We start from the raw sequence: 72,089 nt of genomic DNA, 5'->3' as shown, positions 1-72,089 counted from the left end.
TTAAAGCCACCCTCATATTGGAGTTACTCAAAAAATTTATCATTGGCTCCAACTCTCGGTTGTCATCGTCTATCACCAACTGAGCACGCATATTATGCCGCTTTTCGAATTTGAAAGTCATTAGTTCTGCAAAAAAACAAGAAGAGTTGTCAGTACACAAAGTTGCAGAACTAATATATGAGAATAGATAGATGATTAATGGCGTCTTCAATTAACCTGTTCCGTAGTAATATGCATACCTGCAAAACAAGTAAACAGTTAGTCAATTTGTTCAATTGGAAACCCTAATTTCAAAATCGATGCGACGATTATCGAACAGCGATGTCTTACCGAAGTCGAAACAGAGCTAATGGCAATAATCGAAGAGAAATTAACAAGTAATAGAACAGCGAGCAAGAGGGAGATAGCACGAGCAAGAGGGCTATCGTTTAGGTTTAATTAGAGAGAGATGTGTGAGAAACTTTCTGAGTCCCCTTTTTATACCTAACGATTTGGTGGTACAGTACCTTGGTTTGTCGTCTAGCACACGACAGTTGTCATTTAATTTCAAGTTCACATGTACCTCCCTTGCTCGAGTATACAGCCAAAATAAAAGTTGGCTCCCCCTGTACACAAGGACATGGTACAATTCTTGCTCGAGTATACTTAGAAATATATCATGACAATTTCCTATGCTCGAGATGCATTCTTGTGTGAACTTAGCTTGACATCTATATCCCAATATGCTCGAAGTACACTGTGCTCGAAAGCCTTATCAAATTTAATCTTTCCTAATCCCGTACTCGAACTCACAAATCTGGTACCTTACCGTGCTCGAAAATTCCTTAGCAATAGATTCATCTCTCCTAAGCTCGAAGCTCTCAAGAAGATACCTAGCACAGACCTTGCTCAAAAAAACTTAGATGTTTCCTTTCAGTTTTCGTGCTCGTAGACTTGAAATCATACTTACTCATGCAATCATGCTCAAATAACAAAGTATATCTTCGTGCTCGTAGATCAAAGATTAACAAAACACATCAAAAGCAAGCTCGAAGTACAGTCTAATTCCTAGATCATACTCAAAAATACTTAGAACAAACACAGATAACATTGGTTAAATCAATATCATTTGCCTAGGAGTTAAGACAAAGATCACACTCAAACTTTGCAATAATTAAGATCACAAGTTAATGAAATCATTCCGTTTGCTCAAGCTTGGGTTTGAGGTGAACAAGAGATCAAAATCCAGTTCAAAAGGTTGTTTCAATTCATTTGAAAGATCTGAACATGGGATCAGATTGTCCAATAACTGTCACACCACTTCATTTTCAGCCGTATTATGACTTAAGTCAGGCTGACATTAGGTGTATGCTCTTAGCATGATTCTTATGAATTTTTGTGATATTCTTAAGGTTCAATTAGTTTCTTGAGTAAGAATGGTCACATTTTAGACTTTAGTTGTTCCTTGTCTCTTCTCAAAGCTTATTTAGCTTTCTCCAAATCACCCCGAATTGACTTCAACCCCCTGATGCGTTGGTATAAAAAAAAAATTTATTTGTCCGAGCAGTTTGGTTAATAATAAGATACATAGATATTAGACCATAAGGTTGAACGTTAGACTTACAAGCCATCCGGACTTACATGCCTTTCATTCAGAGTGTTTAGAACTTATTTGTATGCCCCACTCTTGTAGTTCTTTTAGTGCCCCTTAGGGTCATGATACATTTATTTATCATTAATGATTTTGAAGCATATGTCATTTTCTGTTTTCACTCTTTTGCATTTGCTTCTGTATATATATATAGCTATTTAGTAGCTGCTCATAATTTGAGGACTTGTTTTTGGTAGACCAAAACATCACAGGCTCGTGTATAATTGGATAATTGTCTTTCTGCCTATCATTCGGAGAGATGTGCAAGGAAACATACCTTAGTTTTCAAATGAATCACCACATCAAACTTAGCATGATTATAGTATTTGTATCACATAGATCACTACACTCATGAGAAGAAGCTACACAAATTGTCAGTTTACTGAACAGAAATCTTTTAAGCCGATAATCCATGAGTTAGGAGATTAGACGATATACTATCATTTCCCATATTAGTTGGATTCAATCTCCACTTGAAAAACAATTTACACTCCTAATTAGGAACTTGGATAATGTTATCATCTCTCTTGTATGATCACCAAAACCGTGTTGCTTAATCAAAAACTCTTTACCATTTTAAAATTCATTTTCCTTTGAAAATTCAATTTAAGAACAATTATTTTAAAGATGGTGTTGTCGTTTAAGCATTTGAAACCAAGCACACACTTTCACAGTATCACAGCACAAACTTTCAGATAGCATAAAAACATCAAATTATCAGTTAAGTCTGTCGAGCATGCCCAGAACTCCATCGAGCATGCTCGAAAATGTATCAGGCAACAGAGTAAATCAATTCAATGATTGTGCTCGAGAGACAATCAATTCAACTGGTAACAACATTCATGCTCGAGTTACTTGAGAAAAACTTCCAAGTATGGATTGTTTGTGCTCGAAGAGCATTAAAAACCTATCTTCCACAGAAGCATGCTCGAAACACTTGCAAAAGTTTTCAAGACTCCATTCTATGCTCGAGCAGTTGAGCAATGACATCTATGCTTGAGTGACTTAGAATAGTCTTATAGAAGCCTATGCTTGTGCTCGAAGAGCAATAAGCACATCTTCAAGCACAGATTCATGCTCGAAGTACTTAGAATCATAAAAATTCATCATGCAAGCACATATCAAAGTACTAACAGCTGTAATTCTCAAGGTTAACAGAAATTCCACACAAGAACAATCACAAACATGATTCATGCAATTTGAGTAATCATTCAAGCATAGCAATGTTATCATGCAAACATTCAAAGTGAGTAACATAGATCATCAGTAAGCACCTCACTTAAGCACACATCCTAAATTAAACCTCATCAGCATTCATCATTCCTAGGCATTTTAACAGAAAGTGAAACCTAGTTTTATCTAATGGTTTGGTGAACAAATCAGCCAAATTATCAGATGTGTCTACCCTTTTCATTTCGATAAGCCCTTTTTCCTGACAATCCCTAATGAAATGATGTCTAATTTCAATGTGCTTAGTCTTAGAACGTTGGACTGGATTCTTAACAATGAACATAGCAGCAGTATTATCAATTAAAATAGGTGTGAGTTATAAATTTAGACCATAATCCAGCAGTTGGTTTTGAATCCACAGAACCTGTGCACAGCAAGCAAATGCAGCAATGTACTCCGCTTCAGCAGTAGAGATTGACACTGTGGTTTGTTTCTTTCATTGCCATGACACGAGTCTGTTCCCAAGAAACTGACATCCTCCTGAAGTTGATTTTCGACTCATGTTGCAACCATCATAGTCACTGTCAGTATAAGCCATCAAATCAAAGGAAGAGTTCTTTGGATACCAAATTCCCAAGTCTGGTTTTCCTTTCAAGTATCTGAATATTCTTTTTACTGCTAGCATATGTGACACCTTGGGGTTAGCTTGAAATCTTGCACAGACACACACAGCAAACATAATATCTGGCCTAGATGTTATGAGATACATCAATGATCCTATCTTAGCCCTATATTCATGCTGGTCTACTGGCTCCCCCTTTTCATCAGGTACCATTTTCTCATGTGTGTCCATTGGTGTTAACACCGTCTTGAAGTCTTGGCACCTGAACTTGGTGAGAATCTCTTGAACATATTTTGATTGATTGATGAAAATTCCATCTGCCTTCTGTTGCACTTGCAGTCCAAGGAAGAAATTCATTTCTCCCATTTAACTCATTTGGTATTTGGACTTCATTACTTGCTCAAATTCCTTGCACATTTGTTCATTTGTTGAGCCAAAAATGATGTCATCCACATACACTTGCAGCAGTAGCAAATCTTTTCCTTTTCTTTTGTAAAACAAAGTCTTGTCAATGGCCCCTCTACATAAACCATGTTCTAACAGATGATTAGACAGCTCATCATATCAGGCTCTTGGTGCCTGATGTAGTCCATAAAGTGCCTTGCTGAGCTTGTAGACTTTGTTTGGATGAATTGGATCTTCAAATCCAGGAGGTTGAGTGACATAAACTTCTTCATCTATCTTTCCATTCAGAAATGCAAATTTTACATCAAGCTGATAGACTTTAATGTTCATTGATGCTGCACATGCTAGAAAAATCCTAATAGCCTCTAGTCTTGCAACAGGAGCAAATACCTCTTCAAAATCTACTCCTTCTTCTTGTAGACACCCTAGAGCCACCAATCTAGCTTTGTTCTTAATCACTATCCCCCTTTCATCCTTCTTGTTTCTAAAGACCCATTTTGTACCAATTGCATACTTGCCTCTGGGCTTGTCCACTAAGTCCCACACATGTAAGTCTCTGAACTGAGCTAATTCCTCTTGCATAGCTTCCACCCAGCTGTTGTCCTTTAAAGCTTGATTGATATTCTTTGGTTCAATTTGGGATAGAAAACAGGCATACAAGCAGATATTTGCTCTTTCGAATGCACTTCTGGTAACTCTTTCATGTAGATCTCCAATTACGTTCTCTGTAGGGTGATTTCTTTCAACAGAGGTAGTTTGAACAACTGGTGGTACAAACACTTCTGCTTCTAGATTTGACATATTCATCTCAGCAGATTCATCTTCAGATATGTTTTGATTTTCAGTAGAGGTTTGAAAATGATTGAGTTCTGATGTAGATGCCTCATTTCCTCCTAGCTGCAATGAGTCAAACAGGGTCTGCAACTGAGACATTTCTTCAGTCTGAGAGGGTTGTTGACTTTGGATTGGCTCACTTTCAATAACACTTGGACCTTCGTTTGAGATTTCAACAGCAGCCTCTTGTCCAACTCTCTCTACTTCATCTTCTTCTTGGATGTTTCTACCAAAGTCAAAACCATTTGCTTCAGGAGCAACTGAGGTCCATAGTTTGTTCAGATCAACTTGTTTTGCTTTTTCTTTTTCTTCAAAGCTGGTTCTGTACATACTATCATCCATGTCTTCATTATAGATTTTAAATGATATGATCATTTTCTCAAGATCAAATAGCCATTTTGGACCATCAGTATTGTTGAACTGGTTTTCATTGAAGATTATGTCAGATGATTCAATGACCACCATGTGCTCTTTCACATACACTCTATAAGCTTTTGAATGAGATGAATAGCCCACAAAGATACATTCCAGTGATTTGGACTGGAATTTGTTCAAGTAGTCCTTTGTGTTCAATAGTGAGCATTTACATCCAAAAGGATTCAAGAACTTCACATAAGGCTTTATCTGGTAGAGAATTTCATATGGAGTCTTGTTTTGAGCCTTGTTAAGTAGAACCCTGTTCTGCACATAACATGCAGTATTTATTGCTTCCGCCCAGAAGGTAACAGGAAGGTTAGCATCAGCAATCATGGTTCTTGCAGCTTCAATTAAAGTTCTATTTCTCCTTTCTGCAACACCATTTTGTTCAGGGGTTCTAGGAGCACTGTACTGCTGGAAAATACCCTTAGAAGTGCAGAATTCACTCATCGTGTCATTCTTGAATTCTGACCCATTGTCACTTCTAATTACCTTCACTTTCCTGTCAAGTTGATTTTCCATCTTAAGTACACAGGATTTGATCAGGTTTGGGGTTTCATTCTTGTTGCTCATGAAATATACCCAAGTGAATCTTGAAAAATCATCAGTTATCACTAGGCAGTATCTCTTTTTTCCAACACTTGGAACACTCACTGGACCAAACAAGTCCATGTGAAGTAATTCCAAGACCTCATCTATTGTGTTTATCAGTTTGCTCTTGTGTGAGGATTTGTGTTGTTTTCCTTTTAGGCAAGATGTGCATTTTTATTCTAGCTTGAACTCTCTTGTGGGAAGGCCAACAACATGTTCACATTTCACTAATTTGTTCATGTTCTTCAAATTTACATGACACATCTTCCTATGCCATAGCACGGTTTCATTCTTAGTTGCCTTTGATACAAAGAATGAACCACCTCTTGAAGTTGCAGTATTCATTCTCAGTTCATAGAGGTTGCCATTTCTTGGAGCCATCATCATAATCATTTCGGTTGGAATCACAAACTCTGGCTTCAAAATCAGGCAATGTTCATCATTGAAGGCAACCTTGTATCCCTTGTCACATACTTGAGAAATGCTCAGCAAATTGTACTATGGTCCTTCAACATGTAGAACATTCTCAAATGATACTTTGCCATTTGTGAGTGTTCCCTTTCCAACAATTTTTCCTCCATTTTCATCACTCCCAAATGCAACTGGTCCCTCATATTTCTTCACATAATTAATCAATGCAGTCTTGTCATATGTCATGTGCCTTGAACATACACTGTCCACATACCATAGATCATTGCTACTCATGGACTGTTCCTGCACATACACAAAAGGAATCAGTTTGATTCTAAGTTACAAACTCCATCAGTTTGTAATTCAGAGATAGTGGAGGATGCATCAGAAGTTGGTATTGGAACAGGTGGTGGATCTTCATACACGACTTCACAATCCTCATCAGTGTCGGTCTCTGATCCAAGGTTCACAGCAGACACTTTAATGCTACTATCAACTTCCTCAATCACCTTTTCCTTCCCTTCTTCTACTTCCTTCTTTGTCTTCCACTTGAATCCTCTTGGTTCAAATCCTTGTTTTAACAGAAACTTCTCATCACCATTTAGAACACCTGGTCTCCTCTTGGCTTTCTCTTCATTTGGAGACCTTCTGTTCTTGTCTGTTGTTGTCAGGATTTGGTCACTTTCTTTGATCTTCAAAATTGTTTTGAGCCTTTGTTCCAACATAGGTTGATGGTGCTTATCTTCAGATGGGTTTTTATTTCCATTCCAATATCTCTCATATATTTCTTTGTAGCTTTCATGTCATAGCCACTAACCACATCTGGAATTTCAAAAATATCCTCAAGAATCCAGCAAGAGTCAGTGTGATGCTCATAAGCATCACATTTCTTGCAGAATACTTTAGCAAAGCTTCCCAAATCTTCAAGAAGTTTCTTGTCCTTGATCTTGTCACTTGGTTTAGGGAAGTCAAATCCTAAAGATGTCTTTGGATTTAAAGTGCTTGAAAAATCCATCTTGGTTGGCTTGCTGAGATCAATTGCTTGTGGATATTTTTCTTTGACAAAAACAATTTTCTTCAGCTTGGATGGCATTGTTGAAGAACCTCCCTCTTGTTCTTTTGGATATCTTCTTCTTGGAGCATTATCCACATCACCAACATCAAATAATTCATGATTAGAAAAGACTGGGTAAATTGGTGGATGACTCTGATCATAAGAGGATTTAATTGATTGTTCTGTTTTCTTCTTGATGACTGGCTGTGATTCTGATCTCTTCTTGATGACTGTCTGTGGTCTAGCACATATATCAAATGGAACATGCTCTCTTCTCATTTTTTCATGGTGCTTTCTTACCTTTGATGTCATAGGAGGCAGAAGAGGAATTTTGTCACTTTTCTTCTTATTTGTTCTTTTCTTCTTCTTCTCCTTTGATGACTTAGAGCTTCCACAGCTACAGTTGCTTTCTTCACTGGAGTATTCACTCCACTTCTTTTTCTCTCCTTGAGGCTGTTCATCAATCACAGTTTCTGATTTATCATTCTGTTTCATCACAAATTCTCCATCCTGATCTACAATCACATCATCATACTGCTTGATAAATTCAGGCTTATCATCAAACACATTTTTGAACTGTTTGAGATACTCACTTCTGCTCTCTTTATCAACTTTCAAAGGGTAACTGTCACCGAAAGGTGGTGGTACCTTTTTGTAGTTCTCTTCCTCTGTCATTTTGTCAACATGACCAATAATGTTTCCTGTAAAGACAAGGTTTTTCAAAAACTCCATTTCAATCAACAACTCTGCATTCTTGAGTTTTTCTTCAGCAAACATCTTCTTTAGTCCTTCTATCTCAAATCTCATTCTGGATTGAGCTTGATATGATACCATGCAATCATCCTCCAATCCCTTGATTTGACTTTCATATGTAGCCTCACTAGCCTCATACACATTCAGGAATACATCCTTCCTTCCACATTCAGTTTTCCATTTTCCAACCTCCTGATTTAATTCATCAATTGTAGCAAGAAGATCAGAAACAGAAGTGTCAGAATTTACCTGAGTGTTGGAAGATTCAGCCTTATCATGAATTTTGGCCATGAATGCAACATTTGCTTTCTCCATCTCTGCAGCATGATTACTCCAATCAAACTCTCCATCCTAAGCCACCCTTGTAACAACTACATTCCCTTGATCCCTTTGCTGGTTCACACCATTTTGAGATGGTCTGTTTTGATTTGTGTGAACCTGCATCTGATTATTTCTCTGATTGAAAGGTTTGCTGTTGGTTTCTGTTTTGGTGTTGATATGGGTTCTGGTTGGGGATTTGAGTTCTTTGTTGCTGGCAGTTCTGATTCTGGTTTTGATAGAATTGGTTCTGATTCACTTAATTGCCAACTTGCTTCGGCATGTTACACTCTCTAGCAAAATGTCCTGGTTGTTGACAGTTATAACAGATGAATTTTGATTTGTCAAAGCCGATTCTTTCATTTGGGCCATTAAAGCTTGTTCTTCCAATTCTGTTATACAACCTTTTGCTTCTCATGGCTAACATAGCTGCCTGCCACTTTATGTCCATGTCTTCTAATTCATCAGCATCAATTTGGTCAAGATCTTCCTGCACAATACCTGTGTTGATCAGTTTCTTGGCGACAAAGGCATGATATGATTAAATAAACAAAGAGAACAATGCTTGATAATCTGTTCCATGGGCATTGTTGTTGTGTAGGAAAGCAGATTGTCCACCAGTAGCAGATGGAGCCTCATCCTCAATCAATTGGACGTTAAATCTTGACTGTCCACTGCAGGTTGAGCTTGTTTCTGATGGTTCTTCAATGATTGGTTGATGAGATTTGATAGAAGGATTTCCCATTGGTGCTACTAGAGCATTGTTCATTTGAAAACTGGGTTTATCCCCCTTAATCATGTGATTCTCAATCATTTCATGCTCAGCAGCCTTAAGAAAGGCAATCACATCATCCAATTTGAAGCTAGGAAAGCTTGTCTTTTCCTTTATAAACTTGCTTGCAGTGTACCATTCTCCAGATAGAGATGACAGAAGCTTCTTGTTAAGCTCAAAATCGGAAATCTGCAGATCAGTGGTCCTAATCTCATTCACAATGGTCATGAACCTTTGTAACAGTGACTTCAACCTTTCTCCTTCTTTAAACTTAAATCTGTCCAACTGCTGCTTCAGTCGATCTTTCTTAATATCTCTCAATTCAGTGTTTCCTTCAAACATTTCAATCACTGTATCATACATATCCTTTGCGGTTTTATGATGATTTACAGTGGTTAAAATTTCCCATGAGAGCCCCAACTTCAGCATTGATAGAGCTTTATCATCCTCTTTTTTATTCTCAAATTGACCGCAGCGTTGTTGTTTGGAGCTGCTGAAGGAAAATAGTTCCCCTCAGTGATAGCCATCCAAAGTTCTGGATCGTTATAGTTCACTGCAGCTTCAAATAGCACTTTCCATTTTATGAAGTTCTCTTGTCCAAGCAGCCTTGGAATCTTGTTGGTTGATACTTCCTGGTCTTCCATTTCACCAGATCTGAGTTTTTTTTATAGTAGTACAGTGAATCTTCAAGCTTCTTCACAAACCCTCAGTCCCGTGGTCTTCAGTGAGCTTACTTAAGCTCTGATACCACTTGTCAAGACCGTCAGTCGGGTGAAACCTTAGCAAAGGTTCGACAAGAACACACCGACTCGAACACCCAAAGACCGATTGAATATCCCGGCGGAATCAGGATATCCAATGATTGAGAATGAAGGGTTGTGAACAGATATCAAACACAAAACAGTAAATGATAATCAGTAAATGCTATTTCAGAGACAAAGATTCACTATATTTAATGATACATCAAAAGAACAGTGAATGGAATGTCTAGGGTTTTGTGTGACAGTGGCGGCTATTGTACGATGAACAAAATGGAATGTTTTTCGTAATCATTGCGTGCCAGCCTATTCCGTCTCGAAATCCGTACCCTAAAGGTACCCTAGGACGTCTATTTATAGACTTTGACATTCCTTCTATAAGTGCTAGTCATTACATAATGAAAGATAAATCTAATACAAGTGTTACAGTCGTCGAGCAAGGTACATACCTTGCTCGAGCAAACTTCCTATACGAGGTGTGCTTGGTGAATGTCCTCGAGCAGACTTTACTTGGAATATATTCTCTTTCGAAGAATACATATTCCCTTTGAGTAAGCTTCATTCCTCTTGACTTGTCCATGCTTTGCTCGAATAAGTCCATCGAGCAAGCTCATTCTTCTTGATGTCTTCAGTTTTTCTTATTCAGCAATCTTTAGCATGCTCTAATGTAAACCTTGCTCGGTAACTGAACTGTGCTCGAAGTCTTTGCTTTGATTCACATGACATCCTCTTATTGCATCCATGCTCGTCCCCATGTGCTCGATCATCCTGTGCTCGTAACACTTGGCTAGAACTTGTATGATCAAGCTGTTTGCTCGATTGGCAATCCATGCTCGATAGAAGAATACTCTTGCTCGTTGAAGTGTAGCTTACTCGAAGCCTTTAACACTTAGAAGAATCAACCATTTAAGGTTCAGAACCTTGCTCGAAGTAGTAAAAACCATGCTCGATTGTCTGGGCTTGCTCGAATTCCATACTTAGCCGTTTCTGAGGAGGTTGAGAAGATTCCAATCTTCCTTGTAGAAAATCCAACCCAACAATTATTATAACTTAACTAAAATTAACTATAAATCAAATTTTTCCATTTTCATCTAAAACCCCAACTTTTTTTATATTTGTTAAAGTTGTCGTGTCGACCGTTACTGTGTTATTATGTTTGCCAATTCGTTAATACTTTATATACGCTAACGTAATCGTTTTCATGGTAAAAACTAACCCGATAACTTAGATGTCAATAAGTATTAAAATTTCTCTTATTAATAATAAGTAATAAAATATTATTATTATTTTATTTCGTTAACTTTAAATACGCTAAACAATTGTAAACGAGAATGAAATATAGACCATTAAAACCGATGATCCATAAATACTAAATGTCTATATTAATAATAAATTACTAATTAAATAATATAAAACGTTAAATTTCCGTTAAGACTTAAAAATAAAATGCGTTAGCATAATAAAATAACATTTAATATAATGCAATATCCAGTTAGCCAAATTATTCAACTATTACGATCCCGTTAGTTAGATTTATTTTTATTTTTAATTATAGTTCGTGCAGTTCGGTTGCTTCGGTTTCATTATCTTGCTTTCGGTTTTCACTGCAAGTTTGTCTTCAATTTCAAAGGTGGGTTTCTCACACCCCCTTTTTAACGCTTTTACATTTTAGGGGTAGCATGTATATCATATTCAAACGTTTACTTAGTTATTCTTTATTCAAACTACAATTCGCATTATGAAATTGTGTGGTATTTTGCTTACTTATGTTGTGTGTTTACCGAAGTACGTTGGTTGTTACCAACTAGAAAGGACCTTGCTTGCCTTGTGCGTTTATCCGAGTACATTGGTTGTCCCCAACTGGAAAGGACCTTGCTTGCATTGTGTGTTTATCCGAGTACGTTGGATAGGACCTTATGCCTAAAGAAAAGATTTTCAAGTATTTTCAAACAATCGATTATTGATTTTCGATAGTTCTTCTTCTTATAAAGATGGCTTTATGTGGCGAGTATGTAGTAACTAGAAGGGGGCCGTGCTTGTTTTCCGAACTCTTGACACCAAGGTTATTGAAACCTAAGGATAAGCAATGTGTACAAATCCCAATCAGACACATGACCTGGTTGCTTACCTGGAGAGTTCGAAAAGGGCATGAAACATATTAGGCTGAAACGTGCCACACCAAACTCCATATGAATCACAACTTTATGTTTTCAAACGTGAACATGTTCTCTTTGTGAAAAGAATATGGTTACACTCCTAAGGATGTCACACAAGTCTTGGTGGTTCATGTGAACTGTGAGTCCGACTCTCAACAAGTCGTGGTGATACACGAATACCCAGCTTTTTGGTTCGATTTGATTAGACATTTTGATTTGTGTGTTTTAACTAAAAGTCTGTCAAGTCTTGATGATACACGAATACCCAACTTATCAGTACGATTTGATTACGCATTTGATTTGTTTGTTTTAACTAAAATTCTGTCAAGTCGTGGTGATACACGAATACCCAACTTTTGGTTCGATTTGATTACGCATTTCTGATTGGAACATACACGTTATGATGATTCATACAATATGTGACTCCGAAGACTCAATTGTTTATATTGCAGTTTTGAAAAGTCATTGGGATATGTAAATAGTCGAGTTTCAATTCGTTTTCTTTAGTTATATATTCATTTATTGTTATGTTTTGAATTGAAAATACGAAAAGTCCTCGTGATGCATGAATAGTGGATTTTCAGTTTGTTTTTTTTTTCATTATTATGGTTGCAATTGAAAATTCAAAAATAATTGTGGCACGTGAACACTCGATTTTCAATTTGATTTTACTACTTATATTAAGTTTGTATTAAATCCCTCTTTTATTTCAAAATTTGATATATTTTCCATATGTTTGCTCAACGATTTACGAGATTATGCGAAAACTCATTCTGACTCATGAACATTTCAATTTCGATTTCACATTTTGTTTCATGTGATTTATTTTCTCTATTTATTTTTATGATTTATATAGATGGATTACGATTTTAGGAATCCCTCTTGTAGTATTTCTTTTGGTTATTATATAAATTTCATATTTACGACCCATGCCATATAAATTCTTCACACTTCATAGCATGTCTTCTTGTTTTCCTCGACGTTTCCCTCGAAACTCAACCCAAAAAACGACAACCCAGATCATCAAGCAATTAACCAGCATGATCCCGACCATGATAACCCAAAATTCATCACTAACCATAACAATACATTCAAACCCCAAAGTTATGCATAAGTCAATCCAAACCCAACACAACTCTTGGATACTTAAACCTAACCCAATAAAAATACTTGCACAGGAACCCACCCTTTAGTGTAACACGTGTAATTCCACCACCCCGCTACCGCAATATTGAAATGCTCCAAATGGTGATAAATTTGGCCACCTCATCAACTCCTGTAACGAAACTATGCATACTCAACACCATACATTTATCCCCCCGACCTGTTACCCAACCATTCATCCCAACCTTCTGTCTTACCGTATGCTCGTAGTAACTCGAGTACATCCGCAATACTCTGAAAACCCTAACTCCATTCCGCCATGCAATACCTTACCACGCATTCTTTGTCCTCTTAAAAGTTTATTCGTTAATCTTTTCAAACTAATCAACCATGATTAAATTTTTAAATAAATAAATTTTACATGCATACTTTTCCACGTTTATTTCTCTTGTAAATACCTTTTACTTGAAATTTTAAATCTCGGTTATTTTAGAATACTCACTTGATATATATATATATATATTCATATATTCACAAAATATTTTGTTATACGAAGTATATTCAAGTTGATTTTCTTCAAAAAGAACTTTACAACAATTCAAATGGTTCATTATTATTATTATTATTATTATTATTATTATTATTATTATTATTATTATTATTATTATTATTATTATTATTATTACACCTACCATTATTATAATATTTTTCCACGATTATATGATATCCTCAAATAAAGTAAAATCTTTTACTACAAACAAGTTCTAAGCCGGTGAGGCTATTATATTATCAGTATAAGGGTTTCATCTTCAACGAGTCACTCTACCTGACGATCCTCAATAATGTTTTCATATGGCGCCGCCCAACAGAAAATATTTTACACTAAAAGTTTTATAAAGTTTCGCAAACTTTAACGCTAGCTAAGGATTTCTTTACAAGTTATTATTGTTTTACTTTGAGCAACACACATGGCGATCAATTTTTCACAAACTTAAACGAATCTCATAAAGAACTTTTCTTTCCTTTCTTTATCAACGACAATGAGTTTCAATTAATAAATCATAACACCGCCCACATAATAACTTTCATACCACAGCCCATCTTCGAGAAGACAAGCATCGCAAACTACCTGTTGGTTTTCATTTCTTCATTCTACTTGTATATGTATACATATATATATATGGACATAGTCGAAATAATTTTATGTATCAAATTCTTTCGAAGACTATTTGTGAAGTTGATTTTGAGTTTGGTTATTCGAGTTATTTTTCATACATTATTTTTGAATCAATTTACTTTGTTATTTCAATCGCGCGATCTATAACCAATTTCCCATAAACGTAATCATTTATTGGATTTTGGGACTACGAACATGTTTATATACATAATAGAAACCATATTTCTACATTGATTATCTATGACCGGTTACCTCTGAACGAATTCGCCTACTTAAAACCAGGCTATTTTTTAGAGTCACATGTACATGTTTATAAGTATTTTGCTCGATTTGTTTTGATTATTTGTCTGGTTATCTTTCCGCTTAATGTTTCACCGAATCATTTTGTTATTCTTGTTTCGTCAAATTGAGACTAATGCCATACTTTGATCTTGAAGTTTTAATTATTTAATTTGTTATTGATCTCAATGATTTATCAATTTGAGACGAATAATTCACTTTAATCTTGAAGTTTTGATTATTTATTTTGTTACTCTTAATCTCAATGTTGCAATTATTTGTATTAATATTTTATGTATTAGAAACTTTCATTTGTTTAACGAGTCATTATTGACTCCAAGAATTTAATCTATTTTGACATTTTGATTTTAAAGTTTCGTTTATCTATCTTATTCTCAAACCCAATGCTTTATTGACTTATGTATTTATATTTTGTTGGCTCAATGCCACCTTCATTTACTCTGTTATTGTAACACCCCAACCCAAAATGGGCTGACGTGTGACACCTCGCTTTTCCACGATTAACGCCATCAACCCAACTCCGTTATATTACACGCCACGCATAACATTTATACGAGTCAGTAACGAGTCACACACAAGAGTCAGTTCGTATGCGTTGGTGATAAATGTCAATCCCGTAAATGAATACATGTGCGTGCTATGTGATTACATGCTTTGTATGTTCATACATTGATTATTATATATATATATAATTAAAAAAAAACCTTAAAGCGCCCTGAGCCGCGCGAAGGATGTAGCTAAATCCCTCGCACCGCGCAGGGGATCGCCAGGTCAAAATTTTTTATTAAAAACGGTTTTCAAACCCGAAATCACATATAATCAAGTGCAGCCATCTCCAAACGATTTTTCACACTTCCTTGGGTGATTTTGGATGTTCCTTGGTAGATTAGAGGTGCTAGGGTTCATAGCTTTCACTGTAAACCAATATACATAAGCAATTCTCGTTCGATTCTAGTTTCTTGCTTATTTTGTGTTTTGATTGTTGATAGAAACCCTAGAGGTTATTTATTTTGAAATATGGTTAATAAATCATAAGCATGATAATATGTGTTTGATATGTTTTTGATATATGATCGATTAGAACCCTAGGTATGTCGTTAACATGATTCTTGATTGAGTTTTATTGAAATCAGAATGCTGACAGCTTTGTACTCACTTATTGTTTCGACTGTAACTTGATGATAAATAATGGTTTTTAATAAATTCTTGATTCTAGGATATAGTTCGTCGAGTCTAATTTCCAGAAAGTTATGAATTGTAATTTTTGGATATACAGAAGATAGGTTTTATGATTTTACAAGATTGCATGTCTAATCTGATTTGGGAAGATGTTTTCTGGTCTAACTTCCCGACATCATAACTTGCGATTGACAAAGCCAAATGGGTTGTTTCCACTTCTGGAACTTAGTATTATGAATTTAGGAGACAACCCACTTGGCCTTGCATAATTTGGATAAATGAATTAAGAGAACCATGAAAATATTTTTGTTGCGCAATCAGCTAAACTGCTTGCACCTATCTGCAATGATTGAATTATTGTGAGCTTTCCTATATTCTACAAATATAATAAAAATTGTTTGAGAAACCTAATCTATATATTCTACAGTGATGGATTATGTAGAATTTATCTTTGAGTTTTGCATAGTGAATAAAATCAGTTTGTACGTGCTAGAATCTGCCTCGTTAACTGAATGATCATAAGTTAGTTTGTATGATGAATATTTGGTTGCTTTGCCATGATATGATGTGTGGATACATGTTAGGACTTTTATTACAGTTAACACTACTTAATATCACTAAGAGTCGTCTGGTCAAGTTTGTGTTTGCGTGTGTGTCCGTACATGTGTCTTAAAGTCTGATGTTGTTAAACACATTCTCATAACATAAAACACTTGTACTAGGTAATAGTTAACAAGTCAAATGCATACATTGGTTTGAAAAAAGTCCATTACACGCGTCACCGGGTGAGTTCATGCTTTTTCCCTATTTGTTTTCTGGAATGAAAACAACAAAACTATTTTTGTATACTTGTTTTCTGGACTGAAAACAACAAAACATTTTCCTTACTTGTTTTCTGGATTGAAAACACAAAACGTTTTCCTATACTTGTTTTCTGGACTGAAAACACAGACATACTTACATACTGGTTTTCTGGAGGAAAACGCAGCGACTTATTTTGGATTTATGTAGCTTCTTATTGTTGGGTTCGTAGGCCTTTTTTGTTTAGGCCCGGTTTATTATTTGAAGTCCAAATGGCAGACGGGTGTAGGGTGGCCAGACCGAAGCCCGGCCCGGTTTAGATTTCTTGTTTAATAAGATGCAAACCCTAGACAATTTTCTATATATATGATGTTATGTACTTGTAATCCCTTGTCACTCAATAAAGAATACTAGTTGCCACCCGTGGACGTAGGTCAGTTTAGACCGAACCACATTAAATCCTCGTGTTCGTTTATTGCTTTCGTGTGTGTGTTCAGTTTCGTGTGTGCGTTTAATCCTAACAAGCGGTATCAAGAGCTTAGGTTCGGATCACACGAAGAACACCGTCCCAGTCAGTCGATCAGAAGCATAGGCAGCAGACCGTTCGTTTTAGGGTTTTGCCGACAGACAACCGCTGCTACCCTAATTACGTCTCAGCCGTGAAGACTGAAGGTTGAATCTGTTCCGAAACTCGAGCATCGCATCAGCAACGTTTGACCGCCACTAGCGCCTCCACTAGCAACAACACTGATAAGAAAATCAGCTCGGTAGTCAATTTGTCTTGCCGGACGTTTTCAACAGCCGCCGCTTGCAATTGGGATCTCTCGGTTGTTTAAATCAAGCAGCCCAATTTGTTTTTCCTGTGCAGCAGTTCTGAAGATTGGCAACAAAGTAAGGACAAGTGCATGATTTTTTTCCTTTTTTTTTGTTGGTTGGAGCTCTGGTGACATACAAGGAAACGTAAAGGAACATTTTTCCCTTTTGTTGCTACCTGTGCGTGCAGTTAAAACCAAACAAAAAGAAAGTTTTTTTTTAGTTTTTCTTTTGTTTGGCTATTTAAATGGATTGGAAATATTTTTATAATATTTGGGTCAAGAGATTATTATTTTGCAAAGTTTGAGCCAAGAACAATTATATCAAGATCCTATTTTATGTTGAAGAGCCGTGGTTAATTAGAAGAAGGGTTAAAGAGACGTAAGCCAGTGCCAACTGCGTTTGTCAGGTTTCATCGTTTCAGTTTAAAAGTTCTGTTTCTGATTTTCAGTTCGTTGTTCCGCTGCGCATAAATAGGTTGATTTTTTAACAGAGTTCAGTAGAACAACCGTTAAGTTCAAGCCCGTGCCATTGCTGTGGCTATCTCTGTTTTTATCCAGGTTTTCGTTTATTCATTGTTATGGCAGAAGACGGAAAGGTTTCGATACAGAAGTTTGACGGACATATTTTTGGTTGGTGGAAGATGCAGATTGAAGCGCTACTTTGTCAGAAAGACTTGTATGTAGTGCTTGAGGATGAAAAACCAGAAAAGATGTCAGAAGCAGATTGGAAGAAGTTAGACAAGAAAGCTAGGGCTTATATTACTTTGTCGTTGTCGGAAGATGTGGCGTTTAACATCATGAAATAAACCACAGCACGTGGTATGATGGAGGCGCTATCCAACATGTATGAGAAGCCTTCGACAGCGAATAAAGTCTATCTTATCCGAGAGCTAGTGACAACAAGAATGAAAGAGGGTGGTTCAACCAACGCATATCAATAATCTTAATTCGATCTTGTCCCGCTTAGTGTCAGTTGACATTAAGTTTGATGATGAAGTTCAAGGCCTATTGTTATTTTCCTCTTTACCCGACAGTTGGTCGCAAACAGTGACTGCGTTTGTAGTTCGTCTACAAAAATTACCTTTGATGGGATTCGGGACCTGATTCTGGGAGAAGATTCAAGACGCAGAAGTTCAGGTGAATCATCAGGAAATATGTTAGTCACAGAGGGTAGAGGTAGGGGAAAACAACGAGGCAGTGAGAGCAGGAAGAGGAGTCAGTCTAAGACTCGTAAAGATATTGAATGCTGGAATTGAAAAGAGAAATGACACTTCAGGATTCAGTGTCCGAATGGTAAGAAAGAGGTGAACATTACAGAAGACGACACAGATGACGGGGTCAATAGTGATGAGGCTTTAGTTTGCAGTTTTGAGAGTAACGTTGATGCTTGGGTGATGGATTCTGGTGCATCGTTTCATGCCACTCACTGTAGTGAATCGATGAAGAATCATAAGTTTGGGGATTTTGGAAATGTTCGACTTGCGAACGATGATATTTTAGAGGTTATAGGTATGGGAGATGTTGATTTGATAACTTCAGCCGGTAGTTCTTGGACTTTGAAAGACGTGAGGGTTATTCCAAGTTTGAAGAAACGTTTGATTTCAGTTGGGCAGTTGGATGACCAGGGGCTTGATGTTAAGTTCGGGAATGGGCAGTGGAAAGTAGTCGAAGGGAATCTCGTGGTTGCTCATGGCAAGAAAATGGGTTCATTGTATATGGTCGGCATGTCATCGAAAGGAGTGGATCCAGTTTTAGTGAAAGACAAAATCCGGTTCACAGAATCTCGTGGGCAGAAGAAGGTTCGTTTTGCAAGCAACAAACCCAGAGACAAAGTGAAGATTTAGGATGAACGAGCTAGGAAGGTTAAATCAGTCAGAGAACATCATGACAGTGCGAGCACAGGTCGTGTATCAGTTACAGTTCCAGGCCGACAGTGGATTAAGAAAACCAGTATTCCAGCTGTAAAAGTCTCTCCAGTGAATTACTTGCTGAATATGGAGAGTGTTTGTTCTCAGGTTATCTCAGGATCTGGTAGTTCGTTACAGTGGGAGCCGGTAGGGACAGAGAACGGGTCAGGGGCAGTTATAGCCGTGACTGACGTGTTGGAGCTCCGGGGAGCTTCAACGAGCCTTCATGTTAATTGATGAGAAGGTGGCGGCAACTAGAAGAAGTTTAATGTTCAGATTACAGAAGTACAATTAGGAGTGCAGACGAGAGTACTCAAGGCCTCCGAGTGGGAGATTGTTAGGTTCGTAGGCCTTTTTTGTTTAGGCCCGGTTTATTATTTGAAGTCCAAATGGCAGATGGGTGTAGGGTGGCCAGACCGAAGCCCGGCCCACTTTAGATTTCTTGTTTAATAAGATGCAAACCCTAGACTATTCTCTATATATATGATGTTATGTACTTGTAATACCTTGTCACTCAATAAAGAATACTAGTTGCCACCCGTAGACATAGGTCAGTTTAGACCGAACCACGTTAAATACTCGTGTTCGTTTATTGCTTTTGCGTGTGTGTTCAGTTTCGTGTGTGCGTTTAATCCTAACACTTATATATCACAAGTGTATACTAGATGTCCTCATATCACTTAAAGTCCTTGCACACCTTGAACCGTTAGGATGGGATCGCTGGGAAATTTAAGTAGTACTACTGGGTTTGACAAACCACCCCACCTTCTATAACTCGACTGAAGGTCGGACGGGTGTAAATTGTCCTAACATACATCGCCAGTGTTTTGTGACAGACCTGGTAAGAAGGCATACAGACAATCAGCTTCAATTCAAACGTCTAGTAGCTTGTAAATAGGTTAGCTACCCTGGTATATTTGGAAAGTGCTAAATCTACATACACTACTTATGCTACGTATACTATCTATACTATATATATAGTACTTTTTACTACAACTTATGAACTCACTAACCTCGTGTTGACCCTTGAGTATTTATGCTTGCCCAGGTTGCTAGGTGTGCTAAGGAGCAGGTTGCATTGCATATGTCAGGAGTCACACTTGTCGCATGAACTTTTATTGCACATTGTTTATATATGATGAGTTGTGCGTGTTCAAACACATGGTTTATTGTTTATCTTAAAACACTTACTTTAACGCTTCCGCAACACTTTTAAATTGTCGGTTTGGATTTTGTTTTCTCAAGTTTGAATGAGACTTAAATAAATGTTTTGAATACTTTAATTTGGTTGTTTGGTATAATGAATGAGCTAGATTCTAGTATGTCACACGCCTCGCAGTAAAACTCCGTTAGTAGAAATTTTGGGGGTGTGACATGACGTGTCACGATGTACGGAGGTATACAGAGACAGAAGACATAATTCCACTAGATAGAAATCTTCATAAGCATCCTAAGTTTGCTTTACTCTCTCCATCCTGCTCAAAGTAACCTGTGAACCTGTGTAAGGGAAAAATTTACGGAATGAGCCGAATGCTCATTACGAAATAATAGGCTCGAGTATTAACACATTTTCGTTGAAAATAGTAAGTTTAAAAAAAATAGTTTATGATGGCGATAACAAAACAATTTTTCAGTAACAATAAAACAGTTTCAATAAATAGTGCACAATTAATAAAACAGTCCGCATAAACAGTAAGCCGAAATACTTTCGAATAAGTCAACACAATAACTTCTGAGTCAGAATAGTAACAAATAATTCAGAACAGTAACAGATGATTCATAACGGTAACAAATAATTTATAATAATAACATATTGTTTAAACAAAAAGAAATAGTTCATATCCTACAGGATGTACCCATGAGCCAAATAGTAACAGAAACAGAGGTGACGATATACAGGGGGGCCATTCCTGCATACCAATCACATAGAATGAGGCAGGTTGGCACACCTACATCCATTCCCAGAAACAGAAACATAAGCAGAGCTAGGATCGATCCATACGCTTCCTAGTAGCTTTGTACCACACCTGTACCTAGGGACGTCGTGAACTAATCTCTCCGTCACGAAAGGAGCACATGTTATCGGTGCCACAACAACATGCTCGTGGGACACTCCATGAGAAGCGTAGCACTCAGGGTAACAAAGCATAAAAATATATATTTTGAAGCATTTAAAAATTCGGTATCGGAACATGCGGTAATAAGCAAAATAAATTTAAATATACCGCATGCTTGTTTTTGTTAAAACATAACAGACAATTAGCATATTATTGACTAAAGTATAACATATCAGAAAACTGAGCTAACATGAATCCCGCACATCTTGGTTAACGGCACCTTGATAATATAGCCAGGTGTTTATATATATAGGAAGTACCGACGCGAATCCACCACACCCCGATATGTTATCAAAGTTCCGTTGACCATGATGTTTGAAAGTCATATCGCTTTTTCTTGGAACGTACAAGTTTCAAGGATCTTGTTGTAGTGAAACAAAATAATCGTAAAAACATGAAACGAACTGAAAGCCAAAGACGTTAAGAGTTCCAGGCCTTAGTCAATAGGGTTTATCACAATCGAAATAGATACCAAAGTAGCGGTAAGGATTCGTACCTTATTTGCTGAGTAATCGTTTTACAACAATAAGTGATATACGTTACGCTCTTTTCATCAACCTATATCGTATACATGAAGCTCTTAAAGTCGTGTACTTGTTTATCACTTTTCTTTGTCAAAAGAATTAAGTCGAAATTTATTTTATTTGTATACGTGTTGGGTTCGTTTAAATATTAAGTTCATCAAATATTCAAATACTCACGTCAATATTTCTTTTAAATATATTCTAATCATCATTGTTTAGCACCCGGGTCGTCTATTTAGTGTGTTTTGTTGAATCAGGGTTTCACATATATTCTAATAACAAACCACTTGGTTTTAGTTTGTTAAAAAGTGTGTGAAACTCAAGGGTCTTAACCAGTGACCAGAACTCAATAAATGAACATGCTTATCATGTGTTAATTAAAACATTTAAAGTATCTGATGTGTTCCATTAAAAATAAATGGTGCAGATGACAGTGTCCGACCCAAGACCTGCTGCTTGAAACACAAAAGTCTTAACCGGTTGAACTCACCAAAGTTTTATTTATTTATTATTTTTTTACAAGTACCACAGTTAATTAAATTGTTCACTATTCGCTGGTTCATCTTCTACATAATAATCCATTATGGGTGTTGTAACCTTATGCTTAAGAATCCATATTCTAAGCCGATGTTTGTGTTATGATTCGCGTTTAAGTCTTTAGTAAATGAATAGATTAGGATTAGGTTTGCTTTACCTTAGTCAGACTCGCGATACGGTGGCAGAGATCCTCATTGGAAATAAAAACATACACGGTAGTGGTGGTGATGGGTTTTTTGGGTAGTCGATGGTCGGAAATGATGTTTTAACCATATTTTCGATTGTCTCGGGTCGGGCACTAGGCATCCGATGGCTTCCTGTCGTATTTTTAAAGTAATGAAGATGGTTTAACACAACGATAGCGAAGACAATTCGGCACCTGGTTTGTGGTGGAGCCGTGGAGGTTATGTTCCGACGGTGGTGGTTACCGGTCTGTTTCGTGAAGGTCTGGTGGTTGTGTCGGTGCTTTCCATGATTATTAGAGATGAAGTATGCCAGTGGCGAGTGGAGGTGATGGCCCGTGTCGGTTTCTCGTCAAGCAAGATGAAGAAGGTTGGGTGGACGCTCGAAGCAAGTGAAGAGTTGGTTGAGGTTAGCTCGTTTTTATAACCGATGTTTGAGGGGGTGAAAATATCTTCAACAGAAGAAGTATCAAGTTGTACAAATTATTGAGGAGTATTGCTTACGTTTGCGTATAAAATCTATTGACTTTGTAAAGAAAATCTCTACCTTATATTCTAGGAGAATCTATAATGTCAGTATGGATCAAATATATATATATACATATATATATATTATTGGTTATTATTATTTTATTTCTTTATTTATATTTATATTTCTTTGGTTATGCTCTCAAGTGAAAGGATTGAAGTAGGTTTGAAAACGTTTGTGTTGTTCCATCAAATTATTTCGCTATATTATTATAACTATCCAATCCATTTCCAGATTTCTTTCATGAGTGACTTTTGTATATTTATGTATATACTTGTTTTATTTTATTAGATGTACCTCCCCATTATTTTTCGTATGACATAACTAATTTAGTTACTATGATTTGTTGTTAATATTTTAAACCAGTATACATATGATACTACCAACAATTTTGACACGTTTATATCAATCCTCCTATAAAAAAAATAAAGGTTTGGTTATTTATTTATTTTGTTGTTATCCTAATGTTTGCACAGTGTTATTTTGTTTATTTGTTTTTTTTTTCGGTTATTTCAGTTATTCTTTGCTCCAATGTTTCGTCTAATTATATTGATGTTCATGACTTTAATGTTTTCACTCATTATTCTTATTAACATCATTTATTTCATTTAAACTTCACTAATTTTGACCTAATATTTTCGTTTATCCTTGACCTCAAGGACTTGTCATATATTTTGTTATGTTTAATTCTTATAGTTTATTGTTCTTGATTTAAAATTTTCATATAATAATTTATCTTATCTTAAAACCCACACGATGGGATGGATTTTGTGGACCATCCGACGACAAAGGTAATTATGGGTCGACACGTAAATATCTGAGTCTTCGCATGGAAGACATAATAAGAACGGTTGTGTGCAATAACTCAAAACCTGGAATGAGTTTGAAAGACGGGACAAATGCAGTATGATAAGGGCATGGTGGATACCCTGCTGGTACATCCTATATATAAGTGTCCTTGTCATATTTCCTACTTGTGGCGTTTTTCAGGTCATTCAAAGATCGGTGTTATTCATTTTATGTAATTATGTATATATTTAAAATTGCTAAAACTCTTAACAACTTCATCTACTAGTTGCTTTCTTTTAAAATTTTATTTTTATTTTAATTTCGTGACGAAAATTTTAAAATATGGGAATCCTATAACATTTGTTACTTTTCAAACCTGAAAACCCGACACATCTCAAATTTTCGGTTTTATATATATATATATATATATATATATATATATATATATATATATATATATATATATATATTCTCAAGTTTCATTTCATATATTTTATTTGAAATTTGTTAATGAATATTTGAATTTGAATTTTCAATTATGTTCGTTAAACCAACCCATTTTATCGTTTCAATGTATTTTTTGTTCGTCGTTAATCAAAACCCCTAACATAGTTTCTTCCAACATTACGTAGATTGATCAAATTAAGAACCTAGGGTTTATAGGAAGAAGAACTTGTGTTATACTATTTATATGTTTATTTCTATTCCTAAATCAAACAATCTAGTTGGTTCGTTAGTTAGAGCTTGTGTTTGTGGCCTAATTGACCCGGGTTCTATTTCTATTCCTCAAATAAGAACTTGTGTTATACTATTTACATGTTTTTTCTTTATCCTTTTAATCCATTCCTTTTATAATATAAACAAATAAATTATCAAAAATCATTATAAATTAATTAAAATTATTTTAAGTTAAATAAAATTATCTATAAATCAAATTTTGCCATTTTCATCTAAAAACCCAATATGTTTTCATATTCGTTAAAGTTGTCGTGTCGAATGATACAATGTTATTATGTTTACCAATTCGTTAATACTTTATATACTACGTAATCGTTTTCATGGTAAAAACTAACCCAATAACTTAGATGTCCATAAGTATTAAAATTTCTCATGTTAATAATAATTAGCAATAAAATACTATTATTAATTTGTTTTGTTTACTTTTTCGTTAACTTTAAATACGCTAAACAATTGTAATTGAGAGTGAAATTGGACCGTTAAAACTGATGATCCATAAATATTAAACTAGTAAAAAAAACCCGCCGCGCTGCGGCGCGGGAGATGAATTCGGTCAGTATCGGTTATCAAAAAATTACTTTGTAGACAACCAAAAAAATATCGTCACATATGTGGTAAGTCGACGCGAATGCAGTCGGTTCAGTTACGTGTGTTATTGTACCAGAACCAAGACAAAAAAAATTATAAAATGAGCTTGATAAATGGGATGTCGGTCGGTCGGTAGAACTCAAGCGTTGGTAAAATCCGACCATTGTCGATCCCAGCGTTGAGGCGATGAATCTTGGCAAATTAAGTCGGTTTCCGTCACCTCATTAGGGTAACGGAACTAAAACAAAAAAAATTGGCACTTGATCGGTTTTCATTAGTTTCATTACAATATTGGAAATAAAACAAAACGTGGTGTCTACATGAATTCGATTGGATTCCATCACATTTGTTAATTACGATACCGGACCTAAAAAACAAATATCAAAAAATTTGGCACTAAAGTTGGTTTTCATAAGGGTTCATTACGGGCTAGAACTTAAAAAAAAAAAGAAAAAAAACAAAAATGAAACCTTGCAACAATAAAGTGTCGCCACCAAAACCGTAAATTGTAATATATAAATGTAATAATTAAACAAATTTCAAAAATCAATAATCATAATGTTGAATCTACATTAAAACCAACTAATGGATAAAGATTTGTGACGTTCGTGACCGAACCGAAAACACCTTAGTACTTACAAACACGAATAAGCGTTTAACCGTTTATTGCGTAACGAACAAACGAATAACCGAACGGGTCTGGTTATGACCCAGATATCCTGGGGGGGGCATCTATAAGTGATATATGTCTATTATAAGCCAACATATTGATATTAAGGCCTTAGTTCGATAGCAAACTAGTTAAACGAAAAGATGCTCGTTTAACTACCCGCTATAGATTTAAACGTGAAAGATAGTTCCGAAACAAGCATTGTATCATCCATTAAGCCGAAAAAGATCTACCAAATACTTGTCGTGATTAACAAACCTGTTAGAATATCAGAACATCAAGAGTGATCAAAAAGCATATTTTCGGATTGATTATGTAAAAACGAACTTTTCGTGAGAAATCCGAACAATTTGGATAGATTGTGCGCGTTTTTCTCCAAATCAAACTGAATAAACGGAAACGAGCCCCGTAGCGAATCCATACCCCTAATATGTGATCTTTCTTTATAACTTTCACGATTACCCAAGTTTACTTCCCCATAACTGTTTTCCAAACGCATAAACGAGCAACTTGGCCCAGCTGGTGAAACGGCGAAACTGAGCCAAGTTCGGTTTTAAACATCAGACATTGAACAACATCACAATCTAAGCTTATTGACACTTTCTGGGTGTTACAGCCATGCCCAGACTAGTTATACAGCCCAGCTTAGTATAGAGATTATAATAATATTAAAATATTAATATTATTATAATATCGACTATATGGACTAAGTGATAGCAAGGGAAACGAACCCCGAGCTGACCTCGCACTGAGTGCCTACAAAATTGTGAGTTTCATGACCCCACCTTTTAAACTGTTTTACGAACTTTTGGGGTGTAAAGCATGTTTATATGCATTATCTATCTGAAAACGATTCAAAACGTAAAATACCTGAACCTTCATGTATGAAAAGTTCCTACAAACATAATGATAAACTACGTGCTGATGAAAGGTGATTATTATCATGATTGATATATTAAATGGAAATATTACGAATGCCAAAACATAATGACATCATACATGACAACCTGTTTATACAAATACGCTATATAATGCTAAACACAACAAGTTAGGGAAATAACGTGGTCTATGATGGCCATGGGGATAACGTGGTCTGTAATGGCTATGGGGATAACGTGGTCTATGATGATCATGGCACTATAGTGGGCGGAAGGGGAGCCACAATAGTAATAAACTAAAGTTGAGTATGGCCTATGAGCCAAGTTTTGCTGCAACTTATAAACTAAAGTTGAGTATGGCCTATGAGCCAAGTTCTGCTGCAACTTATAAACTAAAGTTGAGTATGGCCTATGAGCCAAGTTCTGCTGCAACTTATAAACTAAAGTTGAGAATGGCCTATGAGCCAAGTTCTGCTGCAACTTATAAACTAAAGTTGAGTATGGTCTATGAGCCAAGTTCTGCTGCAACTTATTAAAAGAACTAACTTGATTATTACATGAGTGCCAAGAAAATATTGTGTTTAATATATGTTGTGGGGGAAAGGGGGCCACGATGATTGGTGATACATGATAAATACTACATTTGTGTATATATATAAATATATATATATATATATATATATAAATATCTGTGTATACACATTATGTGAATAGATGTAGGAAATACTGTGTGTAGAAAATACTAATTATTTGTGTATATACTGTGTAGCGTTTAGGTTTACGTGGAACTATTGTGGGCGGAAGGGGGCCATAATGGTTAATATTACGCGGAAAACGAAGGCATGTATTACGAACGAACAGTCACGATTTTGTCTTAATTTTAAATTTTGTTATAAACTTATACACACATATATATATGTGCATACAAAGATACAAATATACATATATAAACGTAATTACATTTTCTTACATACGCACATACCTACAAGCTATGACTGTGTGATACGCAGAACTGATTTTGTTAAAACTTATGAAACTCACCAACTATTTGTAGTTGACCTATTTTAACGTGCTTTTCAGGTATTCAGAAACGTGGAGTAAAGTGCTTATGTGCTATCTGTTTGAGTTGTGATCGATGCTATGTAATCTGGTACAATCATTCAAGTTAAAAGTGAAACAGTAGACTGACTAGTTTTGATTGCGACACCTAGATGTAAAAGAAGTTAGAACAATGTAATCTACTGTAAATTAGTTAGTTATGTTTCTTTATGAACAATGTATTTGATACCAGTTGTATCTGTTACATTACCGTTTTACGCTTCCGCAAACCGCTTAACGGAACAAGATTTTATGAAATTGGTGATTTGATGGTGTCACTAACATCTATTAGTCTCAACAATGGAATCTCAGACCAAGGGCCGGCCCAATTATTCGTCAACTTTAAAACCCAAACACTGACCCTAAAACAACCAACTTATGGTTGTAGCAAAATGTGACAAATCAGTTTTAATAAAGTAATAAACAATGCATATTGATGAAGAGTGCATTTCCCAAGATAACTGCCATTTCCTCTTTTAACATATTAAATTAGGAAGAGTAGGTAACAAGGGTTAATAACAGCCACAAAATGATGAATATTTGAGTGATGTGAGAAACTAACATTTGCCTTTTAATATATATATATATATATAATGTCTATATTAATAATAAATCACTAATTAAATAATATTAAAATAATATAAACGTTAAATTTTCGTTAAGACTTAAAAATAATATTATATTATAAAATGCCTTAGCATAATAAAATAACATTAAAATAATGTGATATCCCGTTAGCTAAATTATTTAACTCTTACGATCCCGTTAGTTAGATTTTATTTTTATTTTTTATTATAGTTCATGATTTTCAGTTGCTTCAGTTTCATTATCGTGCTTTCGGTTTTCATTGCAAGTTTATCTTCAATTTCAAAGGTGGGTTTCTCATACCCCTTTTTTAACGCTTTTACATTTTGGGGGTAGCATGTATATCATATTCAAATGTTTACTTAAAAATTATTTATTCAAACTACAATTCGCATTATGGAATTGTGTGTTTTTTTGCTTACTTGTGTTGTGTGTTTATCTGAGTACGTTGGTTGTTACCAAATGGAAAGGACCTTGCTTGCATTGTGCGTTTATCCAAGTACGTTGGTTGTCCCCAACTGGAAAGCACCTTGCTTGCATTCTGCATTTATCCGAGTACGTTGGTTGTTACCAACTGGAAAGGACCTTGCTTGCGTTGTTTCACATGTTTCATAGGTACGATTTCTTACGTATTTATATCAACGGTGTGACTCTCACCAACTACTTGTTAGTTGACCTTTTATTTTATATGCATGCTACAGGTACCGTTAATAGAGGATGACACACGGAGAAGACACTAGGCTTAGGTTGTTTAAACAAATGGACAATTTGTTTAGTTGTATTTATTTTTCTTGTATTTCTTTGTTTTCAAACTTGTGTATTTGACGTATAAACTAGTTAATGATAATATTACCACTTAATAGTGTCACATGTGTTTTGAGCAATCTGTACATCACACTCGGGTGTATTCGCTTAAGTTGGGGTGTTACATACCGGTGGGGTAGAAGTTCTAGAAACTCTAGCTGGTGAATGGTACATACTGGTGGCCCCTGTCTACTGTCTAGGTGGTGATCTAAGGGGTAACTATCATACCTATAGCCTGATAAGTCAGGCTTATCACTAGGTACTAGCGTAGGGACCACAACATTCTCTTAACTCTCATCTAATATCTCTCGATAATATTAATCATAGCAACGCATAATATCAAGGTACGTTCACGTATTCATACACATCAGTACAGATAAGCATCAGTACAGATTAGCTTTATATTTTATACACGTATGCTTCCATTTTTACCTACTACATTGTTCAAAGACTTCTCCTCGAATTCCCTCGTACAAGCAAGTCCGTTATTACATTCCGGACCATAATAAGTCACCTGCCTTCGAGTTCATCCGGTACGCATCAACATATATTATTAGTATTATTTATTCCCAAAGAATCGAGCACACGGTTATATTTTAGGCGTCCTAAGAGACAACCTAATTCTTTATAACAAATGGCTCTGATACCAACATATGTCACGCCCCGACTAGTAATAGCGGAAGCGTAAAACGGGATGCAACAGACACCTCTGGTATCAACCACATTGTTTATAAAGAAACATTAACAAACTAATTTAAATCATATTACATTATTCTAACTCCAGTTACATACTAGGCGTATCATAACATAAACCAGTTCTTTAAGCCGCTTTATTCCTTAATAGTATGCTTGCATTTATCTACAACAGTATCGAACGCCGCTTGACCACATAGCACATAAGATCTCATTCCAACAATGGTATACCTGAAAAGCATGTTAAAAAGGGTTAACTACGAATAGTTGGTGAGTTTCACAAGTTTAAGCGAAATCAGATAAGCGTACTCATAATAATCATAATACGTATGCGATGTAATTGTACTAAGCCACAAGTGAACCCTTGACAGTGCGTTTCTACCATGTGGCCTCCACTACCCACGTCATCCCCATGGCCTCCACCGTCTACGACATGCCCTGAGTAGCTATGCATAACACTACGTAGCGTGTATATATATATATGCTCATGTGCAATTGCCATAGCATCATGGCTATTTGTGCCAATTCAATTGGGTTTGTCAAACCAATAGTACTATTCACATGCCACCGGCTCATAGTAAATCACTCACGTTTGTGGGGACTTTTAGTGTGTTAGACTTAGATAATTCACGTCATAATGCGTTTCCATGATTTCAGATATATATATATATATATATATGTGTGTGTGTGTGTGTGTAAACATGATTTTCATCCCAAATAAGCATTAAAATAATTTAAAAAGAAGGGGGTCATGAAATTCAAACTATAAAAAGAAATTAGGGTTTAGGTATCCAGATTCGCTACAGGGCTCGTTTCAGTTTTATAAAGACTAGGTTTAGGATAACGTGGACAATTCACCCGAATTGTCGGAAGTCCTTTCAAAATGTTTGGTTTAATAAATTTATCCAAAATTGTGACATTTGACCACTCTTCTTTTGATATCCTTGCTGGTTTGTAATCATAACGCTGTCAGTTTTATCAGAATTTATATTTGTTTAACTTTCAAATTAGCACCAGTTTTTATCTGAGTATGTTTAAATTACAAAAATTTATACACTTGCAAATTATTAAGTGTAAATCTTTACAAAAAAATATTTTTAAAAATATTAACTTATTTATTAATTTATGAAAATTCATTTTAAATGTTATTTTTAATCAATAAAACGTCTGTTTATACCAACCGCTACCCGAAAAATCCGATTATTTTTCTAAGTGGTCAAAATAACTTAATAAAATCCCTGTAAAATTTCCGTAACCAAATTATTTAGCTAAGTACCTTTTTTTTAGCAATAAACGATCGTTAAAACTCTATTAAACAAGAATCCAAAAATTATAGTTAGGATTCTCCAATTGACCCCAAAATTTATGTGTGATGTTATAATGGTTTACCTGAGTTTTTCACAAAATTTCAGAATTTTCCAAGTTGTTTTGCTATTTTTCATAATCAAACATCAATAAATAGTAATAAATTCACCAAATGTTCTTAGTTTATCGAAAAATTCTCAAATTTGAACATGGACTCATTAATACAGCAACTGATGTTGTTAACAATTTTCATGGGCTAAAAATAAGCATGTCATAGTCCAGACCCAAACAGAACCTAAACGAGCTTTTCGGTTAATACCTTGACGTTTCTTGCTTGGTTAAGCCCTTTTCTTGTGTTTTCGGGTTCTTGGAAAGCTAGATAGTATATCTACATATCATGTACAAAAAAACTAAGCATGCAACATCAATAATCAACCCTTGTAACATATGGTTTCGGTTAGGTATCTAAACGGAGTTTTTAATCCGTAAAAAATACGATTTAAACCTTCTAATTCGTGTTTTTCACCAAAAAAGTTTATGATTAAGCTTTGTAGCCATGTTTAGCTTCCAAAACTACTTTTGTTTCATTTTAAAGGATTTTTCTTGGCTAAACATTATTTTTCTTAATTAAACCTTAATCCTTTGATTATAAGCATGTTAAAACACATCAAAACAAGTTCTTACCTTAAGTTTTTAGTAGAAAAGGATGGAGAGAGAGCTGGTCCAGATGAGGATTCAAGATATTTTGATGTTTAGGAGTTTGGGATGTCTTAACAAGGAAGGAAAACAAGGGGTGGGGACCACCCCTATTCCGATCGGAAGGGGGGCTAAGCCCTTTTTTTCCTCATTTTGCATGCACGTATACCGAGTCCATTTTAAGTTCGAGCTCGGTTTTTGGTAACAAAAATAGTTCGGGTGCGAAAAACAATGCAAAAACGAGTGTTTTTCGGCTTAATTTTGCAAATTAAAGAAAACATACTGTTTGGATGTAAAAATCCAAAATATTTTCATAAGTTGCTTAAATAAGTATTTCATAAGTCTTTTTCGGCTTAACGGATGATACAATGCTTGTTTTGGTACTAGCATTTGCGTTTAATATCAAAGCGTACTGTTAACCGGAAATCTTTCCGTTTAACTGGTTTTCCACATACTAAGGCTATAATATTGATTTGTTAGTTACTATTATACATATATCACTTATAAATGCCGCCCCCCCGATATATCCAAATCAAAATAAGTATCGTTTGGTTAATCGCTTACTAGTTACGTAAAGGCTAAGGTACACCTAGTTTGTCATGATCACAATGTTCAACAAGCATGCTAATAAATACATGTATACTCACCAATAATCCCTAGTTTAAAATTTGCTTAAAAGATTAGTAGTGGTAGAGATATCGATGAATTTGGGCATAGAAAGAAAAAGAATCACTTATATTTTGACTTAATATAAATTGGGCTTTTCAATATTAGTTCGATGAAGATGCATTGCATAGTGTATGTAATAATCCCAAATACTTGCAAATTGTTTTCGGATGTTATAGATGGCATTAATAGCACGTGGTCAATTGAATAACGATAACTTTTTTCCTTCACGTTATCAAATGCTTTTAAGTTATATATTATAACTTTTAATTATGTACTATTCGACCCTGTTATTTGATAATGTTCTTTTATCAATATATGTTAAACATAATTGATAGTGTTAAGTTAAAATTTTTTGGACCCAACCCCGTATAGTATACGGGTTTATAACCTAGTTTCCTTGTTATTGTGGAAGAGAAATGAATGAATTGGGATGTGATGTGATGTGATGCTGACGTAACGCTATGGAGAAATTTATTACTTGTAGTCCACATCATGTAGATATATGAAACTGCAAAGAAGGAAATTTCATAAATAATAATAATATATTCCTAAAATGACAGATCTTTTTAATTGATTAATTATTAACACACTATTAGAATAAATATGTGGATATTTTATATGTTTAGAGGCAAAATTACCCCTTAGGCTTGTTGCTATGGGCGTAGTGGAGGGGATAAAGGGTACCCAAGGAGGGGGGGGGGGGGGAGGGGGCCTTCTACACGATTGGCGCGGAGGAGTGGTTGGGTGGGCCCCCTCCAACGGATTTATTACCGTTTTTATTAAAAAAATCAATTTTAAATTATATATTATACATACATACATACATACATACATATATATATATATATCATTCACCCAATCTCTACAAACATCTCATTCTTCTCTTTAAACTTTTTAAAACTTTCTCCACAAATATATCTTCCGAATCATCTTCGACACCCGACTACTACCCCGATATCGACATTATTTCAGATTTGGATTCAGATGATGAAGCGACATTTAGTGCTATTCGAGAGGCTGTCCAACTCTTAGTCCAGGATTGCGAAAGCTCACAACCATGAACAAGATAGCCTCATCTTCAACAGAATCGCGTAGGTGCTCATGACCAGTTGATCAAAGATTATTTTCGCCGGACACGACTTTTGATTCGGAACGATTTCGGCGCCGTTTTCTGATAAGTCGCCAATTATTTTTACCAATAGTTGGTGATTTAGAATGCGATTATGCATTCTTCCAACAACAGACGGACGCGAGAGGTAAACCGGGATTTTCTCACATGCAAAAAATACATTGCGGCAATTCGTCAACTAGCGTACGAGACTGTGTGCGACGCCATGGAAGAGTATTTACAGATGTCGGAGACAGTAGCACGTGAAACGCTTCACACATTATGCGAATGTGAGTATTATTATTGTAATTATTTATTTCAAACCCTTAACATTTTGAGTATAAATTTTATAAACTTTGTTAAACTTAGGTATTCCTCAACTATATAATAAAAAATATTTGAGGAAGCCGACTCAAAGTGACGTACAAAAAATATACGAGGTGCATCAACAAAGACACGGTTTTTCTGAGATGCTTGGTAGCCTCGATTGCACACACTGGCCTTGGGAAGCCTGCCTAGTTGCTTGGCAAGGTCAATATTCATCGGGGTGATCATGATGGCCCAACAATTATGCTTGAGAAGGCTGCATCATTTGATCTTTGGATATGGCATGCGTTTTTTGGGATGCTCGGTGCAAACAATGTTGCAGCTGTGATTAATGCGTCCCATATTTTTGACCGCCTCATAGACGTAGTCTCACTGACACCTCATTTTCCACCAGCGATGTCAACTATGAATACGGATATTATCTAGTCGACGGTATTTATCCGAAGTGGGCCACGTTGGTTCTTAGCTTTACGTGCCTGACTGACGATAAACGTCAGTATTTCAAGAAAAAAGACGAGTCGGCCAGAAAAGACATCTAAACGTCATTCGGGATATTAAAGAAAATTGGTCTATCATTTTCAACAACTGGATAAGTTAAGAAAACATAATGTACACTTGTAGTATCTTGCATAATATGATATTGGAGGACTCGGGTAGAGAATTTGCCTAGGCGAGTACAACGATGAGCCAAGGCCGATGTGTACACTAAACGAAAATGAGAAACATGCTAATTTATTAAGAATACGAAATAGGGAAACGAATTTCAGCCTTCGATCGGATTTGGTTGAACATATTTGGAGTAAAAAGCAACATGACGACAAGGACGACGACTAAAAATAGCTGTAATTTTTTTAGTTTTTATTTATATGTTTTCATATTTAATTTAGTTTGTTTTTTATTATTATTGTATTTTTTTATTATTATATTATATATTATTGTGTTAGTGTTTTTGTTTTATAAAAAAAAAAAAAGAAAAACAGATTAGGCTTCGAAGCCCCTCACCACAAAAAGGGCATTATAACTTGAGGCTTCAACGCCCACCGTAGGATGGACTTAAAAGACCCCACCACAACGCCTAACAGGAAAACACAAGTAGAAACAAGAAAGCGGCCTTTAGAAGTCCGTTAAAACTAAAGTAAGACTAAAGAAAAATACATAGTATCCCTTTGACTCCTTCGCCCAAAAGTCATTTGATCTCTCCAACAACAACAATGGGATCGCTGTCACCGGCGATCACCTCCAACCGGCTGCTGCTTCCGGCAGACCGGATTCCGTTCCGGCAACGTTTGCTGCCGGCCATGATCCCAGTAGTTTCCAAGAGAAACCGGTGTGTAGCTGCTGGCAAGTCGGCCATTGATTTTGGCGATCCCGAGTGGAAGAACAAATATAAGCAAGACTTCGAGAAGTGGTTTAATATTCCTCATGTCACTGATTTCTTCCCTGACGCTGAATCCTACCCCTCTACTTTCTGTCTCAGAATGAGGTACTTCTCTTCTGTTATTACTTTACTGGGATTTTTAATTCATACGTCATGGAATTGTTTTATAATGTGATGGAGGTGAGGTGGCATTGGGGCCAACGCCCCATTATGCCTAATTTTTATAATCTTGTAATCAACAATCAGTTTTCCATAGTATTTTATAATCTTGGTGTTTAGATGGAATTGATTTGAATTTTGGTCCACTCAGTTGTTATGTTTTGGGCTACAGGACTCCGGTGAGTGAGGACTTTGCACAAGGGTATCCGTCTGATGAGGAGTGGCATGGATACATTAATAATGATGATAGAGTGCTACTTAAGGTATTTCAGCTGCAACTTTCTTTATTGCGTAACTGTTTTGTATAATCTTGATGAATTAAGCGTTGTTTTATGTGATTGGATAATCCTAATTGATCACCTAGAACACGTCAGTTTGATGGTTATTTTATTTGATAATCAGTAAATCTCTACATGCATAGGTGTTTGTCTTTATTTATGTTAAAAATTTGAATATTTCTGGAACTACTTTACTTGGTGTGCAGACGTCTTAGTGTTGAGTGCTTGGAAAGAAAATATGTTACATTAGATGCATTTGGTTGTCATGAGTGATGATGCATTTCTAGTAGATGATGCCATTTAATATGCTGTTTTTTTTTGTTATACATCTATTAGAGACACGACATAGTTCTTGAAATGCTTGTAAATGTTTGCTGATTTGATTTTTTTCTTTATGTATATGTATTTGCAGATATGATCATTGATTATGCTTAACTTCATAATAGATGATGTATTGTTGTACATGAAACTTCTAGCATTAATTATTAATGCTGCGTCGCTATAATATTAATGTTGCGACTTGACTAAATGTTTATCAGTTAGACCTTAAATTATATTTTCCAGTTTTTTATCTGTCTACATGATTAAGGCTACTAAATTCACTATGATATACATAATAGTGTCACGACTGAAGATATAACCAAAATGGCCATGCTAAAGAGAAGAAAAACTTGAATTATTAATAGGTTCCGGTTTCTAGTATAATAATCTCTTATTATACTTCCAAGTTACGTAACAAATCATAGGATAAGGTTGCGCACTATTAAAATAAACCATTCATTAATTCCTGTAATTATTTTGTATGCATATTACAGGTTATTCGGTTTTCCTCACCTAGATCGGCTGGTGCTGAGTGTATCGATCCTGATTGTTCATGGGTGGAGCAATGGTAAGCACTAAACGTCTCAAGTTATTAGGCTAAATGGTTAGATGAAAAGGCACTCACAAGGCCAAATCTGTATTCATTATACAAAAGCAGCTAAAAATAGTAAACTAAAAGTTGAGTTGTCATATATGATGCTCATATGCCAACTATTTGAAATTACTAACCAAATGGTCTGTGTGAATTTCTTTTAGGATTCACCGTGCTGGTCCTCGTGAAAAAATATACTTTAAACCCGAAGATGTGAAGGCTGCAATTGTAACTTGTGGTGGACTTTGTCCAGGTCTTAATGATGTCATTCGACAGGTGATGTCTGAATTTCATTTATTGTAATTTAATCAACAAATAAGATTTTTGATTCTAGATTTTACTTAACTACTTTTCTTGTATTTGGAGCGGGTATAGATTGTCATAACACTTGAGATTTATGGTGTAAAAAAAATTGTGGGGATTCCGTTTGGTTACCGTGGGTTCGGCAAAGAATTAGCTGAAATACCAGTGAGTTTCCTTTTATATATTTCTCACATTTCAGCATAAAGTCAAGGGTGTTATGGTAATTTGACTTTTTCCTTGGTCATTAGTTGACCAGGAAGGTGGTTCAAAATGTTCATCTTTCTGGTGGAAGCTTGTTAGGAGTTTCACGTGGTGGACCGAATGTGACTGAAATTGTTGACAGCATGCAGGTATGTACTTACTACTTACCTCACATGTTTTATTTTTGTTCTAGTAGTTGATTATTATTACTTTTTTAGCCATACACACCATGTTGCAGGAAAGAGGAATCACCATGCTTTTTGTGCTGGGAGGAAATGGAACACATGCCGGTGCCAATGCAATACATAATGAGGTTGTTATGTTGCTCCATATTCTTTGTCCTTTTTTCTACCAATAACTGTTGGGATCTGGTATATGTTTGTGAATTACAAATGCTTGAAGAATTAATTCAACACAAACTTGCAGCGGAATTAAACGATAATAATCACAAACACGATAGAATTCAACTTAGAATGATATCGATTGTATTCAACTTGCTGAATTCAAATTACAATGACACCCCTCAACCAAGTAACTATGTTCTCTCTCTCATTTACACACAGTTATGCTTAGACTAGTTATAGATAATGAGCGTTGAAGTGCATAAAATACAGAGAGAGAAAAAGGTAGTGACATCAGTCAACGTCACCATGGTAGGGACGGGTTAAGGTACCAACAGACATCATTAGGTATTAAACATAACTGATAAGTTATCATCAGTCTTCATTCCCGGAAGTACTGATCTTCATCAGTTGTATGCACTTGGCAAATCATCAGTTCTTATTCTCTCTCAACAATAACTCATTTCTAAAGCATATGCCAATCTTTTATTTATTTATTTTTTAATTGTGGTTAGTGCCGAAAACGAGGGTTAAAGGTGGCTGTGGTTGGTGTTCCCAAAACTATAGATAATGATATTCTGCTGATGGATAAAACATTTGGCTTTGATACTGCTGTTGAGGAAGCACAACGAGCCATAAATTCTGCATACATTGAAGTAAGTACTTTTTATTATTCAACATAATTTCTTATCTATATAAAGATATATGGTTGTTTTGTTTTGTCAGGCACATAGTGCTTATCGTGGCGTTGGAGTTGTAAAACTGATGGGGCGTAGTAGTGGTTTCATAGCTATGCAAGCAGCACTCGCTAGTGGACAGATTGATATATGCTTGATTCCTGAGGTATGTTTTTGATGATGCATGTGTCATCATGACATCATCATCATCATTGTTTCGTTTTTGACACGATCGTTTTCATGATATTGAAGGTACCATTTGAGTTGCACGGGCCCCACGGTGTTCTAAAACATCTCAAGTATCTGCTTGAGACAAAGGGATCAGCTGTCATCTGTGTAGCAGAAGGAGCCGGTCAGGTTAGTTTTTAGTTTTTAATCTTTATTAATTTATAAATCACGTGCGTAATTTAATAATTTGTGACATTTGTTTTTCTTGTCTGTTAAAGAATTTTGTGGAGAAAACAAATGCGAAGGACGCATCTGGGAACGTGGTATACGGAGATATTGGTGTTCATATTCAACAAGAGGTTGGCCAATCGTAAATTCTCTGACTATTAACATATCTTAATTATAATAGTTAGGATTAGTTTCATATTACAGACATGAAAATTTTCATATAAACCCAACCAAAATTAAAAATATCATATGTACCCAACTTAAATGAATTTTTACTTAATGATCATCTTACTCCTTTCCATTAAATTTGTTTAAACCCTATTTCCTATTTGGATTTTGATCGACATCGACGATAGGCAAGTGAACCGAACCGTCGTCTCTATTCTTTTGTTCTCTCGATAGTAGATAATCGGAAAATTGAATCTGTATGTTCAAATCAGATAATTGAACCTTGTATAATCGCATAATAATTGAACCAGGTATAAAAGCATGATAATTAAACAAAAAGCAATCTACTATACTGAGAAAACTATTTTTCAAAAATGGAACATATGAAATTTTAATAGTTTAAAAAAATAAAGGTAAAATGGCCATTTGTTAAAATTGGGTATATTGATATTATGGGTTTGGATCAAATACAAATGAAATTAACATGCTAATCGTGAGAATCAAGTAGAGTAATTATGTAATTATATCATAGAGTAATCACATAATTACTCTATGATATAATTACATAATTACTCTACTTGATTCTCACAATTAGCACGTTAATTCAATTTGTATGTTAAGTTTCCCCTTGATGAACTACAATTGTAAAGGCGTATATAATATTTTTAGTTTGCATGGGTATATATTATATATTCCAAGTTTTTAGGGGATATATGAAATTGCCCCTAATTATTATTTTGTAATTATTATACTAAATGAAACATGTTTCAGATTAAAAAATATTTTAAGGAGATTGGTGATCCCGCTGATGTGAAATACATTGATCCTACATACATGATCCGTGCGTGTCGAGCAAACGCATCGGATGGAATCTTGTGCACAGTGCTGGGTCAAAACGCGGTCCATGGTGCATTTGGTGGATATAGCGGGATCACGGTCGGCATATGCAACACGCACTACGTTTATCTTCCTATTCCTGAAGTTATATCATATCCAAGGACGGTTGACCCGAACAGTCGGATGTGGCATCGTTGTTTGACTTCAACCGGACAACCTGATTTCATCTAAAACTGATAACCGATTTTGTTCGTATCTTTATGTTATTACTTGCACACAAAGAGAGTATTTTGAGCAATAAAACACAAGTTTCGATTTGTGAACACGACACTTTTAAAAACGTTATTTAGAAAGAAAAAGTAGGGTTTTTTATTTTAGTTTTTACAGTTGGTCTTGTGAAGGATATTAATGGAGATGGAGGCTCCTCCACTGATTCTGTATTCTAATATCTACAGTGAACCTTGTTGGATAAAGTATTTTTAGTTTTTTGTTTTTTTTTTCCAATCCATTTTAACATTATATTCTATAACCAAATGTCGTTGTGGTAAGTAGTCGATGTGAAGTGATGTTCAAGTATTCAGCCTGTTTTAGTTAGGGTGGACGGGCCACCACTCGGGTGCCCCTTCCGGGTATTAGTGTGACCACAAGAACACCGCCTTCTCCCTCGCTGGTAGGTTTGACGGGCTGGAGTCAACGAAGAAGGAAATCTTGCTTGTGTGTGTTTGAGACGGAAGACGGGTCAGAGCTTCGGGTAGCTTGGCAACACCGACCTGAATTGAATGTCAGGCCATTCACCACCATGGGTTGCGGGTTTTGATGGGTTCAATTCGTATAGATGAGTTGTACACTGTCGGTTGGGTGTTGGTAGGGTTCTAGCGGATTGCGCCCCGTCCACCCTTGTATATGAGGAGAAAACATGATATATTTTATTTACTTATAAATACATTTACTGAATCGTTACACAACTTAGAGTGTATATATGTATTATTGTATATGATCCAACGCTTCAAATAAAACATCCTGGTTTACCAATCATCAATTTCAATTAATAGATAGTTGCATGACACAACCAAGCATAGAACATTTTAAAACATGTTCTAAGCTTCTACATTGATAAACACTTGAGAGTTGAGAGTCCCTTTTCCATTTACAAACTTCAATAACGTCCTGATAGTGATAGCTCTCTTTTAGGAGCGTCATTGCTAGCACCCCAAAAGCTTTTGCGTCGACTTCTAACCTCAACATGAGGATCAATCCTAACGGACTTCCAGCACCTATATTCATCTCTTCCAAATGGTGAGTTAAGTATGTACAAGGAGTGATGACAACATGAGGATCAATCTGATAATTTGCAATAATCGTAATATCATTTGATGCCTTTTCTAAGAATACAATGGCCCTATATGTAGAGAATTAACCATAACTAGACTCCACAAAATAAGCAAAGTGGATCATTCATCATCATCATCATCATCATCATCGTACTCAGTATATCCCACCAATAGCAATGCTATGGTAGGGTCTGAGGAGGGTAAGATGTAGACAGCCTTACCTCTATCCCATAGGGATAGAGAGGCTACTTCCGGTGAGACCCCCGGCTCGATAGTAGTTTTGAATCAAGCCTTGGACATAAGACACATAGCACTCAATCATCGGGACACCGGCTGATTGGTGCATGTGCCCTTGTCTTTCGGCTATCAACGCCACCACATGATGCCTGATTAACCTTCCGCCACTTTTAACGTTATTTTCACGTGATTAGTAAAATAACGTCAAAATTAGTGCAATTTTACTTTTGCCCACCCAAGGGTTCACACATATATACATTATATGTGCGCACCGCAAGCAAAGTGGATCATTGATAAACATAAATAATCTCATCTAAACATAGAGATGTTAGCTTTTTTTCCTATCTTATTACGGGTTGTTTTACATTATTCATTTTTAATATTTATATATTTTTTTTGGATATTAATTTTATTTATTATAAAAAAGTTAATAATATACTTAGAGTTTGATAATAAAATGGCTTCACAAATAAATGATATCTTATAACCCGGTTTAAAAGCTATCTGGGTTTGATGAAACCCATGATCCGTTTTTTTTACTTTAAAATTGTTTTTTAATTATAAATAATATCTTTTTTTAAAATTGATATTAAGTTTTAGTATATCCCTATTTTATATGATTTTCATATCAAATATTTGGTGAGATTAATTTTTAATTTAATGAGATGGTATAACCCGTTTAAGCCTATCAGGGTCTATCAGGGTTTGGTGAGACCCATACTCGTGAATTCGGGCCAAATGCATAAAAAGTTTCTATTTACAAATAAAACGATCTGGTGGCTTGAGAAAATGTAGGGAGCAACCAGAGAGCTTTTAAAGGTTTTGTTTATACATATTTAAGATAATTCCCTTTAATATTCCCTCTCGGTTTAAGCACGAATATGTAGAGATGTTTAAGCTGTTCCGAAATATGTCGAATAGATGACGTGGAAGGCCTTTAGTAAAGATATCAACATATTGTAATGAAGACGGAACATGCAGCACCTGTATATGATCGATATTCATTTTCTCAGGAGCAAAGTGAATATCCATCTCAACATGTTTTGTACATTGGCGCTGAATGCGATTGCCCGAAAGAAAAATAAGTGGCACACACATTATCATAATAAACGATCGTTGCTTTACGAATGGGAACATGTAGCTTAAGAAGTAACTTGCGAATCCATGTTGCTTAGGTGACGCCATTAGCTACCCCCTATACTCGGCTTCAACGCTGGAACGAGAAATAGTAGGTTGCCTTTTGGACGACCAGGAGATGAGATTGTCGCCAAGAAAAATATAGTAGCCCGAGGTGGAGCGTCTAGTATCGGAACAACCTCCTCTGTCCGCATCAGAATAGGCAGCAATGGACTGTCCGGGAGACGCTGAAATCCAAAGCCCAAGATCAATAGTACCATGGATGTATCTGTAACATTTTGGATTTTTCGACCCGTATTCGGTTATATAAAACCCGATCCGGAAACATTTTTGGATCTTTAATAGTTATCAAATCAAACAATTTTAAGTTTTATACCCTTTAAGTCCTTAATGTTGTTCATATTTTGCTTTAACTTTCAATTAATCAAGAATTAAACCTTTTAGATAGTTTAGGGGCCACTTTTGCCAAAAAATGAAAATCTACTCCCCCTCCCGGAGCGCTGTGCGACCACAAGGGTAAGTGGCCGCCGCGGCGCGCTACCACATGTCTGCACATATTCATTTTAGTTTAATTCGTTTCCTAGTTTGTTTTTGGCCCGAAATCAGTTATTTTAGGACAAAATCGAGTAAATTAAGCCCAAGAAAACCCATATAGCTTAGATACATGTCCATGTTCATTACCCCTTGCTCAAGAACGAATTTTAATGCTTGATATATCGATTTGATCATTAAAAACATTTTCAGTTTCCTTAAAAGAGCGAACAAGCCTTATTTGGTTCGCTTTTGTGTTTCCTATATAAACAATACATATTTTCCTCTGCCATACTTTACCTAAACCCTAATTCATCATCTCCAACTGTCATATATCTCTGGCCTTCATCATCTTGCTCGTTTTTGATTATTTGTTGAAGATACAAGACTCGAAGTTTGACTTTGCTTAAGCACCGACCTTTGACTCATCTTCTTGATCTATCCTTTCACTTCCCGGGTAAGTTGTAAACTGTAAAATCGTTCCTATATATTCACTAGTCAATAAACTTCAATCAATTTTGGTGGTTGAAGGGTGTTGACTGGTCAATTCGCTTAAAACTCGATAAAGGGTAAAACAATCAACAAGTTTGACTTTACATTTTCTCATGCTTCTGGCCGGATTCAACGTTTGGTCCAGAATACTTTTATTCTCTCAACGAAATTTTAAGGCTACTGACCAAAACCCAACTTCCGACTCACTGTTCGGATTCTGGTCAGTACCGACTCGCTTAAACGTTTAATTTAACATAACCGGAGTTCTAAACATCCGTTTGGATTGATTCCAACGGAATTAAGTTCGTTTTTACTTATATTATCATATCTCAAAGTTTTAGGTTCTGGTTGTTTATCTCGTTCCATGCGTTAAGGGACAACTCACTTAGATCTTAGTTCGTTTATCATATTTATTAATCACTTCCCTTTAATCTAAGGTGAGTTTTGTCATTCCCCTATTTTACTAAATTTTTCACAAGTTTTGGGGACATATGCGTTCTTATTCGTATTTCATAATATATCTATATCTCAAAAATAGCAAACGTATAATTGTGTGTGATTGATCAAATATACTTGTTACATGGTTACTTGTTTATGTGCGCATTCGTATTTTGGAGAGGTCCAACGTATTCCCTTGTATAGGGTGCTCATATTATTGGCTCACACCCGATTCGCTTGGCAATGGTAAATTGACAACTTATTTGCTCATGGTTTGATTTACTCACCGCATTTATTACGTTTTGCTTATTTCTTTATGTATTATATTATTATCATAACATTGCAAAAACTGGTGATAATCTCACTCAACATGTGTTGTTGACAAACTCTATTTTTTACGCATGCCATTGAATTGAAGTTGAAGTATGGACACTTAGAAAGATCTTAGGATTTTAATGAAGACAATTATCATTTAAGACTTGTTTGGTTTACATGTTTTGAATTATTTATTTGTATTTTGAATATTTGTGCACTATATTTGGAAATAATTAACTTAATAGATATTGTCACATCTTATTTATGATAGAGTCTTCAAGCTGTGGACAATCATGCTCACGCTCCGGCATTTCAGCCTTAGGTTTGGGTGTGGCAGTATCGTAACACGCGTTTCATAAACGTGAAGTGTGAGTCCCGTGGCGCATGCATAAACAAGCAAATTTGCTAAACAACATAGGAGATATCCGGTCGAGTGAATGTGGGATACTGAAGAGCCCCGACAAGACTTTGATATAAGGTGCCATCGGGTAAAAGTTCCCCCTTAGTTGCACTGAGCTTTGAGTTAGTGTCGACCGATATGTTACAAGGTTTACATGCAGTCATGGATGCCCGATGGAGAATATCTCAAGCATAATTGAGTTTGAGATAAAAGTATATCATGATTATCTCTTATTACGGTGATGTCCAAAAAGTGGCCAAGGTCTGACATCGCGAATTCTAAAGATAACCGTGCAATAATAAGATTGAGAAGTTTTTGATTTGAAGATGTAAGTACGATGCCGTCGACATAAAGTAGCAAGTAAGCAAGATGTTCCCCTTGTTGATATATAAATAGTGACATGTCACATAAGCTATTTCGAAAACCCATGGATAGAAGAAAAGTAGAAAACCAGTTATACTTGCCCGAGGTGCCTGCTTAACCCATAAAGAGCTTTCTTTAAGTGGCAAACATGAGTTGAACGTATTGGGTCAACAAATCCAGGCGATTGTTGCATAAAAACTGTTTCTTGAAGATTAACATGAAGGAATGAATTTTTGACATCTGACTGATGTATCGACCAAGCTCGTGATATGGCCAACACGAGTACCGTTCGTATTGTTGCCGGTTTAGCTATAGGGCTAAAAGTTTCCACACAAATTCCGACAGTCTGTGATTTACCATTACAAACGGGATGAGCTTTATATCTTTCTAACGTACCGTCAGCTTTTAATTCATGTCTAAATAACCACATCGAGCATATAACCGGTTGATTCATTGGCCAAGTAACTAACTCCCATGTATCATTACCCTTCAAAGCGCTAAATTCATCGTTCATGGCATGTAGCCAATTAGGATCTGACAAGGCTTTTATATATGAGGTGGGAATGGGTGAGACGGAGGAGGTGGCAGCAAGATTGTACCGATGACTGGGTTAAATTATACCATCCTAGGATCGGTTTACGTGGGATGATCATTTTCGACCGGGTCTATATACGAGGGGCTATTGCTCGAGGTTAGATGTTGGGCTGCAAATTGTGTTGTGGAGACGGGTGGGGATTTGGTATTAGTAGTGGTTTAATCAGAAGGTTGTATTGAGGGGGGGGGGGCTGGGTGGGTCATGGAAATGTGCCGTGGGATGTGTAAATGGGGTTTGTTGATTTTGTGGTGGATATTGAGTGGCGGATTGGTTTTGTGGTGGAGTTGGTTAGGTATATGCTGATATTTGGATATATATATATATATATATATATATATATATATATATATATATATATGTGTGTGTGTGTGTGTGTGTGTGTATGGAAAGGGATCCTCAAGGAACGAATAATTGTTAGATAGTGGTGAAAGTTTATTTTGTTGCGTGGCGGATAGGTTAGGGTAGCATTCACACCTGAACACACGAAGATGCTCATATGTCGGTTGACGGTGGTAAAGTGCGAAAGCGGGTGTTTGAAAGTGGAGTAGTTTTATAGGTAGAATATTATGTAAATATGAAGCCGAGAGGTTCCACCAAAACATGGAAGGAAGCCAAGCATGAATAAGGAGGGCACGAATGATGTCGTTTAGGCGACAAATCGTTCGTTCGGCTTTCCAGTTCTGTTGTGAGGTTTGAGGACACGAGAAACAAAATACAAGTCCATTATTATGGGCAAAGACATTAAAATGTTTATTGTCAAATTCCCCTTTGAGGTCACACTGAAAGGTTTTAATTAGACAATTAAATTGGGCATGATAAATTTGTGAAATTTAACAAATGTTGGAAAAGCCTCAGACTTGTATTTTAAAGGGTAAATCCATACATATTGAGTATAGTTATCGATTAAGACCATATAGTATTTGTATCCTAAATTACTTAAAATATATGAAGTCCATAAGTCACAATGGATAAAATCAAATGGTTTAAATGTAGTAGAATAAGAATCATGGAAAGATAAATGCTTGCTATTAGAAATTTGACATGAAGGACAAAAAAAATGATGCAATAGTTTTTATTTCAATTAATAATAAAATAACAACATAGATAATCAAGCACGCTCGCTCCGAGGTGTCCAAGACGATTGTGCCATGAAATATTTGGTGAAGAAGACATCATGGTGAAAACAGGTGGTGTGGATGGATAAACATCCCCGGTGCTATTGTGACGGGAAAGGTGGCGTCCATCCTTGAGGTCCTTCAAAGTAAAACCAAAGGTATCAAATTCAACGGTTACAAGATTATCAATGGTAAATTTACGAATAGAAAGTAAGTCTTTGATAACTTGGGGTGAGTGTAATATATGGTTTAAATGGTAAGTTGTATTTGGGAGCTTATAAAAGCTCTTGCCGGACCGATTTATAGGAAAAGCTTGGCCATTACCGACGAAAATAGTACTTGAATATAAAGAAAAAGGGGAAGTTATTTTACCGATATCCGAGGTAATATGAGAGGAGACTCCTGTACCATATACCATCTTGGATCATTGTAGTTGGTGTTCATATTTTGGAGGGCAGTTCCATTGTCACCAGAGCTCAACGCGTTAAAGGTATGTGGGGCAAAGCCCAGTGGGGCATAACTGGTAGTAGGATTAGTGGTAGGGGCTGAGAAATGGGCTCGATGAGGTGGTGAGGGCTGTGTAAGTGTTGGGTTTGATAAGGGTATTAGGCTGTAGGGTGCGATGTTGGTGAGTGGGCTGTAATAGGTGGGACAGAGGGGTAAGGTGAAGGCAGGGGAGCCCAATTTGGACCGTAGTGGGCAGAGGGTGTAGGGTGGTGGCCGTATTTGGCTTGTGATCCATATTGTTGCCCTGGAGCATGTAAGCCATGAGAATTGCTCATAGTGGAACTGTCTCTTAGATTTTAATTTCGTCCTCCTCTACCACGACAGCGGCCACATCAACCACTGTTTTGGTTGTAATTTGGATCATAATTGTATCCATGATAATTAGTACCGGGATATGTTGGTGCGGAAGAGTGTTCGCTGTTTCGATTATTGTTAAGGTGAGACCCCGACTGAGGTCAAGAGTTGTGAAGAACCGTGTCTCAAGTAGATTCGACCCTAGCCGCTTGTCTTTGAATTTCAAGATTTATTGCTCCTATATCCTCATCCCATGTCAGGAAGCCTTGGTTAATGATGGTGCCAATTGTATAACGAGGGTAGATTCATCTACCGGATGGTCGAGATCGGCTAGTTGACTGGCGAGGTCTTTTTACTTTTGGCAATATGCATCCACAGATGCACAATCTTTGAGTATGGTGTTGGTGAACTCGCGTTGAAGAGCCGTTGCCCGGGCCTTTTTGTTGCTTAGAAACACTTTTTCTTGGTTGGTCCATGCTTCATAGGCTGAGATATCGGGGAGTTAATGCGCTTAGTATTTTTGTGTAATTTGATTTCTTTGTTTATTTTAGTTTAGCTTAGTTAGCTTTTGTAACATCCAACTTTTTGTTAAATAATAAATGACGGAAAGTTTGGTTATTAACTGTGTGTCGTTAAGTTAGTAGTGTGTTTAGTGTTTGGATAATATTTGGATTTGAAATTGTGAGTGGGTTGTGGGGCCCATGGCCCCCTATATAAGCCTAACCTCTCCACCCTTTCACCATTTTGTTACCTTTCACCACACACACACTCAAGAACACACACACTTTCTCTCTACATTCCGGATCCAAATCCGTGTAAAAAGAGGAAGAATCTCGTGTGTAGACATCATCAAATAACAAGAATCACGTCCAGATCTACGTATTGTCCGGATCTGAACTCGAACCCGAAGCAAAAGGTAGGTTTCGGTTTAAATGGTTAAGTTTTATGGTTAGAATCGGCATGCAAACAGATTGGGTTGTGAAATGTAAGAAAAATATAAACTTGGTAAGTTATAACCTCTCGGGTGCACTTTAAGATAAAAAGGTGGCGTTTGGACTTTGAGAGATGGGTTCAGGATCAGGTGCATAGGGGTCAGAATGTGTCGAAAGTTGAGAAAAAGTAAAAAAAATCAGGTCCTGAGGAAGAGCCACGAAGTTAAATGGCTTTAAAATAGTAAAAACGAAGAAAGGAAGGCATTTCGCTTCGCTCAGCCATGAGAAGCGAAACAGTCATTTCGCTTCGCTCAGCCATGAGAAGCGAAACAGGCTTGAGAAGCGAAACAGGCATTTCGCTTCGCTCAGCCTTGAGAAGCGAAACAGGAATTTCGCTTAGCTCAGCCTTAAGAAGCGAAACAGGCGTTTCGCTTCGCTCAGCCATGAGAAGCGAAACAGGCATTTCGCTTCGCTCAGCCTTGAGAAGCGAAACAGGTTATGCGAAGCGAAATTCTATGCGAAATTCCTCCCATGCGAATTAAGTTTTTATTAAAATGTAACCCGATTCATTTTCTGATGCATTTTTGTTAAAGGACCTATTAACGAAAATAAAATTTTTCCGAGCTGACATGGCAGCTCAACCCCAGCCAGGGGCTTTGCCCCGTGGACCCTGCTAGGGGTTGCCGCCCCTAGACCCCGCTACCAGGGGCGCTGCCCCCGGACCCCCGTTAGTTGAGAGTTTCACTAACTTAGATGTAGGAAGTAGTAGTAATGGATAATTGACACGCGTAATATATTGTATAGTTAGCCGTGCACAACTAAGGAAGGGGCATTACCGTTAACGGCGAGAGAAATCGACTCCAGGTAAGTTCTAGCCCCATTTCCTGGTTATGTTTTTGGGGCTGTGTGCATACTCCTATGTGGCAGTTAAAATGCTTATCTTAAGTGATTGGTATATGATACATGTTTGATCGCGCATTGAATGTTATTACTATATGATGGTTATGTGAATGAATGTATATGTAAATATTATATACATAAGACAAGTAAAGTATGCGCTTATGATAGGGACCAGACCCTCATAATATCTGAGATGATAGGGACCAGACCCTTATAATATCTGAGATGTTAGGGACCAGACCCTTATAATATCTGAGATGTTTAAGATAGAATAGCTTATGGTATACCATAGGGTTTTATGAAAGAAAGTATGTAAGTACGTATGCATGTATATAAAGTATGTGTGAAAGAAGTAATAGCAAAGTAAGGTATGAATACGTATCTTCGGACGCGTATGAGTAAGGATAGGAATGTATTGTATGTTTAATTGATTAACTAGAACTCACTCAGCATAGCTGACTTTTAGTATGCACGCAGGCAGATAGGTTGAGGCAGCTGGCTTGAGGAGGGACACATGGCACGAGCTAAAGAGACAGGCATCTATGAAGAAGTGTCATGATTATTTTATGTTATGTTATGAAAAGACAAAAATGAATGTTTGTAATGGGGATATATGCATATCCAATTCGTATTTTATATCATATATATATATATATAGACACACACAAACTCGCAAACATAATTACTGTGTATTTCAATTAAATGCTATTTGCTACGTGTTTAAATGGTTACTTTATCGCATTCGGAGAGCTCCATTATAATCACATTAACTTATGACCATACGCCGTCCTAGTAGCCAAAGCCCGATTCGCTAGGCAATGGTCAACAGACACCCACTTTTGTATGCTAGTCATAGTAGCCAATGCCCGATTCGCTAGGCCGTCAACTGACAACTTATTTGCTCACGGTTTTATTGATTATTGATCCTATTATTTTGTTAGCAAATTTATTATTTATTTATTATATATTATCATTAGTGTCAAAACTGGTGATCATCTCACTCAACATGTGTTGTTGACAAATCTCTGTTTATTTTCTACGCATATGCAGGCTACCAGTTGATTTGAAGCTAAGGTGAAGGAACACATAGAAAGACCTTAGAAATTAAAATCAATAAATAATTGAAATATTATTTTATTATAGATTATTTATTTGTTTTGGATTATTATTTTTATTTGTGAACATATTTGAAATTTGAAATAAATAAACTAATTAGATATTGCCATATTTTATATTGTATGATAGTACCTTGTGTGAACCACGGTTCGCACCCCGGCATATCCGCCTTATATTGGGGTGTGACACTTAATTAGTTTTTAATAATAGTTAATTTTTAGTATTTTTAATACAAACCCCTAAAATAATATAAATAAATAGTCGTGTAAGTTAGTCGAGTCTAATTTGCTAGCTAACATAGTTAAAAGAGTCTTGTGGATTCGATGGGATCTCCAAATGACCCAAAATTTTATATGTAATCATATTATGCCATACCTAAGTTCTCCACAAAATTTAATAATTTTTCAAGCAGTTTAAGTATTTTTCCTAAATAAGCGTCCCTAAATGGTAATAAATTCGCCAAATATTCTCGGATTGTCAAAACATTACCAAATTTATATAGGGACTCATTAATATGGTCCCTGATGTCCCTACAAATTTTCACAATCTAACAACAAGCACATCACAATCTAATCCTAAACAGCCCCTAAACGAGTGTTTTGGCATTACCTTCGTGGTTTTCGTTCGTTTCAACTCTTTTACTCAATTGTCCAGGTTCTTGTCCTTCTAAGTAATGTAACTATACGTCCTATATCACAAAAACAAGCATGTATCATAAAAATTCCAGCCTTGAAACATAGGGTTTCGGTTAGGGTTTTAAACCGAACTTTTGAACCCTAAAAACGTGATTTAAACCTTCTAATCCGTGTTTATGGCCAAAAAACTTATCAATTTAGATTCCTAACCATGTGTAAGATCAAAACATGCTTTTGGACAATTTTAGGGTTTTTTCATGGTTAGAAGTAGTTTTTGATAATCAAACTATATTTCTATGTAATTAAACATGTTTAAACAAGCTAAAAATTGATCAAACTTGCTAATTACTTTAGGGTTTTAGCTGGGTTTTTGTAAGAACAGCAAAAGCAGGTTCAACGTTATATTAAGGTGGTCTTTTAGAATGGTTTAGAAGTTTCTAAATGTTAAAATATATAGGGGGGGGGGGGTGGTTTCAATAGTGGCGGCCGCTATGTATTGGCCCCCATGGGCCCCATTTTGGCCCACTTTCCTTGTTTTGTTTGCCCGAACATGAAATTCGGAGTCCAAATTTATTTCGGGTTCGGTTTTTGGCGAGAAAAATATATCGGGTGCGACAAACAGCGCCAAAACTAGTGTTTTTCGGCCAAATTTTTGTAAATTTAGAAAAACGTACTATTTGGTTGTAAAAATCCAAAATATTTTCACGAATCGCTTAAAGCATTCCAAATAAATGTTTTGTAAGTCTATTTCGGCTTAACGGATGATACAATGCTTGTTTCAGAACTAACTTTCGTGTTTAAAGTCATAGCGGGTAGTTAAACGAGTATATTTTCGTTTAACTGGTTTGCTATTGTACTAAGGTTATAACATCAATATGTTAGATTATAATATATTTATATCACTTATAGATGGCCCTCGGGATATCCGGGTCATAACCAGATCTGTTTGGTTATTCGGTTGTTCGTTACGCAATAACCAGTTAATCATTTATTCAATACGTAAACACTAAGGTGTACCTGATTTTGTCTCAAATGTCACAAATATGTGATAAATATTAAAGAAAACTCACTTAATTGGAATGTGTCGGCAGGCTCAGCCTTGAAAATGATAGGGCAGTTTGATTGTTGGTTATAAATGAATAAATATGATTTTAGTGGGAAGCATGTTAGTCCGTGGAAAAAATGAGATGAAAGGTCGGGCCATACTCAAGACTCATTTTTAGTTTGATTGTAGAAAAATTATAAATTTTATAGAATTTTGAATACGTTATTATACGATGCTTAGGTAGGTTTAACATTAGAGTATGCCAAGTAGCCTGTGATATAAACTAAATTGTGCACTTCAAGCTTTAGTGGTTAACACTTCATAGGCTTATGGTTTTATAACCTTAAATCTTGTATTGATGGGATGCCTCGGGTTCGGAGACCACGGGTAGTTTTACGGTTTTTCATCTGGGTATCTTCATATATTTAAAAATTTAAAAGCTTTTAAGCATAAAACCCGAAGTTTACTGCCGTAACAGTCACTTACATCAATTACAGTGAAGCAAAATCTATATGATCTAGTGATTATCCCGCTGTTAGTCATACGTGGTCCTCTTACTTGCGTCCCAAACCATTAAGAACAGGATCAACTAGAGACACGACGTATGTAAACCGACAGATGAAAACTTGCAAAATCACGGGTGGTAATGGGCTTGAGGTGTTGCTTGATAAAGGGGGTATGTCATGTAGTGGGGAATACTTACTAGTTAGTTGAAATAATTATACCTTAATCGTATCTAATGGCTGTTTTGGTAGACTTTGATGCTTACATGTAGGTGGATAAACAATATCCTTGATCGTCTTAACTGTTCATATAAAAAAGTGCAACAAAGTTTTGATCTGCTAGTTACCAATAAGGCAGTTATCAGTAGGTTCATATAATCAGAATAGTGGTCGGGGTTATAATAGAGATGGTTACCGGGGTAAAAGGCCAAAATCGAGACCAACAAAAATGGTTCTCGGGTAATTCAGGTGAGTTTGTGCACTCGAAATTAGACGCTTTGCTGAAGCTCGTGACAGATAATCAGAAAGACACTTAGAAACTGTTCGAGTTACGAGACAAATCTTCAGAATCTATGGCAAAGTAGATTGGTCAGCTCGCCTCAGATATGGAAAAGTTGCAGAAAAATGCAAGTCAGCTACCGAGTAACACTACAGTAAACCTGAATCATTACAGTTCGAGCTCGAAGAAACATGTGAACCATGTAAGTATTATAAGAAGTAGGAAGAAATATGATAATAAGGTTGGGCTTCCACTACCATTGGTTGAGGGGGTGGTGGAAGATATTGATGTAAACATCATCAGTGATGATGAACCAGAACCGGCTATGAGAAATGTCACCGCTGATTCTAAGGACAAGGGGAAGGTTAAAACTGTCCCCTATCCCAATGCTTTGTTGGCGCAATCTAAGCGAAGATGGCAACCAAACGCCCCCCCCCCACAAACAAGAGGAGATGTGAGAAACATTTAAACAGGTTAAAACTCATATTCCCCTATTAGGTCCCATAAAACAAATTCCCGCCTATGCTAAGTACTAGAAAGACTTGTGCACACAAAAGAGGAATCATAAGACTCCCAAACATATTGATTTAACCAATAACGAGAGTGCAATTTTTTCGGATGCTCTTCCACCTGAGTTACAAGATCTCAAAGCACCTATTATATCCATTCAAATGGGTGATTTAAAAATAACACATGCACTATTAGATATTGGAGCTAGTGTTAGTATCCTCCCAGAAAGTCTATACGAAGTCATTAATAAATATATCACAATCTCAAATAGTACTTTACTCCATGCTCCTAGGCAGCTTAGTTCCACCATATCATTCAAGTGGTGCTTTAAAAACTGAAATTGGTATGAGTAACAAAGACTGTACATGCCTATATTAAAAATTATAAATCAAACATTCCTAATTTCAACACCAAAATAAATGTTGCCAGACCGGTGAGTATGCCTACATCAATAGTAGTGATATGTTAGAACACACACGTTTCCAAATTCTCTTTTGAAACTGGGAGAAGGACTCATTGTGTACTGTGCGTAATTACAACGAGTAAGGTCCAATAACAAAAAGACGACAATATTACAGAAGGAAATATAGTTGTGATAGAAGCATCGTTTCCAAATCACTTTATCTAATCCACTTCAATTGCAGAAAGATTACACTGAAGGATTGGACAAAACACAATGAAGAACCTCAATTTTCATGTAATTATCAAGTAATTTTAGCTATGACGCAAGAAATTTAAACTCTAGGACTTGTTCTTGTAAAAGGGTAAGAAATTGATAGAATACCTGACGGTGCAATTATATCCTAGAACCACATGCTTAGAACTCCATTAATAGAACCTTCATCACCAACAGCGGCTTCAATTTCACCTCTAACCATCTCATGATCGCCAGATGAACACGTGCAAAGCATATATAGATCTCGCCAACAAACTGCATCTCTCAGCACCGATTTCAAAATAAATTCATTCTTACAAGCTCTTATCACATCAAGTTCATGAAATTGAGTCTCCTATTTAAATCACGAGTTGATTGTGTGATGAATTGATGCGGGGAACAAACCTTAAATAAAAAAATCGCATAGGAATAAGAGTGAGGATGCAGATGATAAAATAATGATTCTGGAGTTATGAACCACGGAAAGTATAACCACGAAAAAACATTTGGTAACCACACAAGTTCTCTTCTCTAAATCTAACCGTCAAAATACTAGAAGGAGAGGCACGCCACCTGTCAACATAATATGAAGGGAAAATAAAGGGGAAGCCGTGTTCTGAGAATGGCACCTGCTTGTTTTATTATAATAATAGATTAATTTATTTTTTCTATTAACCTTAATTAGGGGAAGTTAGTTTTATTTTATGTTAGTGGATAGTGAATAGGAACGTGGATAGTTTTCGTTTTGTACTCTTTATTATATGTATTCTAACCTTAATGAAGAAAGGCAGTGAATTTTTCGCAAATTTTTATCTTGGTCTCGTAAACTGTGAGTTCTCTTTACCTCTCCTAGCTAACTCGTTCTTAGCCTTTCGAGTGGTGATAGAAGGATTACGATTTGACTCCCGGTGGTGAAATTGTATCCGGGTTCAATTCGCAGCCCAACGGATAGTTGGGTGGTGAATCTGTACCTCGCCTAACTATCACCCTTCTGCAGTTATTACTATTATCTTCCCGATCCGCTGTTGATTTATAACACTTTGTCTGTTACAAATAGTCATTTATGTCGTTTTAAAATAATATACAAAATTCTGATTGGTGTAAAATAGGCAAGTTATTTGATAGAGACATGAAACTACTTTTCCAGCTAGGATTGCTTTTGCTAACGAAAAACAAAGAAGAGTTCGCAAAGTTTATCTATACTCATGTAGTCATGCTTGTGCATCGTGAGAAAATGTTTGCATTATTCCCCATGAGAAAACACTTAGCTTAAGTGCTTACATAAAGAACTTTTTCTTAATATTAATAATTATTTTTTCTACCTTTTTTTTCTACTACTCATTTATAAATACCAACTCATGGTTAAGAGACCAAATATCATAGGAAACAATATGACATGTTTCCAATGTAAGTATAACTTCCTGACTTCAGTTTTATGTACACTTTTAATTTGTATTCATTAAGTAGCTAACATGTAAGTGACAATCCTAAAGATGTATAATTCAAATTTCCTCTAGATCAATTCTTGGCCCGAGCAAGCTCATTTCTCGTCCTAATACGCTAGCACTCGACCCCGATCCTCTATGCTCGCCGCTCTCCCACACCGCATTCGGTTCAGCAAAGCAAACCGACTCCATAGAAACCGATCTCCTCATTGGTTCTAGTTTTTTGCTACAATTGTTGGTCAAATCACTCTGCACTCTAACTCCACCATTTGCGTCCATTTCTCGAATGTTGAATGGGATTTCTTCCTGTGGACCTGACTCAACCGAATTTCGTTCATCTTGACCGGTACTAGTATTATTAACCACCGGTGCTCGACATAAAGGGCAGTTTATGTGCGACCGCAGCCACATATCGATACATTCAACGTGAAAAGCATGACTACATTTAGGCAAAAGCCGAAGGATATCACCCTGTTGAAACACGCCCAGACAAACAGGGCAATCCGAATCGATCAACCCGTCTTCCTTTCTATATTTAAATACCTCGATGGAGTCGATCACCGACTGGTCAAGCCCGACTGTGTTGATCAGCCAAATGGGGTGAAACACGACCGGCTCAAGGTCCTCGTGGATCAAATCTTGATGAGGAGTTTCATACGCATTCGGGTTCAGGCGGCTGTTAATAATTCTCCTACGCCGCCGCCTGGATTGTAAAGCACCCCATATTTTGATGATGATGATGTAACAAACGAAAACGAAAGTTGCAGCAAAGGCGCATATTGTTAAGACTTTGAGTAGTGAAAAGGAATGGTTTTCCAGCGTTGGCGGTGGATGATGATCATACAGCGGTCTCGAATTGTGATTCGCAGTGTCTTTCTATGCAGAATTGGCATCGTTAGGGTTTCAGATCAAGTTCGAAAAGTAATGGAGAATGGGTGTTCTGCTTTATTGGGCAGTGACTTTAAGGAAGTTTCGTTTCAGATGTGTTTCCACTGGAATTTTGTGGTCTGTGTTTGGGGAGTTTACGCGCTAAGGAAACTTAAATTATCCGTTACTTTTTTTTTTCTTTTTTCCTGATGCAATAAAATAAAACGAGATTTTTTTGAGACCAACTGTCTTCTGATTTAGTAGTTCCCCGGTTTATATAGATGTGCACGGTTCGGTTTAATTTAGTTATTAGCATTTATTAAGTTAATCAATCGGTTTTTGATTAATCGGTTCGATTTATTCGGTTGATCTTTTAGTTTTGATTCGATTAAGTTAATTCCGATTTATAAAATTTGGACTAAATTTTTTATTTAAAAATACATTAAACTGATTTCTAAGTACACGAAATGAATGTATAAATCCATAAAATGGACATATTATACATGAAATGAAGATAACTAAATGGAGGTATAACTTAATGAAATATTGGTATAAAACATAAAATACTTGAAATTGAGGTATAAAAATTAGAAATAAATGAAATTATGAATGTTTCGGTTTGGTTTTGTTATTTTTCGGTTCGATTCGGTTAACAATTCAGTTATTGCTCATCCCTACGGGTCTGTTCATTTATGAGAGGTCGTCAATTCGAGACTCGGCATCTGCATTAGGACAATTTTACTCGGTTGTTAGAGTTTACAGCCACAGGTGGTTTTCAAGTCGTATCTGAAGCGTCAAATAACTGGGAACGGTTGAAAAACTGCCACAAGTTGACTCGGAGAAAACACTATTAATTATTATTTTTTTAATTTTAATAGACATGCAACACAACTTTTTTCTTTGTTATATAAACCACAGACACAAACTTAATACCTTTTGCATATTTAGGATAGGGTTTTAAGTGGTTGTGAACGTAAATTATAGGGTGGAGATCGAAAAGGTAATGATTTTTTATAAATTTGGGAAAAATGTAGTGATTTTTTTTTGTAAATTATAGTATGGAGAGAGAAAACTATGATGATAAAACTATAAAAAAATATTATTTAATTAAATATGATAGAGAAATATAATAGTTTTTAGTATAACTATAGATATGGAGATGGAAAACAGGTTGGGAATAGTATGGTTTATTTTAAGTATAATGAGTATCATGGTGGGGTTTGGAAGAAGTGAATAACCCACCGATTCACTATAATTGACTAACGATATAATGAAAACTAACCCATTATAATAGCCAGAAAACACTAGCAATTGAAATATAATTAACACTAACATGATTTTGGTGCCGTCATGTTGTGTGAGTAGGATATAAAAAATTGTTAAGTTTTTTTAAAAGTTTATTCAAACAATATCTAGTTTTAAATTTATAAAAGTGATTATTATCTTAACCAAATCATATACAAATATGTTAGTATACCTATCGTATATGTAGTAAAATATAGGTAAAAATCAAGTATCGATCCACAAATACACTTGTTTGATTTTCACTACTAAATCGTTGTATTTATTTTAACCGAAAGTAAATATTATGGTGGTTTTGTGTTGACTGATATAACGCTAAATATATATCAATCTCGTGTACATTTTATTAGTTTTGCTCGGTTTTTTGTAAGATTTGTATACTACTAACATATTTGTGTATTTTAGGTTTCGGGAATCAATCGTGTCGAAAAGAGGGCGAAAAAGAAGCGAAAACAAGCCAAACCGGAGAAGTGGAGGATCAGGAAACGAACCGGACCGCACCAGGATTGAACCGGACCGGACCAGGCAACCAGCCCACCCCCTAGCACGCCGCGCTGAGCGGCCAGGGAGGCAAGCCTGGTCACACGGCGCATTGGCTGAATATTCCAGAATGTTCTACGAATTTAGGGTATTTTTGGGCCTTGAATGTAGATAAACACCCCTAAACTTAACCTTAAAGATACCCTGAAGAGCCATCCGAATTTTGGGTATTTTTGGCGGCTTTGAAGGTGAAGAATCATTCGATGAAGTGCTCATTGTTTGAAGACGAAGAACACGGGTTCTACCTATTATTTTCTTTCGTCTTCTGTTATTTTCACCATGAATTCTTCTAAGTTTATTGTGTTTAATTTCATGATGCTTGGCTAGACTTTATGAACTACTTAGGCATAAGATGAACCTATTTTGACGTTGTGATTGATTTATGATTAATTTATTGTTATGGTTTTATGAATTAGTAACAGATTTAATCATATTAAATTGATGCATATGGATACTTAGGATTTTTTTGATGAATTTTATTCCATAGTTGCCTTGATTATTGTTTGTCATACGATAGGTCACTACTAGGTCAATTACTTTGTGTTCTTGATTATTTTATGATTGATTTGCAATAAGATCATAGGAATAATATTATCAAATAAACCTAAGTGTGCTGCTAACCTAAATGGCTGTAAGGTGATAGGTTATTGATGGGTCTTTGTTAAATTAATCTTGCTAGATTTAGTTCTTCGTAAGGAGTCCGTCTAGGTTTGATTATTTAATATTGTCTATTTAGTCAGTTAAATATATTAAATTGTCTTTGATTTCCGTACTATAAGGTAGGATTTCATTATAAAGGAACTAGTTCATAATTAATTGGGTGACCGTAAGAAAACTTGATTTTTAATCCTGGTGTGCGTTAAAACTTATTAGAAACCCATAGGCGTCTTCTTGAGAAGGGTCTGGGGTCATGTTCGGGTTTTCTTTTAAGCGTCTATTTTACGATTCCAGTTCCATAACTAAATATTTTTCTCGGTTAATTAACAGTTAAAACTTAGAGGATTCTAACATAGGTAGTTTTTCATTATTATCTGATTTAAATCAATAAATTTGTGTTTCGTTTAATTTACTTGTTTTTCTTAAATTAGTTTTAAAAATAGTTTTAATTTAATTAAAAAACCCCCTTAAACAAATATAATTAAATGAGTCGTTGTTTTTCTCGATGAGGATCGATGAACTCGATTTTGATCTACGAAACCGAAAACGCTCGGACTTATTTTCGGTGTGTTTTGGTACTAATCGATGAACGAAAACAACCGAGCATGTACATAAGATGTAAATAATCACTTCTCAATTGTTAATCTTGATTAGTTCATTTGTCTCATTCTCATTCTCTTCTCAATCGTTAATCTTGATTAGCTTATTCGTCTCCCATGCACACTCCTTTATCTTTTGCAACTCATACAAAGACAAAGCGACTTGTCGGCTCAACTCCCAGCATTTGTCACATTTCATGTACTAACAGACTCCCCCTTGGCAATTGCTGGAGTTTGTTAACTTTTAGTCTTTGTCGCCTTCAGTTAGTCTTCACGTGTGTCATACATATAATGCCATGAAGAAAATGCACTAACAAACTCCCCCTAGGCATTAGCTGTATGTATCCAATCTTTATCAGCATCAAGCTTGTACATACGATAAGGATCTACGCTCTCCCTTAACTCGAATACTCTGCCATACCTTAAATTCACAATCTTGAGAAGATTCAAGGATTGAATAATCATCACTCACTCAAAACTGCAGTCAATCAACACATTCCATCAATAAACCGTAAAGTTTATCTTGATTTAGCATTTGAGTAAAAAATGTATGAACAAGAATGTGTAATGGTGAAAATATTTTTATAACTCGGCAAAACAATTTGAAAATGTGTATCGCTTGTCGGAAGATCAAAAATAAATTGGAAAGAAAAAATCTTTTTGGTTTTTACAAACTTTATGCTAAAGCACACCCAAAATATTTTTGATTTTTCAAAATTTAAATCAATATACACCTAAAATCTTTTTGTATTTTTCTCAAAATAACGAAAAGAAATATTAAAACAGTAAATGTAAGCAGTACATATTTTTGTGAGAAAGATCGTAACATGGGATCATATTGACTAGTAACACTCTAAGCTACACTTCAGTTTCGACATTATTATGCACATAAACCAACGATGATTGCAGATATAATTGTCCACTTTAAACTTTATACAGATGCTTTAGCAACTTTACGATACGTATTAAGGTTCAATTAAGCACAAATCTTATGTGGGTCCTACTTATCAGACACAATTTTTATATCTTTTATACAGTGAATTTCACATGTATATACTTTTCCTTTCTTGAAATGATTAGCTGTGACTCATGCAAAATAAAAAATAGAAAATAAAGCAGAAAGATAAAGCTTTCCCTTAAGATCAGTATTACTACATGCAGATAAGGTTTCATTTTAACAAAATAAAAAGATAAAATAAATTGAAGTTGTATAAGGTCTTAACAATCAAGTCGGATAATACCGTATTATCGCGCGTAGAAAGTTCAAGGCCTTATACGAAACACTAAGAAAATAAAACAGAATATCCAAATCTTAACTCTCAGGTCAGATATGGCTATCATGTAATAGAGAATCCAAGATTTGAACAAAAATAAAGAAAAATAAAATTGAATCTCTTTGCAAAATAAAAAGAAAAATAAATTGAATTTCTTTGCAAAATGAACGCATGCACACACAACAATCTTAAAACTTTTTGGTATTTAATACAGATATTAACTATGCATCAAGATGTATTACCACTAGATTTGGCAAACATTTATGTTTATATCTTTCAGCACTTAAACGATCTGTTAAGCCTATCATACACAGCATGCAATTGATCTTACGGCACTTTTTTAGTCTAGTTTATTCATGTGTTAGGTCCGCTAAGTCAATGTATTATCATTTCCCATAAATGTCGGATCACATTTCTCAAATTTTATAATTTCAAAATTAACAACATATTTTTTTATTTTTATATTTTTCATACAGAAACACAATATTTTTGGGTTTTTCTAATGATCTCCCCCTAAAATATAAACAGTAACAAAAATTTGCATAGAAATAACTAAAAGAAAATGAAAAATGATCTTCCAACATAGATAAATCTTTTGAAGACCTTGTTCACCAAAAAGAAATCTTGCATTTTAAAAATATGAATGGTGAACAAGTTTGCTGATTGAAAATTTTATGAATTTTAAATCTTTTCAAATAACAATCAAATCAATCTAATCAAAACCAATATGCCGAGAAAATCCACTATCAACAAATTTGATTTAGCAACAATCCATATGACGTTGATAGATCTTCTTGGATATCCTTGCACAAAAACTAAATAATTAAAGAGAAACTGGAACCCAAACCATAGTCTTAGGCCGACCAGTGTCCTCAACATGATCAGCAACAGCTGATGGAATCTTTGTTTTCTGAGCTGGTAACGGTTTATCAACTTGTTGTCTCAGAAATTTCACATCGTAGGAACTGTGAGACGTTTCAGGAGACTTTAACAATGAATTAAGATAAAATTTTTGTTTTTAGCTTTTTGTTCAAGTGTCTCAAATTGCCGAAAAGTTAAAGAAATATTGTTGAAAGTATCAGGCAATTTGAATTTTCTCCTTTAAGGACAATCAACAATCAAATGTCCTTTAACACTGCAGTAAAAACATTTTCTCAATTTAACCCGCGTCGAAAATGACTTTGTTAAAATCTTAGACGCGGAGGGTTGAATTTTCTTACTTTTTTCTTTTAGAAAAATTCAAGATTTGAACACTATGCAAAATTTTCCAAGACATCAGAACCAGTAGATTTGACAAATTTGTTTTCTTGAAATAGCACTGGTTTGGATTCCTTTTGGGGTTTTGATTTTAACTTTTTCCTATCCCCAATAGGCATCAATGATGCACCACAATTAAGAAAATCTAAGAGATTACAATTATAAACTTTTTCAACACTTAGTTTTAATAAGAGCTATTGGAAAGAGCTCATCAGCAAACATCTTGTCAACACCTTTTAACTTGTAAACTTTCCAGTTTTTACCCTTAACACTCGGTTTTGAAAATGATTTTAAAATCTTTTCAGAAACAACCTTCTTCTCACATGTATTTGGTGTAACAACCAATTTTGGTTTACCAGTTTTTGATTTCTCAGAAGTTTGTGGTTCACAAAGAATATGATTTTCAACAGGTATATTTTCATTTTTGTGAACCACCACTGGTGCAACCACATCTTCAATAAGAATATCATCAGGTTGAGAAAAAACCAGATTGCTTTGAATATGAGGTTTTGGAGTTAAATAATTTGTTTCCCAGATTTCTTTCAATATGAGGTTTTGTAGTTAAACAATTTGTTTCTTTCTTAACAGTCGTCTTTAGATTAACTGATTTAACTTTCTCCTCGTTGATTATTTTAACCTTACTAACAGTCACAGGATGATCTACTTTCAGTGGATAGTTAATGTCCACTTCTTTTAGATCTACCGTGTCTGGTCGCATGGTGTAATCATTTTGAAAAGGAGGAGGGATTTCAACAAACCTATAACCAGTTTTACCACCCTTTTGGTGATTGCTATTAACTTCAATAATTTCATTGAATAGAAAAGATGAATTTCTAAATTTATCCAATAATTTCAGTTATTTTGGTTCTCAATTCCAAAATTTTTTGAAACTGTTTTTTGATGATTATTAATTTACACCCAACCTCAGCTTTCAAATCACTTGTCGGTTAAGACTTTAGTCAAGTTTTAGAGAGTCTAGAGTATTACTTATTGTCTAGATTAGCATAATTTAGTTAATAATTATTTGGCTACTTTTAGCACATCAAGTTTTTGGTGCCACTGCCCGGGATTCTTGGCAATTGCGTTATTAGCTTTAATTAGACCTATTTGCTACATATGTGCTACTTGTTTCGTTTTTCGTTTTGTTTGAGTCGTAGGAGTCTAATTAATTCTAGTTTGTTTTTAATTGTTAGTTTATTTTTATTTTTAGAATCTTTTTATTAGAATCTACTTACTTGGTTTTGTGCATTTTGTAGGTACATGCCACATCTTTGTTCGCACGGACCGTCGTTGGATTGCTTTGGACCTACTATGTTGAAGTCCAAGGGAAGTTCGTCATCGTCATAAAAAGCAACCGATCACCATAGATACTTCACCACAATCATCATCAGCAAGTTCACCACCACCGATGTAACATCCTAGAAAATCCCATAATTATTTTGGACTAAAAATATCAACTTTGAAAGTTAAAGGATTAGAAATATTCACAAGAAAGAAAGTTTCATCTCACATGGGAAAAATGAGATAAAAAAAATAAAGATATCTCATGTTAAGGAAATGAGAAAATTTCATCCCACATGGAAAGAAGAAAAGCATTGGCACCTCTTTATAAGGAAGAAAGTTTCTGTAAGACCACGAATCCCGGGAATCCTACAGTTGGTAATCATACCCAAAATTCACAAAAATTTAAAACCAAACCAATTCGTTTTATCCAAAACAAGTTCATCTTATTAAAATCAGTTCAAAGTAATTAAACAGCGGAATAATAAAAATCAAATCCCCAAAAAAAACTGAGAAGAGTGCCCAAAACCAAATTTAAATATATCTAGTAATAATTGAAAAGAAACAGTGTTCGTTATTGAAATCCACGACTAGATATGCCTTCAACCGTCCGAGTAGACTCGAGCACGTCCAAGCGGTAAGCATCTTCCTCATAACCTGAAAACTCTCACTAACATATACACAAAGTCAGCTTGAGCTGAGTGAGTTCAAGTTTTAATAATTGACATCTTTATAAATCATTCCAAGAATTTTAAATATAAAATGGGATATAAATGGTTAGTCCATAATAAACGGTAAGTAGTCATACTTATATATCTATATAATTGTATCCCTATTCATAACATCCAAGTAATAACATCAGGGTCGAGCACACGTACAACCTAAACATGTAACATTCCATCCAACGTATGCAAACACAAGGTAGGCATACGCAAACATCCTTAGTCGATAACAACTAATTAACATCAGGGTCGAGCACACGTACAACCCAAACACGTAAAATTCCATCCAACGTATGCAAACAAAAAGTAGCCATACGCAAACATCCTTAGTCAATAACGACTAATTAACATCTGGGTCGAGCACACGTACAACCCAAACACGTAGCATTCCATCCAACGTATGCAAACACAAAGTAGGCATACGCAAACATCATTAGTCGATAACGACTAATTAACATTTCCAATCATTGGCCATACAATAACACATGTATAAACATACGTATATATGTTATTCCAAAAAATACCATACTACAAGTAAGCCATCCTTAGTCACTAATGACTAACTAACATCCCTAATCATAGGTCATATGGTAACACATGTGTAAACATACATACATAACATCCCAAGATGTACCATAATACAAGTAAGTCTATGGGCCATAAGGTAACACATGTATAAACATACGTATATATTATTCCAAGATATACCATACTACAAGTAAGCCTATGGTGTAACACCCGTCAAACTTCCGGTTCGATGATTTAGCGCGTGTAAAATATGTATAACTCTCGGGACTTAACTGACGTTTCTCGAGAACCTTTACGTAATCCCCGCTACGTTAAAACACTTAACCTTCCTTACAAGTCGCCAAATCTTGCAAATTCGAGGGACTTGGATGAAACATATTTGTAATATATCATTAAACAAAAAATAAAAAAGAAACCCTAGTAGCTGCAGCAGCGATCGGCTCAAAAGACAGCCCCCCTTCCTTGCTTCAACTTTTTGATCGATTCCAAGCTCCTAGAAGTAGTTCAAGGTATGTATTACAATCCCCAACACTCTTTTTGTTCACCCCTAATCATTTTGATGCTCAATTTTGCCGAAACTTTTCGTTGGACAGATTTTCGGCCAAGGTGTAATTGACCCATTTCCCGTGGATAAAAATTAGAGTTTCCAGTGTAGAAAGATCCCCAGGTATGGAATTTACATCATATTAAAATTTCGTGGTCACTGGAGGTGTTTAGGTCGGTCAATCGATTTTAGTTCGAAAACTAGGGTTTATCGGGTGTAGAATTGCAAATTGTTGAGTTTGATGCGTTAATTGATCGGGTGACCAACCGAATCAGTTTGTACAGCCCTAGGGGGGTTTAAGGGCTGTGGAAAAATTGATTTTTTGATGCTCGGGGCTGTTGTGGTTAGTGCTTCGTCAATCGAGTCGGCGGTGCGCGAATTTTCGTTTAAATGTTAAAGTAAGAGTTGTAAAAAGGAACCGTCAACCCTATCAACTCGGGTGACATAATCTTAATGAATGAAAATATTTAAAATGGAATTTGGTCCATTTGGGGTTGATTAGTTTAATAAATGGTTTTAAGGTTTATTACACGCGCATTCGACCCTATTTGATTACCCTTGGGCCTTGGGCCAAGTTGTTGGGCCTTGGGACAAAGTGTTGGGCTTGAACGGCCCATTAGGCAAGAGTGTTCTTACGGTCTAGTTTAGTTAAGTGTTGTGTATAATTTAGAGGCCCTTGCTTGTGATTGTGCACTTAGGGATTTCCTAGCTCGTTGCAGGTGTTCGATTGATTTTAGGTGAGTTCATGATGTCCTTTTTACTCTTTTTACTTTTGGGCTAGCATGCACACCTAAGTGTTTTCTTACATGATGAAACGTTTTTAAACGAATTTATATAGGCTTGCTAGCATATGGTAAGCCTTGGGATGTTAAATATACACATATATATATATGTATATACATTATTGCTTGGCCTATATTTGGCGATGTTGTAGTCGTTTCGACTACTGATGTTGTGTATGCCTACTTTGTGTTTGCATGCACTGATGTTACGTGTTTGGGTTGTACGTTTGCTCGACCCTGATGTTATATGTGGATGTTATATATACATACTGTTATATATATAGAGATGTAATTGAAAGGATGTTGACATATACATTTTGTATATGTATGTATGAGGATGTTTAGTTTTCGGTAATGATGATTTGATGGATGCACCCTTTTACTTTTTAAAACTTTTGGTATGACTATCATAACTATTACTACTGATATTATTTACTTAAAACTTGAACTCACTCAGCTCAAGCTGACTTTGTGTGCATGTTAGTGTGAGTTTCAGGTTAGGAAGAGTATGCCTTATCACTTGGACGTGCACGAAGCTACTTGGACGGTGAAGGGAATACGGGAATTGAAGTTTTACTATTAAACATTTATTTTTACGGGTTTTTATTTAAAGATAACTATGTTGATTTTGGGCAAAATTCCCGGGTTTTGGGAACTTATTTTATTATTTATGTTTTTCGCTGAATTATACTCTGAATTGCTTATTTTAATGAAATGAATCATTTTTAAGTTTAAATACTTTACAAGTGTTTTGTATGATTACCAACTGTGGGGTTCCCGGGGTTCGGGGCCTTACATATGGGCCATAAGGTAACACATGTATAAACATTATATATATCGTTCCTAAATAAGTAATATATTTGACCCGCCGGGGCATAAACGTGTGACACGGGCCTCCTTACCCCGGGCCCTCCCCGAGTAATATATTTGACCCGGTCACGGTTCATCAAAACATACACATCCAAATACACACTTACAAATATCTTAATCGATTATTCAACAAAACAATATCATCACGTGTAATCCATAAATAATGGATAATCTAGGAATTAATACTTGGCCTGATAGAATCCTCGTGCCTAGACCATAAGTATTATATATATAACCTTAAGGAATATATGACCGTAAACGAGTCTCAATTATCCTAAGGCATAGAATATAATTCACACATAGTTTCATAAGTCCATAAATACAAATAAGGCTATGTAATACCATCCAAAGAGTAAACGAGTAAAATCGGGTAAGATTGTAATACGGTGTGTATACTAGCCCAAAACTTGAAAAGAGTGAAAAGGGGCATCATGAACTCACCTGACACAAGGCACGAAATCACCATGAGCTAGAGAACCCATAAGTATCCCCCACAACTCAAACGCCTGTCGGTTTACATACAATCATCACTAACGGTACCGAAATGGCTCGTTTATCCTACGAGGCGTTCAAATATGGTTCGAGTTACCTAAAGCCTCGACCTCACTAAGTTCAATTATAACAGCCCCCGAGGCCCTTTATATACCAAAACAACCCTTAGATACTCCCGGGATGTAAGGCCCCGAACCCCAGGGACCCCACAGTTTGTATTCATTCAAAACACTCGTAAAAATAATTAAACTTAAAAACAATTCTTTTCATTAAAATAAGCATCACAGAGTATAATTTGGCGGAAAACATAAATAAGTAAATGAGTTCCCAAAACCCGGGAATTTTGCCCAAAATCAACATAATTATCTTTAAAAAAAGCTTTTAAAAATAAATGTTTAATAATAAAATCTTCAATTCCCGTATGCCCTTCACCCTCCAAGTAGCTTCGTGCACGTCCAAGCGATAAGGTATCCTCTTCCTAACATGAAACTCACACTAACATGCACACAAGGTCAGCTAAAGCTGAGTGAGTTCAAGTTTTAAATAAATAACAAAAGTTTTAATAATCATTCCAACGGTATTAGAACGGTAAACGGAAATACATCGGTTAGGTCACCACATTCAATAAATAGTCATCCTTACGTATGAGCATCTCTATACGTGCATTCCAATATATATATATATATATATATATATATATATATATAACATTCAATAATAACATTCAGGGCCGAGAAAACGTACAACCCAAACACGTAACACTCAGCGCATGCAAACGCAAAGTAGGCATATGCAACATTCAGTAGTCGAGACGACTACAACATTCGCCAAATATTGGCCATAACATTCAGGACCGAGAAAACGTACAACCCAAACACGTAACATTCAGCGCATGCAAACACAAAGTAGGCATACGCAACACTCAGTAGTCGAAATGACTACAACATTCGCCAATTAGAGGCCAAACAATAATTTATATATATGTATATATGTTAACATTCCAAGGCCTACCCTATTCTAGCAAGCCTATATAAAATCATTTAAAACATTTCATCAAGCAAAATCGCTTAGGTGTGCATGCTAGCCCAAAACTTAAAAAGAGTTAAACGGGGCATCAAGAACTCACCTGAAATAAATCGAACACCTGTAACGAGTTAGGAAATCCCTAAGTGCACAATCACAAGCAAGGGCCTGTAAAGTATACACAACGTGTTACTAAGCTAGACCGTAAGAACACTCTTGCCTAATGGGCCGTTCAAGCCCAACAACTTGGCCCAAGGCCCAACAACTTTCAATTAACCAAATCCACCCTACGATTAAGGTCGAGGCTAACCAAGTTGCACCACTCGCCCGTTGGCAATTAAATCGAGTCGAATTCACGCGTAATAAACCTTAAAACAAATTGTTAAAAGAATAAGCCCAAATGGGCCAAATTCCCCCTTTAATGTTTTCATTCATCATAATTATGTCACCCGAGTTGATCGGGTTGACAGTTCCTTTTTACAACTTTCAATTTAACATTTAAACGAAAATTCGCGCACCGCCGACTCGATTGACTAAGCACCAACCAAAACAGCCCCGAGCATCAAAAAAATAATTTTCCCACAGCCCTTAGACTCCCCTAGGGCCATACAAACTGATTCGGTTGGTCATCCAACCGATTAATGCATCAAACTCAACAATTTGCAATTCTACACCCGATAAACCCTAGTTTTCGAACTAAAATCGATTGACCGACCTAAGCACCTCCAATGACCATGAAATTTTAATACAATGTAAATGCCATACCTGGGGATCTTTCTACACTGGAATCTCTAATTTTTATCCACGGGAAGTGGGTTAATTACACCTTGGCCGAAAATCTGTCCAACGAAAAGTTTCGGCAAAATTGAGCATCAAAACGATTAGGGATGAACAAAAAGAGTGTTGGGGCTTGTAGTACATACCTTGAACTACTTCTAGGAGCTTGGAATTGATCAAAAAGTCTAAGCAAAGAAGGGAGGGGGGCTGTTCCCTGGTCCGATCGCTGCTGCAGCTGCTAGGGTTTCTTTTTTTTTTTTTTTGTTTATTGATATAATACAAATATGTTTCATCCAAGTCCCTCGAATTTGCAAGATTTGGCGACTTGTAAGGAAGGTTAAGTGTTTTAACGTAGCGGGGATGACGTAAAGGCTCCCGAGAAACGTCGGTTAAGTCCCGAGAGTTATACATACTCTACAAGCTTTAGTTCTTGAAACTGGAATTTACGGTTGTTACAAGTCCACCCCCTTACAATGGGATTCGTCCCCGAATCCCGATGTGACATGAAAAACTGCGGATAATGCTTCATCATCTCGTCTTCGGTCTCCCAAGTGGCCTCGGAACCCCTACGGTGTTTCCACTGCACCTTCACCTGTCTAACCACCTTATTCCTCAAACGCCTCTCCTAACGGTCAAGAATAGCAATCGGTTGTTCAACGTAGTTCAGCTTACTATCGTGTTCAATATCATCGAGAGGCACATGGGCCTCTTAGTCCGCTAAATATTTCCTCAGATGGGACACGTAGAACATAGGATGAATCATCGCGAGCTCATCGGGCAGCTCCAGTCTATACGCTACCTCACCAACACGGGAGAAAATACGGAACGGACCTATGAATCTCGGACTAAGCTTCCCCCTCTTATGAAAACGAATAATACCCTTCCAAGTGGAATCTTTCAACATAACCCGATCCCCAGCCTCAAACACATTAGGCCTTCGCCTTTTATCTGCATAAGACTTCTGACGATCCTGCGCGGCCTTCATAAAAGCCTTAATCTTATCGAGCTTCTCAGTTGTAGCCTCAACCACCTCCAAACTACCCAATTGTTTCTGACCAATGGAACCCCAGCAGACTGGAGTCCTACACCTTCTACCATACAGCATCTCAAACGGTGGCATCCCAATCATGGCGTGATAACTGTTGTTATACGAGAGCTCTACCAACGGTAAGTGACGATCCCAACTACCACCAAAATCGATTACACAGGCCCACAACATATCCTCAAGAGTCTGAATGGTCCTCTCGGACTGACCATCCGTCTGCGGATGATAGGCAGTACTGATGAGGAGTTTGGTACCCATCTCCTCGTGAAACGTTTTCCAAAACCTGGAGGTAAAATGCGTATCCCTATCCGAAACAATACATACAGGGACCCCGTGCCTAAAAACGATCTCACGAATAAACACATCGGCTAGCTGCTCGGAAATTAAAGTCTCTCGAATCGGCAAGAAATGAGCGCTCTTGGTCAATCTATCCACGATTACCCATATGGTGTCGTAATTACCCCTAGGAATACGAGGCAGTTTAGTCACAAAATCCATAGTAAGATGCTCCCATTTCCACTCAGGTATTTCCAACGGCAGAAGTTTCCCAAACGGATTCTAATGCTCGGCCTTAACTTGTAGACGCGTCAAACACTCACTCACGTACTGAGCCACCTCAAATTTCATCGCAGGCCACCAGTAATTTTTCTTCAAGTCTTGGTACATCTTGGTCGCGCCCGGGTGAATAGATTAGCGCGACTTGTGTGCCTCATCCAAAATTTATCTCTGAATCCCCCACACTTCGGTACCCATAAACGACCATCCTTATACTTCACCCCGTCACCGACGTCCTCCAACAATTTCTCCTGACCCCAAACATGCTCTGACATAATCCATTCCACCTGCAAGCCTCATTCTGAAAGCTGGCTATTTGCTTTAAAATATCGGGTTTAAGGATAAGCTGGTAAGATTTTACACGAATCGGCTTCGGTCTCTCCTTCCGGCTCAACGCGTCAGCCACCACGTTAGCCTTACCTGGGTGGTACATATTCTCCAAATCATAATCCTTAATCAACTCCAACCATCGACGCTGGCGCATATTCAGTTCCCTTTGTTCGAAGAAATACCTTAAACTCTTATGATCGGTATAGATAACGCAAGGAACACCGTACAAATAATGCCACCACAACTTAAGCGCAAACACAACGGCCGCAAGCTCCAAATCGTGAGTAGGATAATTCGCCTCGTGAGGTTTCAACTGCCGTGAGGCATAAGCGATGACTTGACCTCGCTGCATCAAAACACACCCAAGCCCCTGATTAGAGGCATCAGCATACACTACCAAATCATCGGTGCCATCAGGTCAAGCTAAAATCGGGGCATGCGTCAACCGGTTCTTCAACTCGAGAAAAGCCTCCTCCTGCTCAGTACCCCAAACGAACTTAACACTCTTCTTAGCCAACCTGGTCAGCGAAGAAGCAATTTTCGAAAAGTCGGGAATAAAGCGGCGGTAATACCCCGCCAAACCCAGAAAGCTACGGATTTCAGATGGATACTTTGGAGACTCCCATTCATTCACAGGTTCTACCTTTGCAAGGTCAACCAGAATACCACTCGGGTTAATAACATGACCCAAGAATTGAACCTCACGCAACCAGAAGGAACACTTAGAAAATTTCGCATATAGTTTGTTCTTCTGCAGAGCCTCCAACACTTCCATGAGATGACCGGCGTGATCGGATTCACTTTTAGAGTACACAAGAATGTCGTGGATGAACACAATTACCGAACGATCGAGCATCGGCCTACACACCCGGTTCATAAGATCCATGAACGCAGCCGGTGCGTTGGTCAAACCGAAAGACATCACAAGAAATTCATAATGTCCATAACGAGTGCGGAAGGCAGTCTTAGGAATATCTTCCTCCCGAA

The 72,089-nt window shown here is 36.2% G+C and overlaps 2 protein-coding genes across 2 annotated transcripts; one reads left to right on the top strand and one right to left on the bottom strand.

The window, feature by feature from the left end:
- The first annotated feature begins 35,222 nt into the window (after nucleotides 1-35,222).
- Nucleotides 35,223-39,984, top strand: LOC143608532 (ATP-dependent 6-phosphofructokinase 5, chloroplastic-like). Its single transcript, XM_077083550.1, has 12 exons — nucleotides 35,223-35,494; nucleotides 35,721-35,811; nucleotides 36,642-36,715; nucleotides 36,904-37,015; nucleotides 37,115-37,207; nucleotides 37,291-37,392; nucleotides 37,482-37,556; nucleotides 38,100-38,240; nucleotides 38,311-38,427; nucleotides 38,514-38,618; nucleotides 38,708-38,788; nucleotides 39,597-39,984. Exons 1-12 carry the CDS (start codon nucleotides 35,223-35,225, stop codon nucleotides 39,891-39,893), a joined length of 1,560 nt encoding a protein of 519 aa, XP_076939665.1. The 3' UTR covers nucleotides 39,894-39,984.
- A 15,730-nt stretch (nucleotides 39,985-55,714) lies between these two features.
- LOC143608579 (E3 ubiquitin-protein ligase RING1-like) lies at nucleotides 55,715-62,871 on the bottom strand. The gene is made up of 3 exons (XM_077083591.1): nucleotides 62,800-62,871; nucleotides 61,744-61,881; nucleotides 55,715-56,533 (listed from the first exon to the last, which is right to left on the bottom strand). The coding sequence occupies exons 1-3, from the start codon at nucleotides 62,869-62,871 to the stop codon at nucleotides 55,715-55,717; spliced, it is 1,029 nt and encodes a 342-aa protein (XP_076939706.1).
- Nucleotides 62,872-72,089: the final 9,218 nt, after the last annotated feature.

This window comes from Bidens hawaiensis, unplaced genomic scaffold (genome assembly GCF_021521415.1).
Source record: "Bidens hawaiensis isolate Kalapana, Puna unplaced genomic scaffold, B.hawaiensis_p1.1 tig00002153_1, whole genome shotgun sequence".
In the NCBI taxonomy this organism is placed as follows: domain Eukaryota; kingdom Viridiplantae; phylum Streptophyta; class Magnoliopsida; order Asterales; family Asteraceae; genus Bidens; species Bidens hawaiensis.
Note: the sequence above shows the minus strand (reverse complement) of the source record. Positions and strands in the feature narration are given on the sequence as shown.

Excerpts from the sequence above, each read along its gene's own strand:
- LOC143608532 (XM_077083550.1), top strand. The coding sequence starts at position 35,223 with ATGGGATCGCTGTCACCGGCGATCACCTCCAACCGGCTGCTGCTTCCG. Across the intron at positions 38,619-38,707 it reads TAGCAGAAGGAGCCGGTCAG|AATTTTGTGGAGAAAACAAA; the intron begins GTTAGTTTTTAG and ends TGTCTGTTAAAG. Across the intron at positions 38,789-39,596 it reads GTGTTCATATTCAACAAGAG|ATTAAAAAATATTTTAAGGA; the intron begins GTTGGCCAATCG and ends AACATGTTTCAG.
- LOC143608579 (XM_077083591.1), bottom strand. The coding sequence starts at position 62,871 with ATGCGACCAGACACGGTAGATCTAAAAGAAGTGGACATTAACTATCCA. Across the intron at positions 61,882-62,799 it reads AAGTAGATCATCCTGTGACT|TCTCCTGAAACGTCTCACAG; the intron begins GTTAGTAAGGTT and ends TCATTGTTAAAG. Across the intron at positions 56,534-61,743 it reads CTGGTCGGCCTAAGACTATG|AAAGACACTGCGAATCACAA; the intron begins GTTTGGGTTCCA and ends AATTCTGCATAG.